This window comes from Sminthopsis crassicaudata, chromosome 2 (assembly GCF_048593235.1).
Source record: "Sminthopsis crassicaudata isolate SCR6 chromosome 2, ASM4859323v1, whole genome shotgun sequence".
NCBI classification, from domain to species: domain Eukaryota; kingdom Metazoa; phylum Chordata; class Mammalia; order Dasyuromorphia; family Dasyuridae; genus Sminthopsis; species Sminthopsis crassicaudata.
In genome coordinates, this window is record NC_133618.1 from 529,809,305 (window position 1) to 529,881,393 (window position 72,089).

The 72,089-nt window shown below is 36.0% G+C and overlaps 1 protein-coding gene and 1 long non-coding RNA gene across 3 annotated transcripts; one reads left to right on the top strand and one right to left on the bottom strand.

The window, feature by feature from the left end:
- Window positions 1-1,603: 1,603 nt before the first annotated feature.
- Window positions 1,604-15,368, bottom strand: LOC141558033 (uncharacterized). Its single transcript, XR_012486937.1, has 3 exons — window positions 15,205-15,368; window positions 13,914-14,029; window positions 1,604-1,845 (listed from the first exon to the last, which is right to left on the bottom strand). It is a non-coding gene; the product is annotated as an uncharacterized LOC141558033 (long non-coding RNA).
- Window positions 14,583-31,433, top strand: POLR2M (RNA polymerase II subunit M). Of its 2 annotated transcripts, XM_074294627.1 has the most exons (5): window positions 14,583-15,571; window positions 15,956-16,151; window positions 21,232-21,876; window positions 29,066-29,273; window positions 31,021-31,433. In XM_074294627.1, exons 2-5 carry the CDS (start codon window positions 16,054-16,056, stop codon window positions 31,159-31,161), a joined length of 1,092 nt encoding a protein of 363 aa, XP_074150728.1. In that variant the 5' UTR covers window positions 14,583-15,571; window positions 15,956-16,053; the 3' UTR covers window positions 31,162-31,433. The 2 variants fall into 2 exon arrangements, with proteins under 2 accessions (XP_074150728.1, XP_074150727.1); XM_074294626.1 differs by lacking the exon at window positions 14,583-15,571 and having other exon boundaries at window positions 15,922-16,151.
- The last annotated feature ends 40,656 nt before the right edge of the window (window positions 31,434-72,089 follow it).

The window sequence follows — 72,089 nt, forward strand, 5'->3', positions numbered from 1 at the left end:
CAATTCTAGTAAATTCATACTATATTCAGATGACTGGCTGTTCCTCCTTGCATAATTGCAGAAATAATATTCTTAAAAGAAGATGCTTATGATTTCAAATGAGTTTGACTGGGAATTTTAGACAGTGTATCCAAATGAAGTCAGCAAAAATGCAACCACTGTGCACAGAAGATATTTTTTGATCAAAGAGATCATGTTAATAATAAGGTTAGCTTTGCCTAATTGTGCCCAAATTATTCCTGCTTTTCACAATTTCTTTAATTATCTTCTTTATGATTTCATGAATGCCTTAAAAGCTTCAAGATTTTTCTTCTTCTATATACAATGGTTCCCATGATGGGAGTGAGAGATTGGCTGGCTATAATGATAGAAAAGTTTATTTTATGAATTATGTGTGAGTCAGGGATTCAGAGGTTGGTTGTATAATATATTCTTTAACTGACTGTCTATGATCCTCATGATGGGGTTGATTCCTAGAGCTATGTATTGTTTCTGATATAACTGTGGTAATGGAATGTGATGTAGGGCAATAAACACTGGATCTGAGATTAGTGAACCTGGATTCCAATAATGGCTCTGCTACTTAATGCCTGTGTAATCTTGGGCTTCATCTTCCTCATCTGTAGAATAATAGGGTTGGACTAATTGACTTTTAAAGTCTCCTCTAATTCTAAATTTAGGTGGTACAGCAGATAGAGTCCAGATAGAATCTGGAGTCAAAAACACTCATCTCCATTGAGTTCAAATCTAGTTGTAGATATTAGCTGTGTGACCTTGGTAAGTCACTTAACCCTCTTTTCCTCAGTTTCCTCATCTATAAAATGACTTGGAGAAGAAAATGGCAAACCATTCTGGTATCTTTCCCAAGAGAACTCCAACTGTGGTCACAAAGAGTCAGACACAACCAACAAAAATAATAAAAGCTTGAAATTTATGACCCTATCTTTAACCTTTCATCACATCAAAATTTTGTTGAGATAAAAATCTTACCACACATTATCTGTCACATTTCTGAAAGGGAAACACTTAATAACCATCTTCTTAAAATATCTCCACTTTCTAAACTGCCAAATGATCTCCTAATATATCCTAGGATGGAAGACTGGTGACTAAATAAGACTAATAATCAATCTAAAACTCTGAAAAGAAAAAAAGGGCGGGGGGAAATTCTCCTCCTCCAACTTTAATTTATTTGGCTGGAATTTTCTCACCATAGTCACTGTATTTTTTTTCCATGGGCAACTGCCCCCTTGATTAATCCCATTTCCCTTAGTCCTAGTTTTTCCAACCAGCTGAGCAAACAAAGAGGCAGGCAGCCATTTTCACATGCTTCCTTTCTCAAAGCCTCAGGGATAGGCTCTCTGTTCACACTGTTCATAAAACAACTGTTTTAACACTCTCTGAAAAAGTAGTCTTTATGCTATTACTTGCAGTAAGAAGACTCTGTTAGGATTAATTTTAAGAGGCCACAATATGTCATCTGAGAGCTGTAGCTCTGTTAAATGGCTTTACTATTACTACTTGCTGATGAGGAGGGGGACAGGGAGCTAAAAACTAGAGTCTCTCATACCAAACTATTTATATAAGGAAAATAAGAGTTTACTTTTCCTTTAAAATGAATATTCTTTATTACCTAATGCCCTTGAGCTATGTAGTAAAAGGTTGGTTATTGGAAACTGAACACTAGGAGGCACTCTGCCCAGTTACCTGACCATTTTCAGTGATGGAAGCTCACTGGTTCACCATGATGGTTTTCTGCTTCATCCAGCACTGGAGGGCGATTGCAGAGAAAGTCAATTTTTCTGGGCATCAGAACACTGTTACTTATATTCCTCTAGCTCTTCCCTTTAGTGATTAGATAGATATAGATAAAATGGATGAATAGCTTTTATTAATTTCTTACTGTATGTCAGGCATTGTGTTAAGTGCTGCAGATACCTATATATATATATAAAAGACCCCCCCCCCACAAGGAGCTTACATAATAAAGGCAGAAGATAACAAAGGGGACCCAGAAAGGGGATAAGGTTACCCACATAGAGGCAAGCAACTAGTGAGAGAAGGGGCAGACGGAAGAATGAGTCAATTTGAGATTGACCTGAAGTACATCTGAGGACCTTCCCTAAACTGACTGCCACAACAGGGTCAGCTTGAGTTAGCTTTCAGCAGAAATCATGAAGAATGGATCATTACTCATTAGGAATGCTTGTGGAAGAGATCTAACAAGTAGAATCTGGGCTGTTACATAGTCATTAAAGGCTTTCCAGTTCTAAAAATCTGTGATTCTATAGAGTTTTTTCTGTCTGCTCCTCTATCCTTTCTTTCTGTTTCCTTTTTCTAAATTTAGGTGGTACAGTAGATAGCATCTGGGACCTGGCTTTTTCTTTTTCTTTTTCTTTTTTCCCAATCTTTCTTCTCTTTCTCCCTTTGTTTTATTATTCTGTCTCTTAGCTAGTCATAATGTAATTTTAAAATATGTTTTGTACTTATAGAGAAACAATAGTGTAGGAGAAACAACATGGTCAAATAAGTCTTGGTCTCTGTTAATCTAATCTCTAACATGGGAATGATAATGGTGGCCCTGACTATTTCAAAAGATTGCTATGAAGATCATATAAGTTAATGTGTATTAGGTAATGCATCCTAGATATCTATAAAGCATATGAATATAGGTAGATATGCATGTATTTATCTATCTATAGATATATGTAAACATAGATATATGTAATACTTTGCTGAAAAGTATGTTTTTCTTATTTTAAAAATATTATTTATAATCATAAAAAGTAAAATATAGTCCATTTTTTTCTCTACTATAAATAAAGATTACTTTTTACTTTTATGTGGCCTTACTTATTTTTTTCTTCTATGCTAGTAGTAATTGGTAGAAAAAGTTGTTTCTATTTCAGCTTTAAAAGATACATTTTTTAAAAGTTGCTTAAAACATTTTTAAAAGAGAGTGTTATATGTAATATGAACAGCTTTATAAAAAGTAAGACAGTGCAAGCTATAACATGAAGAGAAGTTAACAGAGGCAGGTAGAGGGAAGAAGAGCTATAACGAAGGTGGAATAAATGGGATTTTGGTTTAGGGCACAAAAATTTAACACATGACTCCTTCAGCAGAAGCTTCTTTTAATTTTTAAAGCTATTTTGCTCACTATAGTGACTTAATGACCACTTGGAACCTGTTGCCTTCCAATCTATAATGGAATTATCCTAAGAATCTTTCTACATATATGACCACTTTTTGTTTTCTTCTACTAGTTTCTTCTCCCTCCCTCCCTCTCTCCCTCCCTCCCTCCCTCCCTCCCTCCTTCCCTCCTTCCTTCCTTCCTTCTGTTTTTGCTGAGGCAACTGGGGTTAAGTAACTTGCTCAGGGTCACACAGCCAGGAATTGTTAAGTATCTGAGGTCACATTTGAACTCAGATTCTTCTGACTTCAGGGCTGGTGCTCTATCCACTACAACACCTAGATGTCCCTAGTTTCTTTTAACTCCACTCCTACACTATCCTCCCCAAGAGGAAGTATTCTTAAATTCTTTGTCTTTTATCTTTCTCTTTTTATACTCTTTTCCTTCACAATCCTATCTACTTCTGTAAATTCAATTATCTCTATGAAGATGACTCTTAAATCTCTTTATGCTCTCTAAGTCCTGAGTTTCAGTCTTATATTTCTAACTCTATATTAGACATGTGGTGCAGAATATAGGATGCTGGATTGAGTCAGAATATTGAGATTTAAATCTTCACTTTTCTACTTATCTGTGTGACTGAGCTAATCGTTAACATCTTTGGATATTACTTTATTGAAAAATTAGAGCATTGAACTCAATATCATGTAAGATTCCTTTAAGTTCTAAATTTATGATCCTATATTGTTCATATTGATGTTCACTAGCCCTCAAACTCAACAGGTTAGAAACTTACTATCTTTCCCCATAAATCCATTTCTGCCAATGTCATCATCATCATCTTACTCACCAGGCTCCAAATCTCAGAATTGTCTTGATCTCTTGCCACTCTCTCACCCCCAAAATCAATTGCTGATCCTATGGGATCTTTTATCCATTTTGTCCTCTCTATTCATAGTGTTACCATCCTAGCCTCCAAATCATTTCTTTGCCCCAAGAATCTTCCCTCTCCAATTTATCCTTCATAGTGATCCCAAGTTAAAGCTGCCAAATATATAAGCCTGAGAAAATCACTCACTCCCTTCTTTCAGTGACTCCACAATGCCCATAGGATAAAGTACACTTGCATTACTACTTATACTGGCATTTAAGGACTTTAATAATCTGTCATTAATTTAGAATTACAGCACTGTTTCCTGTTGGTTCCTGACATGAGCTCAACATTTTAGCCAAGCTCATCTATGTGCTACTCCATGATCTATTTCTTCTCTCTGCTTTCTCCATGCACTTATCATTTCCCATTACTAGAATGTCTCCACTCCTGAAATTTTTTCTTCAAGGATCCATTTGAAGGGTGCTGCTCTTTTATAGTATTTTTATTTTTGGCTCTCTTCTTTGGCCTATGAAATTTTACCTCATCTCACATATTATAGATTCCTTAGTTACTGTATTCTTTTTGATCTGTATATTCTGTGTTCATACCTCCAGCATATCACCTTACACACAGTAGGTGCTTTATTCTTCTTGTGATCCCTTCTCTTATTTTAACTAGCAAGTAGAAGAAAAATTCCCTTTGACAAATCTGAAAATGATTTGAAAATTTAAAAAGGTTTTATCAGTATATCAAGGCAGAACTACTTAGAAAAATTATATATATATGTATATATATGCATATATATATACATATGTATATATATATAATTCAATTAGGAGAATTTAGCAAGGACATAAGATCACCAAGAATGATGCTGGGGAGACAATCACAAGCTACTATCACTGATGATTCTGGCTCTCTCCCAGGATGCAAATTCCTAAACCTGGTAGTATAATATGGATAGTCCCTTCCTATTCACATGTATAAAGTTATGCTGGTGCCATAGTGGAAAAAGGTGGACCCTGGGAGAAGAATGTGATGAGGATCAGACTGTTGTGAGAATGGTGGAATAGGGATCCTTGAAGGAATAGGATCACAAGGGGGAGCATGTTTGTCGGTGTAGAGTTGGTGGAAGACTGTAAAGAAGAACTGTTATCTGTCCTCCATCTCATATTTGTGCACTAAGAGAAAATCAATTGCCCTATGTTAACTATTATTCTGCACTAGGATAAAGCATTAAAAGTTCAAAAAGAAAAATTTATAGGGAATACATTCCTGGATGATAGATAAAAGATAATTTAAATTCTAGCTTAAGTAGAATTGCATTGGTGCCCCTTTCCAGTATAGTATATTATTCAACCCTTCAAGTCTAAAAGATGATAGAATCCATTATTGTTAATTATGCATGTAGTACTTTATAACTGACAAATGCTTCCTAAGCATTTATATTGGCATTACCCAGTTGTGGAATATAAAAATGATATTAATCCACATTATAATAAGTCAACAATCTGACCCATTTCAATGATAATATTGATGAAAAATGATAGCCTAAATAATTATCTTGGAAATTACATTCATAGCTAGGTCATTTGAAGTAAAAACTGGCAGTGGCAATTCTGTAAGACTGCATTCTGATATTTAGATAAGATTAATCTCTTTCTTTGCTATCTCATCATCACTTTTGCCTTACCAAATTCTAGTTTTGGATTATCCCAATTTTCTACTTTCTAGGCTCTTCTTAAAGAATGCTGATAAATTACACTGGAAAACACAATTATACTGACTCACTCCACAATACAAATGTTAATTAATTTCAATATCTTGTTAAAACAAGGCAATATTCTTAACTCTCTCTTAGAATATTAATAGTAACAATAACAAAAAACTAGCATTTACAATGCTTGTAAAATGCTTGTAAATTCATCTCATTTCATTTTTGCATTAATTCACTCATTGTCTCTTTATTTCACTCTCTGTGAGAATGTGAGTCAACATTTATCACAGGGACCTGGTTCATAGTAGGTGCTTTAAAGATGTTTAATGAATTGAATTTTCAAAGCTTTCTCTTTTCTCTAGCTTCCCATTTCCTACATTTTCCCATGACCTTCTTCAACACAGGAACCAATCTCATATTCTTTGTTGTTGTTTTTTTTTTTTTTTTTTTTTTTCCTGAGGCTGGGGCTAAGTGACTTGCCCGGGGTCACACAGCTAGGAAGTGTTAAGTGTCTGAGATCACATTTGAACTCAGGTCCTCCTGAATTCAAGGCTGGTGCTCTATCCACTTCGCCACCTAGTTGCCTCTCTTCTTTGCTATTGTACATCTCAACACCTACTGATACCCTGAATTCTTTATTTCTTTGTTCTAGTCTCTGATAAAGAAGTGCACCTCCTCACCAAGGTCAGCTTCCCTTCATGTGCCCCTGAATCTCACCTTTTCCTGTCTTTATGTGAGATCAAAGGAGATTATATTTGTAAAGTGCTTAACATAGTGCCTGACACATTAATAAATGCTTGTTTCCTTCCCTTTTTCCCCTATCTTGTTTAATCATCTCCCTTCTGTGTATATTATTCCATCTCTCCCTTTCTACTGGAACTTAATTACCTACAAACATGCTCAAGTCTCCATCATTAAAAAAAAGACTTTATCCTTCAAGATATTGTTCTATTTCTCTTCTCTCTTTCATAGTCAACTCATACAAATTTGTCGCTTTAACTTCCTTTATTCTCATTCACTTCTCAGCCCATTCTAATCTAGTTTTCATTCTTATTACTAAGCAGAAACTGATTTCTCCAAAGCCCCAAAGATCTTTAACTGTTAAATCTAGTGGCTTCTTCTCAGTTTTATCCCTCAGTAGTATCTGACACTATTTGCCTTCTCTTCTCCTCCTAGATACCCTTTTTTTTTCAGAGGATTTTTGTGACATTGTTCTCTCTAGGTGCCACTTTATTTCTTCAGTTTTTCACGTCCCTCCGGCTATGGGTGTGATGAACTCTATACTGGACCCTTTTTTTTCTTTTCATATTCTTTTAGTAACCTCATCGTCTAGCATGAGTTTAATCATCATCTGTACACAGTAACTGCCAAATCTCTTAATCTAGCTTCAGTCTCTGTTCTGAGTCCCATTATCAATGGCATATGAAATAATTATAAACTGATATCCTATAGGAATCTTAAATTTGTTATATCTAAAACAGAACTCATTTTCTTCTCCTCCAAGGATCAAAGATTGCTCCCTCTTCTTCATTTTCATATTTTTGTCAAGGGCACCACCAACTTTCTAGTCACACAGGTTTATAACCATGGATTTGACCCTTCACTCTCTCACTTCCACCCCTATATCTTATTGTTTGCTAAATGTTGACAATTCTACCTCTTTAACACAACTGAATCCTCTACCTTCTCTTCCTTCAAATCATATGACCATCTCCTTAGTTTAGTCACTTGCCTAGACTATTAATTACTATAGGCTAGACTTTTAAATTGGTTTCCCTGCCTCCATTTGTCTACCTTTCTTTGGTGAATTGATTAGTTCTGCTGAATTGATTTTTTCCTTCTTTGCACCAAGGTGATGAGTTTCTAGGTTCTTTCTCAAATACAGTCAGGTTTCTCATCTTTCTTTCCTTTTGAGAGTTCAGTTCCACTCATTTTGACCAATAGTTAGAATGCCTCAGAGACAGAAGCATGGAGCTCCTGACTCAGAAGACAGTGGTTTATTTCTTCTTATTTCTTCTTCTATACTTATTGCCCAATTCTTCTTCTCATCGCTTCATCATGATTTCTGCTCTCTTGTCCTTCTATTTTGTATTTACATATCCCTTCTTGGACTATATCCATACCTGCCATGTCTTGTTGCTAAATCTTGGCACTAGCAACTGAGATGGGGAAAGGGGAGTAGAAAAAAATAAAATATTGCCTATTATAAGATATCATCATTATCATTACAAAATTATTATTATTATTATTGATAGACTTGGACTAAGACAATATTTTGTGATTTCCCAATTTTGACTCTATTTACCTTCAATTGTGTTTGCACAAAAGGAAATTGTTCCCAGAAGAAGTTTTGTCCCTCAGTCTCTTGAGCATGTACCTTCGTGGGAACATTGTGGTATAGTGACACAAAGCAGGCCAGCACAGCTTCCCTTGATTTATGTAATTTTTTTAAAGGATTACTTCATCTTCAAGGAGCTCTGTTCTCAGAGGAATCTTAATCAAGGTAGCACCATTTAAGTGGCTTCTATTTTTCTTGAAAATGAACACTAAATAAAACCATCCAGCTTAAGCTCCATCCAGTTCTGAAATTCATTGTGACAGATGAGCATTTTAGCTCAATTATTTTGATATGGAATTTGATTTATATAGTAGAGGTCAGCAGCCTGGGGTTTGTGAGCCCCATATCTTCTCAAACATCTGCACAGCTCAGCTGGAAACAGGTGAAACTAGCCACGTACAAGATTCCCACTCTGCTTTCTTTATTCCCCCTGTTGTTCAGTTCCTCCAATTTATTCTCCTTCCCCAGATATTTCCCCTGCTGTTAGAAATCTGTGTTCTAATCCTCTGACTTTTATGTTCAAATGGGCTTTTAAAAATTAATTTGCCTGTTTTCATTCAAAACTATATTTATTTCTTGTCTAGATTCAATCTGATTTAATGACAGTCTGCTTTCTTTTTAGGGCTAAGTTTTTCAATTTGGCAAGCACTCTGCAGAGTGGTGAGAGAGTTGGAAGGCTTTTGTATAGTTGTCAAGAACTCAGGGTAATATCATACATTTTGAAAACTTAAGCTATGTCAAATGTTAGAGATACCATAACATGAAAAATGATTTGTTTTTTTCACAAAGATTTTGCTGACACTCTCTCTTCTCCCTCCTCTGTCTCTCTCTCCCTCTCTCTTGACTTCCCGCTCCCTCTTTCTTTCCCTTTCCTTTCACTCCCTCTCATTCTCTTTACCTCGATCTTTCTCTTCTTCTCTCTCATCTCTCCCTCCCTTATTTTTCTTTTTTCCTTTCCTTTTTCTTCTTTCCTCTCTTCCTCCCTCATTCTTCTTTCTTTTCTTCTCTTTCCTCTTTTTCTCTCCTCCCTCTTCTTTCTCTTTCCTTCCCTCTTTCTTTCTCTTCCATGTCTCTCCTTCCTGTTCTTTCTCCCTTATAACTTATATATATTATATAAACACAAATATATGAGTGTATATACATATACACATATTACTATACACACACATAAATATATAGATGTATACATCTGAAGTAAGGGAGAATGGCCTAGTGAATACTAAGCTTACCTCAGAGTCACAAAGGCATTGGTTATTTTGGTACCTCTATTACACAGGCTGGCCATAGTCTTTGCCTTCAAGGTGTGTGTGTGTGTATGTATGTATGTGTATATATATATATATATATATATATAAAACATATCTGGGGAAAGAAAAAGAACAGGAATGAAACAATTAGATAACTGCAAATCAGGGATAGAAACTATCTGGTTCTTCATCTTTATAGACTATTTCAGAAATGGATGAATAAAAACCTTTCCCTTGGCCTACTTCTGGAAAAATGCTCACTATCAATCAGGTGTTGACAAGATTTAAATGGAGACCAGATGACCTTAAAAGCAGGAAAATAGATGGAAAGTCCAAGCAAAGTCAGGAATTGAAGATAGAAGGAGCAATGAGGCTTCCTGGGATACAGAGAACAGCAGGGAGCTAAATTGGCATCTGAAGAGCTTTCTAGAATGACAAAATCTCAATATTGAGAAGGACTTCAGAGATCAGCTGGTTCCAGGCTCTTAACTTGGGGTGCATAATCTTAAAATATTAATATTTCAATAACTATATTTGTTTCCTCTACATTACACACACACACACACACACACACACACACACACACACACACACATATATATATATATACATATATATATATATATATAAAACATGTATATAAGAACATTCTCTTAGATGGGGTCCACTGCTTCAACAAACTACCGAAGAGGTCCAGGACATATACACACACATTAAAAAATGTGAAAAACACCCACTTCTAAAACAACCCCCTATCTCGTTGGGAAGGCAACATTCCCAACAATGGGACATTATTCTATGATTGGATGCTTCAAGTAGGGAAGAAATTTTCTATTTCATGATTAACTATTAGAAAATTTTTCCTTTGGTCAAACCTAATTTTGCCTCTTTGGAAACTCTAGATACTAGTTCTGTCCTTTCTGATTTTTGAAAATAATTACAAAGTTTTTCTAAGTCTTTTTCCCCCAAAATAAACATCTACTACTGTTCTTTCAGTCAGTTATAAGGCAAAAATTTGAGGCATTTCCCAAGCTTGGCTACTCTATCCTGAAAGCTCTCTACATTAAAATGTATTTTCTAAAATAAGTAATGGTTTCAATCATGACCACAAGGAGATCAGGAGGCATTTGGAAAGACCCATTGCAAGCCTTTAAGCAGGCTACAATTTCTCTTTATAAGGAGCAGGAAGATGACTGTGAAGGATTATTTCTCTTTTTCCCAGCTTCAAAGTGGGTATTGTGGTTAGAATGATGTCTATCTACTAGATATCAGATATTTGTAGTCTAGCAGTATGATACTCTTTTAGAGGATCCAGGATAAAGTCACTTTCTCTGCTCTTTCTAAAGGAGAGAGCAACAATTGTTATATTATTGACCAGCTCCTTCCACCAAATGACTATTACATAAAGGATGATATCAAGAATGAGCAAATATATTCTGTAAAACAAAAATTGGAGAAGTTATCTAGATTAGGGTAGACAAGAGAACATAACAGAGTAAATAGTATGGATTCTTATTCAGGAGTGAGGTGAAATCTTAGCTCAATGAAGGATAGAATATATCACCAGATAATGCATTTAGCAATCTCTTCGAGCAGGCAATAGGTATCAAGGACCATCTTGGAGAGTTAGTTTTCCCACATGTATGAGGTTCATTGAGTTTCCATTGGCTTTTCCAAAACATACTTTCTCTCTAACAGCTCTTTCCCTTTCTCCCTTCTTTCTCCAAAGTGTCTTCCTCAAATATGAATCATAGAGCTATGCTTCAGGATACCTGCTTGGGTTAAATGAGATATATTCCATTTCTGAAAATCAAAGTAAAGCTTTGGATGTGGTCTGAACAGGGAAGGCTACAATAGAACCATTATCTCTCTCATTTTGTGCCCTATTTTCTCCTTCCTCTAAAATTAATATATGTGCTTTAAGGTTTGCAAGGTACTTTACTTATATTACCTAACAATTCTGTAAAACAGTACTATTGTTATCTCCATTTTATAGATGGTTAGATTATGGGACTTGCCCAGCGTCACACAGCTGAGCTAGGAATTGAATTTAAATCTTCTTGATTCCATATCTAGCAAACAATACCATCTAAATATAGGCTAAGATCACAATGCTCAATCACTTTTCAGTTTTGTCCGATTTTTTGTGACCCCATTTGGAGGGTTTTTTTTTGTTGTTGTTGTTGTTTTTTTTTTTTTTTTTTTTTTTGTTTTTGCAAAGATACTATGCCATTTCTTTTTGCAGCCATTTTACAAGGAAGGAAACTAAGGCAAAAAGAGTTAAGTGATTTGCCAAAGCTCACACAGTTATTAAATGTCTTTCTGACTCTAGATCCAGCACTCTATCCACTGAATCACCCAACTGCTAAAGGTACCTTTTATTTTCCTTTTATCCTTCCCCTCCCCTCCTCTTCTCTTCCCCCCTTCTCTTCTCTCCTCTCCCCTTATTTCTCCTCCCTTAATAAATTGTCTTTTCCCAGTAGAATATAAGCTTGTTGAAAGCAGCTTGCTTTTGCATACTAGTGCTTAGCACAGTGCCTGGCCCACAGTAATCACTTAATAAATGTTTGTTGACCTATGCCTATATCACTAAAAACAATTATTTTATGGGATAGGATTCTTGCAAAATGTTGGAGTAGGTTGGAAAATTTCAAGCTTTCCAGATTTCCCGTCAAACAGAACAAATTTGTGCCTCAGGGTGAACACTTGGGGAAGAACAGAGATCCTCCAGGGATAACCTGAGAAGACCTGAAGATCCAGGTACGGAGATTAATCAGTATGAAGTGAAAACATCTTTAGGCTATCTCCACAGAAACCTGGGAGCTATGGCCCTGGGGCCATAATCACAGGAACTTTCATCTCCTGGATAGTGTGGGGAATTGGGGATCTGAGTCTGGGAAGGCTGAGGGAACCTCTGCTGATTAGGAATGCCAGGCCCAGCTATGCTACGGAGGCATAGGCCTGGGCAAGAAAGAATCAGCATCCCGGGTGAGTGCAGAAGCATGGGGCAGGGATGCTGCTGGCTGTGGGCACTTGCAGGAGCTGAGTGCTCTTGGGTTAGGGTTCCTGGTCAGAGGGGAAGAGCTGAAGGGAAGCAAGAGGGACACCATCCCAGCTCTCCCTCATCCCCAGGACTAAAGGTGCTCACCTTATAGTTCTATAAGGAGGAAAATGGAGTTAAGCTCTGAAACCCTGCTCACATCAGGAATGGGTTCATAGGAAACGCTACATATCAAGAAGGGTACAGCACCCTCCAAAATCTATAAAGAAATAAGGGAGGAGGGAATAGCACAAGGTGGGATATAGAAGAATGGACAGATTTATGCAGTGGGACAAGGTGTGTTGAATAATGGGCAAGGGATAAAAGATGAAGTGGGTTATGGAAGGATGTGTAGAGTAATGCTAATGGAACAAGGCGTGTAAATTAATGGGAAAAAGGAGGAAAAGTGTGACTAGGATAAGGTGAGGTAAAGAAAGACCTTTAGATTAATAGGAGTGGGATAAGGTGTATAGATTAATGGGAATGGGAAAGAAAGAATGGAGGGAAAGATAAGGGAGATTCTGGGGTTGGGAAATGTTAAGTAATAGCAAGGCAAGTTAAGGAGCAGAATTAAAGTAGAAGAATTAGCAGGAATAGGTATATACAAACACTACAAGCATCAGGAGCAGACTTTATCTACAAGCATCAGGAGCAGAATTTATTAGAAAAGAAGAATGGCTAGTAATTATTGATCTTAGACAAAATCAAACTTAAAGATTCAATCAAGAGAGAAATCTCTATTACATGTCAGCCATGGTAATGTGGTTTTTAGATGCATGTTTTACATATGGGTAAATGCATATGTACATATATACATATATAGATATATGAATGTGGAGGGTCTGTGGATAGGTGTACACATTTGTGTGTACATATATACGTACATAATGTACACGTACACCATATACACAATATACAAACGTGTATATTATATACACGTATATAATACACATATATACAATATATATGATACATATACATATACAGATATAATAATACAGACATAACACATGAATGTTCATATATATATAACATATTCACACACAACAAATACACGTATGCACACATATGCATGTGCTCATGAACAGGCAGAGACAGTACACATACATGTGTCCAAGCAGGATGTATCTACATCTTTGCAGGGAATATCATCACTGATCTATACAAGTGGTTTTCACAGCTTCAGGGTTTGGAATCAGGAGACTTGATTTAGTTGTGTCAAGATATTTCTCTCTTTTCCAGAGTTAAGGTCCAGCAAACAAGCTGTGCTTATCACCATCTTTGGCACTAACCCTCCGGATGATTTCAGCCATCCCAAATTCCCAGAATTGTTTCTTTCAAAGCAGCATCGGGCAGTCTCTGCGCTTGGACAAGCGCCTGTAGGACCATGTTCTGCTCATTAAGCCCTGCTATAATCAAACTAGGCCTCATTGTCAGGGCCACTGCATGGCCCTAGGTATGGAGTCTACCTGCTGCCCTAGTCCCAGTAATCCTGTCACTTTCTCTTTCTCATGGATTTCATAAGGACAAAAGGGCTTTTTACCTTTTCCCATACATACCTTACCTGAGATTCTTCAAATTAATGCAAAATCTTCTCTGAGATCATCCAATTTTTCTGCTCTGCCTATACTCTTGTGTTTTTTTCTTGCTTTCCCATTGCTTAGAAACCTTCATTTCACTCTGTTGGAAGAAGCCAGCAGGATATGTCACCCCACATCCCAAGTAAATGCCCTAACAAATGCTATTGCTTGATCTGGAGATGGTCTGAGCCTGAATTCTTTCAGAAATAAAATTATAACTCATGCAACATCTTCGGCATAATCCCTACAGCTCTAAGTGTTGAGATTTCCCCCAATAGAGGCAGGATCCTCTCATGTGTCCTTGCTTGTAAGTCATTTTACTTTCTTTGAAATTGAACTTTGGTTTGTGTCTTGATTCTCCCGTCTCCAGGCTGCTTTGCTGGGCTCTGGCCACCCACCAATTTGAGGCTGGTTCCAGTCTGGGCCACAGTTGTCAACTTCATTTCCTTAGAGTTCTGATTATACGGGGCTCTTGCCACAGTCAATCATCTCCAAGTGTTCCTTATCACCTTCGGGAATCAAATGTCATCAAAAATAATGAGGCAGCAAGACAGCAGCCTTAGATAGTGAGCTGGGCCGGGGTCAAGAAGACTGATCACTTTAGGCCAGTGGTCCTCAAACGTTTTAACTGGGGGGCCCGGTCACTGTCCCTCAGACTGTGGGAGGGCCTGACTAGAGTAAAAACAAACCTCACACTGTCTCCGCCCCTCAGCCCATTTGCCATAACCAGGCGGGCGGGCCCATAAACTACCTCAGCGGCCGCATCTGGGGGGGCAGTAGTTTGAGAACCCCTGGTCTATATACTTCTTAGTTGACTGGATTTTGCCACGTACTTGATTTCTCACTCTACCTAACTTTTTCTCAGTTTCCTGCCTAACTAGAGATAACCAGAGATAGGCGCTTTTACAGGCTGTTACCAGGACGCCATTTTAAAGTTTGCAAAGTCTATATAAAAGGGGCTGAGCTGTGATTGCACTGGTGCTGGGAACTCTTGGGTGAAGAAATTGCTTTTATCAACCCGGGAATGGGATCACTGAGATTTACACTCTGATGGTTGCAGAGGGCTGCTCAAACTTCAAACCTGGTTAATGAAACTTTTATCAGCCGCTCCGTTAGTCCTCTGTAAAAATCCCATCCTGCCTACTGGCAGCCTCCGGCCTCCTTGCCTGGCTCCTCCCCGCCTGCTTTTTGTGGCCTTGTAGGCCGCGGACCCGCTAGCTAGGCCCCAGATTAACTACGGCTTTTGTGCCTTTAGGAAAATCTCTTAGAACTCACTCAAACCACGAAGCGTGACCCCCATACGCCTCACACAGATCAGTGAGGTTTGTCCAAGGCATGTTCCAGAAATGGGGGCCGAAATGGGGGTTTCTGGGTCAGGCCACCCGTCACTTCTGTGCTCTATTTACTCCCTCCGGACGGGCTCAATTCCTTCTGCCTTAAAAAAAAAAACCGCCAAAATGTTTTTAACGCGGGAAAATGTGTCCGTTTGAGACACGGAGACAGGGAAAGCAAAGGTTGGTTAACTCATCCTGTCACAATGGGGGGGGGGGGAGCACAGGGTGCATATTCACTGCAAAATTTCCGGAGTCACCATTAGACTCCACATGTTTACCGCAGGGTAGCCCGGGGCTGCACGGAACAGGTAATGCAAAGGGCACTAACACGCGATATGGGGGGAGGTAGAAGAAACAGTTTTGGGCTTGGATTTGGGGGGTTGGGTTGAATCCTTAGTCTGCCCGTGATTTGGGGGTCACACTTTCTCTGGGAGATTAGACAAGTCAACCCTAATCTGGCCATCCTAAATCCGGCCCACGTGCATCTCCACGCCTCTCCTCCCCAACCACAATCCCCAAAGCTCCCGGAGCCGCCACTCCCCAGCGCAGGAACGAGCCTCTTTGCACCTGCGCACTCCCCCCTTTCGCGTGCTCCCGCCCCGCCCGCCGGGCTTTCCAGCTCTGTCCTTGTCCCGGCCCTCGCTACCAATAAAGTTCTCCGGTTATTGGAGCCTATGACTACTTCCGGTAAGATGGCGTCCTCCAGTGAAGGGAGCGAGTGTTCGCCTTCTGCTCGGGACCTTCGGCCGCCTTGGGCGCTCTCCGGCTAGCTCACGTTCCCCCCGCCAGGATGTCGGCGCCGTCCGGGAGCGCCGAGGACCTCCGGAAGCGGAGCCTGACGGAGCTTCGGGAGATGCTGGGACGCCAAGAGAAACTGCTGCGGAACGAGTGAGTGAGGGATTCTTGCAGGGGACGATCCCAGCCGGGAAACCCGAGGGCGGCCCCCCCTGCTGGGACCCTTCCCCAAGCGGGACCACTCTGTTGGCCGCTGCGGCCCGAGCGTTAGTTCTAACGGGGCCCTAGACACTTTGTAGCGGGGTCAGCTCACCTGTCTGCCTCAATGTACCCAGCTGCAAAATGGGGATAATCACACCACCTGACAGGTTCGTTGTAAGGATCAGCTGAGGTAAATTGTAGAGCCCTTGTGCCTGGCACTTCCCTGAGATGTAAGCATAGCATAAAAGTGTAAATACAGATGCTGTATAAATGCTTAGTCCTCCCCAGCTCTCCCCGTTCGAAGCGCTGGGCTGGAGTTCAAGCCGCGCTGGGGATGTTTACTGACTGGTGACCCTCGGACACGTCGCAACCTCTCTGCTTCGGCTTCCTACTTCGTAAAATGACACTTACCTCCCTGGGTGGGGTTTTTTATCTGAGTGAGAATCGAGTGAGACTTTTGTAAAACACTACTCGAACTTTATTATTACTCGGGGAGATCCTACCGGGAGTGGGAGACACTCGGCCCCCCTTGCCTCTGCCTGCCTGGGGAGGGGCAGATGGGGTGACGGTGGTGGTGGAGGGCCGTAGGAATTCGTGGCGGCGAGCAAACGCCCACCCTAAGTCAGGGCCCAATGACAGCACTGGCCTCAGTGCAGCGCTGCCTAATGGGAGCTGCTGTTACTTAAAGTCCCAAGAATCAGAGTTTATGGTATGAAAGGACAGAAAACCGTGTTTGAGGTGAATCTGGCTGGGCCAAGAAGCACCTGGAGCAGGAGAGGGGTGTCTAATAAGGTTGGGAACGCATGGAGCCGGGCCTTGGGGTTTATGGGAGAGGAGTGGCGTGGCTCAATCCAGGCCCTAGAAGTATGAAGAAGTGACTCTAGCTTCTTACTGCTTGTAATTCTCTAACTGGGAGGTTCAGAAATGGCTTTGTGCGGAGATGGGGATAAGCATGTTCTCTAGAATTTAGGTAGGGAGAATGGAAGGAAGGAGGACGTTCTTCTCACTTTTAAAACTTTCGCGGGAGAGCTAGACCAAGAGTAAGGAAGACCCGAGTCCACCTTGAGACTTAGTCTGAGCCTGGGAGATGTCATCTGCAGATTGTAGAAAGTTGTAGGCCCTCTTCATCCCTAATGCATGCTTCTTTGATTTGGACTTTTCCCTTTTTTTTCTTTTTTTGGTCATCTTTGATACTATGGTAACTTTCTTTTCTGAACCTATTTTGTTTTGTGCTGTTTAATTTGAATAGTCAGAAGTCCGTTGAACAAAAGGATCTTTTCCAAGGAATCTTACATGATTTCAACATGCATAGAAGACATTTGTATGGATAAACCAATAATGATACACATTAAATACGGCTCTTGTATTTGGTACTTAGACTTTTAATTCACTTATGTGCAGATGTGTTCTACTATAGACTATATGGTTTGTGGAGTCCTACTTTTTCTTTTCTTACAGCTTTATCAAGGATGCACCCATGTTTGTCCCTATGACTCTCATTTTCTCACTTTATCTTTTACAAAAAAAAATATTACTAAGAAGATTGTAATGTTCTGACTTTCTGTAGGTCTCGGGACCAGCCTTGGTCTCGTCAGGATAGTCACCAGAATAGTCTGGCAGAAAGTCCAAAGTCTTTATTGTGTCCTTCACAGTCTGTCTCCTCCTCCTGGGGCTGGGCTAGCTTTCTGGGGGACCTTCAGATGGACCTTAGTGGAGAAGTGAAGCAGACGGGGCAGCCGCCATGAGGGTTTTTATCTGTCCCCCAGAGTCTGTCCCCCAGCCTCCTGTCCTCTTATCTTCTCTGTCTATCCCTGAGCCTGTCCTCCTCTAAGTCTGACTCTGACTTCTTAAATACTCTATTGCAATTATATCCATTCATTATACTGAGTACAAGCCAATCCTATCACTAGGGAACCAATATTTGTGGTAAGATTAAATCAATCATACTGAACCAGAGAACTATTAATCACCGTGCTAAACTGGATAACCATTGTCTCATCAGTTCCACTGAGTTAGCACCTTGTTATAAGAATCCTTGCCTCAAGTATATTTCTCCAGAGTTCTGGCCCATTACAGAAGATGAATCAAATCAACTTGGTCCAAGGGTAGAGTGGGCTCTGACTTAATTCAATATTGTTGAGACCCTGGATCTCTTAGAATCAGCCGGAGTCAGGATAAGCAAAAGTCTTTATTCTTGGTCTTTTGGGGTCACAGTCAGGGGATTAGATCTAGCAATCTCCACACTTCTCCACCTCCAAGAGAATGAATCCTTCTCCTCCTATTCCACCCACTGATCTCACTTCCCCTTCTTTGTCCACACCCTCGGATCCAGCCAGCACTGAATAGTTGGGGGAGGGTCATCCTTCAAACATGTTAATAGAGAATTGTCCAATTGGCAATTAGTCTCTCGTGCCAGGTTACTTTGCATCTGCTCAGTTCTAGCCCTCTACACAATATCTATAAAACATTTGCCCCATTACATTTATTTTTAGATTTGACTTAGCTGATCGTTGCTCTCTTGCTGTTAGGGGCCCAGCACTAGTTTAGTCTGGGGTGGTGAATTGGACTTGACTGACCACAGATTCTGGATTCTGACCTCTGGTATCAGCATTTTAATGATGCAAAGTCCATTGTTCTTACTTTAGCTTTAATGTCAATACCTGTGTTGTAGGATTAAATAGTACATCAATATTTAAATATTCAACATATGCAAAAAAAAAATCTCAGAACAAATTAATCTGGATTATAAAGAAAATAAGCACCAGAAAAAAATACCACCAAAAACAGAATAAAAAGTTATGTAATTTTTTTTCTGATAAATCCCCCAAACTAGAGCATACAGTGATGAAATCCTAAATAGAGAATAACTCCAGAGACACTTTACATATGGCGAAATGGTGTGTTATTCTCAAAAATTTCTATAAATATGGCAAAGTAGGCATATGAATTGGTAGTTCTTAGGTTACTTTCTCTTTGTGTATGTAATCTCCCCTCATTATATCATGATAATTATTCTGTCTTTGTCCTCAAGATTGTTTGACCTCAAGCTCGGACCTCATGTTGTAGTCTAACAGTTCTTTACATATTTTTCCTTATATCTTCTCTTCCCTACTAGCATGTTCTTTTTTTAATGTTCCATCATTTTTGATTTTATGCAAAGATTTGTTATTTCCTTCTCCAGCTCATTTTACAGATGAAGAAATTGAGGCAAATGGGGTTAAATGACTAGCCCCAGGGTCACACAACTAGAAAGTATCAGAAACTAGCTTTGAACTCAGGTTTCTCTGACTCCCCCAGCTGGGTCTCTTGTTCTAGTTTTCCTAGTTTTTTTTTTTTTTTCAAAAATTTTAAGCAGATTAGTTGGGCAGTAGTATGAACAATGAAATGGAGGTACACAGATCTGTTAAGAAGTGAAATGTATTTTGGATATGCTGAGGTGTGTTGTAATTTGTAGGTGGTAGTGCTCCATAGGCAATTGGAAATACATGACAAAAGTGAATGGAAGTGGAGATGTACATTGGAGAGTTGTCTCTACTAATGTAGAGATAACAGAGGACTTTAGAGTGGATTGGGGAGAAAATAGAAAAGGGCCAACTTCAGGACTTCAAGTGAAGGAATGTTCATTTTTAAGAGATGAAAGAAAGATAATTAGTGTGACCTAAGGAAAGGTTGGAGGAATGGAAGTCTGGTTGTAAAGACATGAGTTAGGATGCTATTGTAATAGGCCAGGTGTGTGATGTCCTTGGCATCTGATCTTGCTAGGGGGTGGTTTTGTAGGAATTTGGTGATGTCCCTGAGATGAAAAGAAAGGAAGGAAAAAAAGAAACGAATTTGTTTGGGGTAAGGGGAGGAGATTGGTAGGATGAGGTTACTTATTATGTAAGAGATTGAGAGAGGAATAGGAGATGACAGTGTACTGGAGGCCCCCTCTTTCCCACAGCTAAGGCCCAGCAAGCAGGCAGTCCCTTGAGCTTGGTATGCCAACAATTCTTTGTGCTCTGGATGACCTCGCGCTCTAGCAAAGCTTCAACCAGACACCAAGTGGTCTCTGCCCCCTCTTTCCCAGGGACCTGTACATCACCTTGACCTGCTCACAGTCCCTGTCCTATGTAAAAGCTAAGTGAGACATAGCAGGTACCATACTGCTGTGAGACAATCAACTTGGAGACTGTTCCCACAGGACCTAGGGATGCCTGCATTGTCCATGCATGAGCTGCCATGGGAAATTGCTGCTCAACATCTAAGAATAACTATGAATATAGGCATTGCTTGTACCCCAACATGTTAAGCCCTTCTTAGGAGGGGAGCTTTCTGGCACACAAAATGTTTTCCTCATTCTCAAATATATTATACTAAAAACTATACTATACTTTGTGTCCTGATCTACCTACCTCTGGCCTGTTCTGTTAGGCTCCTGCCATTCTGAGATTAGAGACTGGTCAGTTTATAGTATAATTTATGGCCTACACTCAAAAATTTTTTTTGACAGAGACAACTAAAGTTTTGAAAATAGTGTTATCAATAATAATAAGGAAGTCAGAAGGAAAATTTTTGTGTTTAAAATAAAGAATTTGCTCTTAGCTGATGGGATATTTAAAAAGAAGGATCCAAAGGGCAATTGAAAATGGGCTTCAAGATCAGGAAGAGAGATTGGTGATAGAGATTTAAATGATATTAATTTTATATTTAGGTAGGGAGTAAGAAATAAAATTACAAGTTTTTGTTTTTCTTCCCAAGTTATTTTTACCTTGTTTCTAAATCCATTTTTTTTTGTGTGTGTGTAGCAAGACAACTGTATAAATATGTATACATATATTGTATTTAACATATATTTTAACATAGTTAATATGTTTAACATATATTGAATTGTTTGCCATCTACGGGAGGTGGTAGAGGGAAGGAAGGGAAAAGTTGGAACAGAAGTTTTTGAAAGGGTCAATGTTGAAAAATTACCCATGCATATATTTTGTCAGTAAAAAGCTATAATAAAAAAATTACACCTTTTAATAACATTTTTGCCTTTGTTTCCTAGAAAATTCATTCGCAGTTTGCCAGATGGAGGGAAAAAAATCTCTGATTTTGTTGAGAGAGTGAAATTAGCCATTGCAGAACGTGAAAAGCTGAGAAGAACTAACAGATTGGACTTTAATTCAGAGCAAGATGTAGCACATGGAATTATTAATTTAGGTGTGGACAAACAGTGGACTCCTGACCAGAAAAGAGAAATTTCATCAGTTTTTGATTCTTCCCTTGCAGTTATAAACAAATCATCTAAAATTGCTTCAAGAAACCAAAGGATTGAATATACCACAGGAAAACTTACTCCCATAAGTTATGATGTAACTAGAGAGTTTGAAGGTGACACACAGTGCAACAAGTGGATGTGTAATAACAATAAAGCTGCTGTAACTTTGCCATCAGAAACAAATGAACAGTCCAACCATCTTGGTTTTCTAAATCATGCAAGAGATGTTTCAGGGGACACTGATGACATGTTTATTGATAGTTTACAAAGGATCACAATTAAAGATGATGAAAACCAGTCAGAAGAAGATACAAACATGGATCACTTTTGTAGTTTTCACAGTAACACACCCAAAAAACCTCATTATATGGAAGTGCTGGAAACCAGAGCAAAGAATCCAATCCCTCCCCACAATAAATTTAGAACTAATATGTAAGTATGGTGGGGAAACAAATTTTTCAGTAAATGCTCAATCTAAAAGCTCAAAGACTTGGTGAATGTGCTTAAGTTCAGTTTGTTTATTTTAGAAGAAAATCTTTGTTAAAAAAAAAAATCTGTGTTAATATCCTATTTGGTACTAAATTATTGCCTGCAAGAGACTTGAATTTGACATCTTAAAATGTAAATGAATACTATTTGAGCTCCCAGTTACTCAAAAGGGTGTTCACTGCTCTTATATTTATTGCTACTCTAATTCTTTATTTTTATAACCACTAGCAATGTAATAATGTGCCTCCAGCCAGTTTCTTAAATCATGATGCTTTTAGCTTGTTTTAGAACTTGGCCTCACCCTTTCCTTTAATATGGACTTTTGAGGGGAAAAGTGCTTGAATTTCTTTTAGTATTGTTCTTGGTATTTAGAACTGGAATTATCTAGTCCATTCTTTACCTTTTGTCTCTCTCATTTATTAAAAAAAAACCAAAAAAACAAAAACCACACAAACCCCAAATGAAACAACAGGAGCAAGGAAGAAAAGTAATTTGCCCAAGCTTTCAAAATTTGATTGTGAGGTTTTTATGCTTTAAATATATGTTCAGTTTTTGTGTAAGTGTCATGAACTGCTAAGAAAAAGGTATGTTCCTTTCTGGCCTCATTTAATTTTCTCCAGAGGGCTGTCTTATTTAACATTTTAAAAATTTTATTCACCTCCTTAACTTTTTTTTTTTTTTTTGTGGTTAGATTTATCTAGTTCTGAGAGGGGAAGGTTGAGTTCTCCCACTAGTTAGCTTTGTTGTTTGTTCCTTTTAGTTTTTTTGTAAGAATTTGGATGCCATACTACTTGTATTGTCTATATATTTAGAAATGATATTACTTTGCTATATATGGTATCTTTTAGGAAGTTGTAATTTTCTTATCTCTTTTAATTAGACCTTTTTTTTTGGGGGGGGGGGGGCTTTTGCTTTTTCTGAGACCAAGATTGCTACCCCTGCTGTTTTTCAAAACTTTAGCTGAACTGAAATATATTCTGTCCTAGATTTGCCTTTACTCTGTGTGTGTATCTGTAGGATTCTGGGTTTTGATCTACTCTATCTGCTTCTGTTTTATGGGAGAGTTTGTATTATTTACATTCACAATTATGATTACTGTTTAATTTCCCTCTGTCCTATTTCCTTTCATTTTTACTTTTCTCTCTCCTTTCATCCTGTCCCTCTTCATCACTACTTTTCTTCTGACTACCATCTCTTTCACTTTGCCCTCTCTTCCATCACCACCCCTGCCTCCTTTTTCTTTTCCCTCCTACATCCTATAGAGTAAGATAAATTTCTATATCCAAATGATTATGTATATTATTTCCTCTTTGAGCCAAATTCATTGAGACTAAGGTTCAAAAACAATGCTCATCCTCTGCCTTCTTTCCCTCTACTGTAAAGGGTCTTCTTGCACCTCCTCTTGTAATGCAATTTACCTTATTCTGATTCTTTCTTTACTCTTACCTCAGTAGGATCCCTTTTTTTCCCCACCCCTTAATTTTTTTTTTTTTAATATCACCTCAAAATCTACTTTTACCCATACTATAACTGCCATAGAAGAGATACAGTACTCAAAACTTCTAAGTGACATCTTCTCATGTAGGGATATAATGTTATTGAACAGCATGTTTCGTATTTTTTCCCCCTACAGATCGCTTCATGCTTCTCTTGAATCTTATACTTGAAGATTGTTTTCTGTTCAGCTCTGGTCTTTTTATCATCAGTTTGAAAGTTCCCTATTTCATTGAGTATTCATCTTTTCCCCCTGAAAGATTGTGTCAGTGTTGTTGAGTAGTTGATTCTTGGTTTCAATCCAAATATCTTTGCCTTCTGGAATATCATGTTCCAGGCTCTTTGATTATTTCATGTGAAGGTCCTAAGTCCTGTGTCTTCTACTGAAGTAGAAACTCCTTGAAGACAGATTTTTATTTATTTCTGTATCCCTTATTAGGAAACATAATAGTGCTTGCACATGGAAAGCACTTATTAAACATTGGTGGGACTGAAATTTTTGTGTAATTGAATTTATATTTTTGAGATGAATTTTACTAGTCTGAATTCTTTTCCAGAGTGGGTTTTGGCAAAGTCTTTTCCCTCTCGTTTTTTGATTTATTAGCCAATGAATTTTGAATGCCTTCCTGTGTACAAAATGCAGGTGATATAGGGAGGGACATTTGGAAGTGAAGGGGGTCCCCTCTCTTTAGAAACTTAATCTAATTGGCTAGATCAGTTTTCTTGGAAATTTTTGATCTCTGCTAACAAAAATGTAAGGGAGATAGTACAGTGCAATGGAGAGAGCTATAGATTTGGATTCCAGAATCTGAGTTCAGATTTCAAGTCTGTTATCTTTGTGTCAAAACCTCCTGTTGATTCTCTACGTTGACTCAGTACCTCTGTTCCTTGGTTTCCTCAGCAAGAGTTTATCTCCAAATAAGTAAAAAAAGGGATTGGATAGGTCAAAGGATTCTTAAACCTAGATATATAGAGCACAAAGGCATCTATGCATGATTTGAGAGGGTCCATAAGCTTGCATAGGAAAAATATTTTTATTAATCTCAGCTGGAATTTAACATTTTCTTCCATTTTTTAATTTTAAAAACACATTTGGAGACAGAATCCATAGTGATCAGCAGACTGCTAACAGGGTCCCGGCATAATAAAATTTGAGAGAGCCTTCCGTCTAGATTTCTGTAGTCCCTTTAAGCTCTAATTCTATGATCCCTTGTATCTAAATAAGTCCTTAACAAAACAGGTTTGTTTGTTTTGTTTTTTTTTAAATCACTGTCATTTGTGTAAATCACTGTTAGGTCAGAACAGAAATAACTGACAAGCTGCTACAAGTATAATATAGTAACATCAGATGTGTGCAAAAACCATGAGAGGTAGATATCTAAGAAATAATACTTTCATGTGTTAAGACCAGTTAAAAAATTTTACCAGAGTTTCAAAATTATTGAAACTATTTGCTATAAAAAGAAGTTAGACTTATATAAGCTTTAAAATTTTTTAAATAATTCATTTTTGACCCAAGAAAAAGGACCTTTTATGGAGAAATTCAAAACAGAAATATAGTATTCCATTTTGAACTGCTACATTGAGAAGCTGGAGTGGCCTAGGTCCTGATGACCAGGAAGACAATAGAATTTGACATCCATGCCTCAGAAGGATTAATGAAGAACTTGGGATGCTTTAATATGACAGAGGAGTTGGAGGAAGAGAGAACAAAATGGAGAGAGTACTTCATCCTCTAATACGTCATTTGGAAAAGGGATAGAATGCTTTTTGGCTCCAGAAAGTGCAACTAGAAACAACAGTTACAGGGAGGCAGATTCATTTAAGCATAAGGAAGGACAGTCAGAGCTATTAAAAAACAGATTTTTGATTCTATCATTAAATATTTTTTTGTGCTCAGTACTCTGTTAGGTGAGTGAAACTACATAGTCTTTGCCCTTGAGGAAGAGCTCATAATCCTAGGGGAATTAAAGCAGGGATTCTTCCTCATAGGAGGGTGAGTTCTTTTGGAGTTGATTTTCTGTTCCAAGGAAGGGTTGAACTGAAGGACTGCTGAGATCGTTTCGAGTTCCAAGACTGTAATGAATTCTTATGGTCAGTTGGGGAAAGCAAGGGTAGAGCAGGAGTATGATAGAAGAGAGAGCAAATAGTAGAAGAAGAATCCAGAATTGTTGTTTTCATATGAAAAATAAAAAATGACACAGCTGCAGAGAAGCTTAGTTATTAACTCTCTGTGACCCCTTTTAGGGCTTTCTTGGCAAAGATACCAGAGGGGTTTCCATTTCCTTCAGCTCATTTTACAAATTGGGAAACAGGCAAACTGTTAAGTGACTTGCCCAGGGTCACACAGCTAGGTAATGTCTGAGGCCAGATTTGAGTTTTAAGCCCAGTGCTCTACCCACTGCAGCACCCAGCTGGCCTGCTGATCTAGAGATTGCTGCCTTGGGCATATGGTGAGGAATGGGCCATTCTCTGCCAGGATCTCTCCCAGCAGCTTGTGTAGCACTTTAATGGAACTACATAGCACAATCGATAGCATTTTCAAAGGTACTGAAGACTAAAAGTACCCCCTGGCAACTGACTTCCGCTCCTGAAAGTTCCCATTTCAGTGACTGACGATAAACTTCCAGGAACATCAAAAGTAGGACAATTGGAGAGAAGAGATGGGAGGGTTGAGGAACCTAGTTCAAAGGTGAGTGTTAGACTGCTTTTGCTCATGGCCTATTAATTCATTTGGGTTATGTAAGTTTTATAAACATTTATCTCCAAATATTACTTCCTTTTGAAATATTAGTTATTTTTTTGTGAATTAAGAATTAGATTTTTTTTCCCTCCAAACTTTAGAACTTAATTTAGAAGCTTTTTTTTTTTTTTTTTTTTTTTTTTTTTTTAATTTTTCAAGACATAACATGTGGAAAGATGGCTTAGATTTTAGGGAAAGATTGTCCTAAAAGCTTTAGCATGAGTTTTAAACAATAATTTACACTTTGGAAGCTTTAGAAATTAACTTAAAGTTTTGGGATTTTAGAAACATTGGCCTTCATATTAATTGGTCTGTATTTTACTGGTTCTTATGATTTTCATCCAGTATCATGGTATAACTGTGGTAATCTAGAGATTTGGAAATTTTTAGAGAATAGTGTATTAGCTCTTTAGCCATTTTATCTAATCTCCACAGTCAGCTGAGAATAAAGTAGCCATTTGATTTCCTGGAAGGGGAAATTGCTCTCTAGCTGTGCTGATCTTAATGAAGTTGCCATAATGGAATTAAATTGAGGGCCAGATTTGTTTTCCCTGCCCTCTTTGTAGATAGCTTTTTGCAAAGCTGGGTATAAAGAATTGACCCATCCCAATATATCTTCCCTATAAGATTGCCAATATGGCATTCTTGCTAGTAGAATCATTCCTCTAGGATAGTGATTCAGTGATAATGAATTACTACATTAGATCTTGTTGGTTTGTCATATGAACTAGTCATAATTTAATTCCATAAACATTGTTTACTTTTTACTTACAGGCTTTAGAGGACCAACTTAGGCTTGAAATATTATTAAACATACAACACTTTAAAAATGCATAATACTCTGTACTTGATACTAATATTTTGAAAAGAAACAATCCTTGCCTTGAACTTGCAGTTTTGTGGGGAAGGTAAGATGCAGATAAATATAATACCCCCCCCCAAAAAAAATTCAAAGTGTAATGATGATGGTTTACATTAATAATTCTTGATTTTCACAACACCTTGTGAAATAGGGAATTCATATTTTATCCCCGTTTTGTAGATGAGAAAACAGGCTTAGAAATTTGTCCATGATTAGGTAGGAGAATTTAGTACTTCTATATTATATTGGAAGATAATAGACCTTGTTCCATATCCAACAAATCATTTGCAAAAAGTGCCTATTGTCTGTGGAATGGTGTTCCAAGCTCTTGGGAGATAGAAAAGCATAAACTACAGTTGTTGTTTCAGTCATGTCTGACTCTTTATGATTACATTTGGGGTTTTCTTGGCAAAGAAAAATTCAATTTTACATATAAGGAAACTGAGACAAACAGGATTTGTATCTTCTAGGATCATACAGCTAATCAGTGTCTGAGGTCTGATTTGGACATAGGAAGATAACCCTGGTACTCTATCCATTGTGCCATCTAAATGCCTATCTAAGATACAATACTTGCTTCCAAAGGGCTTACAGATTAGTTGAAGAAATAGCACTTTTACATAAAATAGTGATAGAAGGCAGATGGTAAATGTTAAATGAATAATAGGTTATAAGTTCTCCAGGAATTTACAAGGAGCTGTCCTGCAAGGCTAATGATGACTGAAGAGGACTTTATAAATGTGGGACTTATTCTAGGCCTTGAAGGATTTAGATGAATAGAAAGCAGAGAAAAGAACTTATTCAAAGAAAGTTAGGAGTAAGTAAAGCATGGAGGAAAGAATATGTTGGGCATGTTCAAGAACCATTGAGTATTGGGTAGACTATTTTAGCCTTGACAGATATTACATTCAGAAATTCAGGTAAGGAAATGGAAGTAGTTATGCATTACAGTAAAAAGCCCTAACTCTTTAAAAAATGTTTAAAACCAAATTCATCTTTCTTCCCAATCCTTTTTCTTCTGAACATTACTAAAAATGAAAGGGTTGGATTAGATGGACTCTTGATTTATGGCTTTAGATTTATGATCTTATATTATTCATGTTCATCTTAATAGGACCTTCTCAGTATTTACAGGAGTGCTTATCTTAGTTATTAGGAGGTTCAGAAGGGGAACAATTGCTTTGGGGAACAGCTGATGAATTTTGTTATAGACATGTTGAGATGGGTTGACAAGACAGCCAATTGGAGATATAGAAAGCTGAAGATGTGGGATTACAATTTGGAGAGACATCAAGACTAGAGATGTAGATTTGGGAGTCTTTGGCAAATGACATGTAGAAAATGAAATGAAAAAGCCTTTAATAAAGCCATGAGGGGTAGATAAAATTACCAAAGAAAAGGGAGCCACGGAGGTTAAGCAGAGGGCCCAGAGTTAAGTCTTGAGGCATGCCCAGATTGAAGGAATAGTAGGCAGAGGCAGGAAGAGGAAGAAAGAATTGCCTGATGTCAATGTGGAATGCTAGATGTCAAATAAAACCTCGTCAGTACCTTGATAATGGTTAGTCTATTTGATTAGTTTCCCTGAGTAGGTAGTAGAGGGCAGGCCCCCATTTGCCCCACCCTATTGAGAAGGGCCTACAGCAGCTGCTTGTTTCTCCCAGGTTAAAGATGTTTAAGTCTCTAGGCTTTTAAGTTTCAAAGAAAATTCTGAGTATAAATGACACTTGATTTATACCTCTTTGTTTTGTATATGATCTGTTTTTAGTAAGTGGAGATGAGGCTTTCAAAGATGAATAAAATGCTTGCAAAATTACTGCAAAATATCAGCTAAAAGGGAGAATTATGTAAGTTATTGTAATATATAATTCATTTTCTATAGCCATTTTTAGAAAGTTTTTTATTTCCAAGAGGAAAATATCCTAATTTTTGGATAAATTCTTTATTAAATGTTTAAAATAAAATTCCTCCAAAACATAGCCTAAATAGGTCTTATAACAGTCCCTTTCCAACATTGTCATTTATTTTCACTTCAGGCTACCTTCTGAATCTCACAACTCACCAAGTCATTCCCCACAGAGAATTGAGTCTCCAGTTTCCATGGAAGAAAAGCGGCGTAGGGATAAGAAACATTTGGATGACATCACAGCAGCTCGGCTGCCACCACTTCATCATATGCCTACACAGTTGCTGCCTATGGAAGAATCTCTAGCCATTCAGAAACAACAAAAGCAGAATTATGAGGTATTAAGAATATTGTTTTTATTTACCTTACCAATTTAAATTCCTAATTAGGAATATTTAAAACTAGAATCTTAAAGTCTATATGAAGAGTATATTGCAATTGACCATTTTTACATACAATGCATAAAACTCTTTAAACACGGTATTTCATGTATAAGCTTGAAAATGGAAGGAAGCACAATGTTGACAGAGATGTTCAAGGTAACAAAGAATGGAGGAGGTTGGAAAAGAGGCATAGATTATTTAAAATGCTAGGCAAACAGACCCTTTCTAACTTTCAGTATGGTAGCAGCATTGGGTGCCCATTTCCAATTAGATGCTGTAGGTCAATTAGTGTACAAGTGTGTAACCATTAACACCAGCTATTCTATTAGTAATTGTGTGACTGTATACTTGTGTATGTATATTTGACTGTGTGCATTGATATTTTTAAGGTTTGTGCCTTTTTTTTTTAAAAGCTACTTTTCTTCAAATACTTATCTGTATTTTCTGTAAAGATCCTCTCTGTGCCAGTGGAGCCAAAGAACTACGTCCTCTAAATTGTCTAGTTTGCATTGAATACCTATGATAGCTAGATTCAATTTACTGTTTTTCATCTACCACGTTGATAGCTTAGCTTTTGACTTTTTTTTTTTTTTTTTTTTTTTTTAATTTAAGGCACCTCAAATGGGAATTTATTACAGTATTTTTTAGCTATCAGTTTGATTCTTCCTTAATCTGTGGAGAACTAGATATTGGGTAGAAAGAGAGAGACCCAAGTCTCAACAGAAATGAATGTGGCCACCAGGCTCTAGCAGGTGGTCACAAAATCCGTGGGTTTTTGCAAGATATAAGATTTATAAAGACAACTTGGCATTTTTTGTGGAAAGAGACTTTCTGAAAAGGCACCTTTATATACAGCTGTGTCTTTGTTGGTCTATGATGTTTCATTGTAGCATTTGACACTCTTAGAGCTGTGTTTTCATGTAGGAACTTTTGTCTGTTGGGGAATCAATACAGCACTTAGAGTGGTATTTAATAATAAAAGTTGCTGACCACTATACTTCTTTAAAAGTCCATCAATATTTATTACTTTCCAACTTCCAAATCTAACCATTCAATTCTTGCTAAGATTTGATTTATTTCTCTATATGTTGTTGATTGCTGATAGAAGTCAGTACCACTGTAGCATGATTGTGGCTCTCAGAGAGGTTGCACTGTTCTATGTGAGATCATTTCTCTTCTTTGGGCAGCTATGAGTGCCCAGTTGAGAGGAGAAGGCACAAATTTATTAGTGAATCCAAATAGCATAGCTTATAAGGGGTTACCTTATGAGCCAGTGAGCCCACTTTACTCAGATTGTTCAGACAGCAAGGGTTAGTTGCCATCACTTGGGGATATTTCCCTTTGGTGGAAGACAAACTCTTTGAGGGAAGGAACTGTCTTTACAACTCACTGTCTTTCTGTAGTGCCTAGTACAGTGCCTGCAACATAAAAATTGTTTAATAAATGTGAATTACATTGGAGGAGATTTCTGCATTGGGTGTGCCATTCTAAGATACTGTGACTTAGGAAATTAATTGATAAAGTAAAGGAATGTGTGTGTGTGTGTGTGTGTGTGTGTGTGTGTGTGTGTGTGTGTGTGTGTGTGTATGTGTGTGTAAAGAGCTATGTAGATGTTTAGTAGAATTTTTTTAAGGAATAAAAATGTGGAGGAAAATATGTTTAATGTTCTGTGTTTTTTTTTTTTTTTTTTTTTCTTTTAAAGGAAATTCAAGGCAAGCTTGCTGCACAAAAACTGGCTGAAAGATTGAATATTAAAATGCAGAGCTATAATCCTGAAGGTGCTGCATCAATGAAATACAGAGAAGTGAGAGATGAAGATGATTATCATTCTTCTGAAGATTAATTCTAAAGAAGGATGATTGAGTAGTCTCCTAAATTCTTCAGAAGTTTTAACTTCACATTAGACTCCTCCTAGGGCTCTGGAAGATATTTTATTTTTGAGTTATTTAGACCAGCAGTCAAAAGTTGAAATTTACAAGTGTGCATAAGAATACTTGGTCAGACTGAAGATTTCATGGTGTGCTTGCCATTCAGAAAATTAGAAAGATTTCTATTAAGGATATGATAACTGTTTCTTATGTTTATATAAAATAAATTTTTGCATTATTTTGTGTTTAGTTTGATATTACTCTTATTCTAGAGATTTAGCTTTTTGTGGCTTCATTTTTTCCAACTTTATATCTAGAGCTGGAGGGGAACAAAGAAGTCATCAGGTATAGCCCCCACATTTTATGAATAAGAAAAATGAGCCACAGAGAGATTGTGTGACTTTTCCATGCTAATACAGGTATTATCTGTTGCTTTGTAAGATTTGAATTTCTTCTTCTTCACATCAAGTCTAGAACTTTAACCACTGTGCCAGTTAACAATAATTAGAATTATAATAGAGCTATATATCTTTGTCCAACCATTATGACTATCCTACCACAATGAAATAACCTTTACTAAGTTTTTTCTGCTGTGTTGGACCCTATTTTTAGAAAATGACACAATCATGGTTTCTTTCCTTTTTAAATTGAGGCAGTGGTTATCTAGGGAAGTTCTCTGTTGTTATTATTTATATGTTCTCAATTGGGTAAAAAAGATTCAGTATCTCATCAGTTTAGCAAGAAACATGGAGAGAGGTGAACTTTCAATAGATGCTAGGAAGAATAGCCCATTAAAAGAGAGGCAGCAGATTTATGTAAATGTGGTCCTGAAGCTTAAGGAGATAAAAGGGAAGCAAAGATAAGTAACTTTGAAGGAAGTAACTGTATCCTAACTAAGCTTTAATGGTACACAATTCTTTTCCACTATTATTTTTTCCCCCAATAATGAAACATTTCTTAGAAAGCAACAGGATAATAGTGAAAAAGAATTGATTGTGCACCATTGAATTTTTATGATTTGCCAGTACACCATTTTTAAAAAAAAAAATGGGTTTGTTAATGTAGGATACAAGTTTTTCAGTTCATCTTAAAATAACAAATATTTGTTTTTAAAATAACATTTTACCCACAACTTTATGAAATACTCTTGTCTAATTCTGATACATTTATTTTTTTTTAAATTTTTCAATATTTTATTTTCTAAATATATATAAAGATAGTTTTCAACATTCATTTTTTATCCTTTTCTCTCACCCTCCCCCAACACAGCAAGTAATCTGATGTAGGTTAAACATGTGCAATTCTTTTAAACATATTTCCATATTTGTCATGTTGTGTAAGAAAAATCAGGCCAAAAGAGGGGAAAAAAAACAAACAAATATGAGAAAGGGGGGAAAAATGAAAATACTGTGCTTTGATCTATATTCAATCTCCCTAGTTCTCTTTCTGGATATGGCTGACACTTTCCATTCCAAGTCTATGGGAATTGCCTTAAATCACTTTATTGCTAAAAATAGCTAAGTCCATCACAGTTGATCATTTTGTAATCTTCTTGTTGCTGGGTACAATATTCTCTTATTCTACTCACTTCACTTAGCATCAGTTCATATAAGTCTCTCCAGGCTTTTTTGAAATTAGCATGTTTGACATTTTCTATGGGGTAAATGCTGTGATGGCAATAATGTGGAAGTAGGATAGAAGAAACAGCTCAAACCTAGTACTTGAGAAGGTTTTCCATCTTGAGAGACATGTAATAAAGGACGGAATATAAGGGTAAAGCTCTTAGAAGAATTCTTTGGATATAAGAGACACAATATTTATGTGATTTTAGTCACAATAAACTTTTATGAATCTTGTCTGCTCATCTGTGAAAAGAGGTAACTTCTAAATCATCTTGTAATTGTCCAGAATTAGTGGAGGAAAAGGAAAGACAACAAAGCCATATAGCTGCTAAAAATAGTGTTACAAGAGGAAGTGAAGTGAATCTTCAGGCTGGAAAATTAAATCTGAAAACTCTGCATCTTTCAAATAGGCCAAGAAAGTGAAATGCTTTCAGTTTAGCTAATGAAATGAGTATTTTAAGGAGTGAATTTAAGCATTAAAAGAGGTGATAGATGAAGATTATTCAGGATTGTGTGGTTTAAGATAATCAGTCTCATTACTTTATAGTCACAGTATGGAGATATGAAGGAATATTACCTTATATTTTAATAACACCTGTCCCTGAATAGCTCACATTTCATTCCCAGGAGAGCTATGAAGATTAATGAGAATGCATAAAGTAATGGACATATGAGATTATACCTGCTTCCTTTAACTGGGATGTGAGGTAATTTGCTCAAGGTCATTGAGAGGTAGAGCCAGGAACAGAACCAGGCACTTAACCTTTGCTTTGCATGTAAATATTACTAATTAGGATTGTTGCACCTTATACAGCCATACCAATTGCTTTATCAGTATTCATGAAGTTACCATGTGATGTGCTAAAATTCTACCAAGGAAATAAGCAACTTCTGATTTTTGCTAAGTACACACACAAACACATTTTTTAATCATCCCAGGTGAAAATAATGTTTTTAGTCACTTTTTGGGCTTTTCTTTTCTTTTAAAGTCAATTATTGTCATCTGTGGGTTTTGGAAAAAATATTTAAGTTTGTAGTACGAATGAAAATGACCAAATCTTAATCTTATAATTGGTCATAGTTGATCATCACACAAAGTGTCTGTTAAATGTTCTGGTTCTGCTCACAGCATCATTTCATGTCAAGTTTTTCCAGGTTTTTCTGAAATCTGTTCATTTCTTATAGAGCAATAGTTTTCTATTACATGAATATATCACAGCTTGTTCAGCCATTCCTCAATTAGTGAGCATCCCCTCAATTTCCAATTATTAGCCACACAAAAAAGTTGCTGTAAACATTTTTGTACATATGGATCCTTTTCCCTTTTTTATGACCTCTGGGGTACAGACCAAGTAGTGGTATTCCTGGATCAAAAGGTATGCACAATTTTATAGCCCTTTTGGCTTAGTTTCAAATTGCTCTCCAGAATATTGGATCAATGCACAACTCCACCAGCAATTCAGTTTTCCTACATCCCCTTCAATATTTATCATTTTCTTTTTCTGTCTTTTTAGCTAATCTGATAGGTGTGAGATGGTACCTCAAACTTGTTTTAATTTGAATTTTTCTAATCAATTTGGAGCATTTTTCCTTATGATTACAGATAGCCTTAATTTCTTCATCTGAAAACTTTGTATCCTTTGACAGTTGGGAAATGACTTTATAATTTGATTCAGTTCTCTATATATTTTAGAAATGAGGCCTTTATCAGAAACACTAGGTGTAAAAATTATTTTTTAATCTATCTACTTTCCTTTAAATCTTGGTTACATTGATTTTATTTAAACAAGAACATTTTAATTCAATCAAAATTATATTCTGTATTTCATAATGTTTTCTGTTTCTTTGGTCACAAATTCTTCCCTTCTTGAAAGATCTGATAGGTCAACTATTCCTTACTCTTCTAATTTGCTTATAGTATCACTCTGCAAGTCTAAATCTGGACTCCATTTCTACCTTATCTTGTTATATTATGTATGTGATGCTGGTCAATACCTAGTTTCTGCCAGACTTTTCCAGTTTTCTCAGTTTTTCTCAGATAGTGAGTTCTTATCCCAGAAGCTGAAGTTTTGGGTTTTATCAAACAGATTGTTAGTCATTTACTACTGTGTGCCATGTCAAATTAATCATATGACATGGTAGACACTGGCACAGGACTGTCTAGCATGCATGGCGTACCCTCATTAGAGAAGATGCTGTACTCTATGAGCAAAGTAGAATTGAATTAACTAAGAAGAAACACAAGGTGTGCAAAGTTAAAGAATCCACCCCATTTGTTCATAGGGACTATTTGGGTCCAACCTGTGGCAGAGCATTTCAAGCTTGTATTGATCTGATCAGCCACAGCCAGACACATGGTAACTCAACTCTTAACAGTGATGTCATTTTGGTTCTCTTCAAGAATGAAGAACAACATGATTCTCACTAGGTTACCCTCCAGACTTCGCTATCATATCTCTGATCTGAGTACCTTCATCATTTCTACTCTTCCTTAAACTCCTTTTTATGTATTGTCTTCTCCCATTGAAACACCAACTCTACAGGGCAGGGACTATTTTTGTTTGTATTTGTCAGTGTCTAGCTTACTGTGAACACTTCTATAAATACTTTTGAAAGAAATGTCCCACAAATGTGGTACATAGCATTTTTGTTGTAATAGCAAAGAATTAGAAGCAAAATAGATGATGGGGAAATGATCAAACAAATTGCGATACATGAATGTAATGAAATATTACTGTGCTGTAAAGAATGAGGGGGGAGAGGAGAAGGAGAAGCATGCATGGGAAGAGTTAGGCGAACCCAATGTTAAATAGAATAAGCCAAACCAGGAGAATGATACGCACAATTACAACAGTGTAAATTGAAACAAAATTGAATGGTGTGGGATCATAACATTCAAACTTGAACCCAAAGAAAGGATGAGAAACTCACTTTGCAAAAATACAAAGTATGGGTAGGGAATACTGAATCAACTGTTAAGGTTGGCAGAACCTGCCAGCATCTTGGACTCCTCAGCAAAACTAAAGTACGACATTTATGTTTCAAGTCAAATAAGTTCATTCAGTGTATAAATGGTGAGAAACTGACTGGGAAGATGATCCTAGCTAAGGGAGTTCATGGTCTAGATTATAAAGAAAAATGCACTTGAAAAATGGAAATTTTTTTTTTTTTTTTTTTTTTTTTTTTTTTTTTTTGGCAAAATCTATGATTAGCTGTCTCTTCTTCATAGCAAAGAACAACTCAAAATGACTATTTGTATTTCTGGCGGAAGTGAGGATGGTTTGATATGCAGCTGAAATAATCCTAATGTTAGGTGATCTTGAGACAGAACCAGACCACAAATCAGAAGTGACCCTAAATGGTACAGTGTAAAAGGCTGTGCAATTATGTATGATAAATTGCCAGGTGATTTTTAGAAAACTTGGAGTAGAAAAAGAAGAGGGTGGGTAATAATAATCACTGAAAAGGCACAAGTCTTTCCTTTATTGCTCCATTAATTTCTGGTGTATGCTATGACGATTTCTTTGCCTCCTTTAAGATTTTACTAAAAACATTTTTAAAAATAGTTATCAGTTGTGGGGTATTTTTTTAAAGAATAAATAATAATAATGTTATAATTATTATTTCATTTGAGCCTCACAACATGGCTGGGATGTGGTTGCTGTTACCATCCCTATTTTACCAATGAGGAAACTGAAGTAAATAACAGGGAATTGCCTTCAGTGCTTATGGCTGGATTTGAAATTCAGTTCTTCCCAACTCCAAGCCTCATCTGCTGTACCACATAACTGCCCCTTATTTCTATACAATATTTTTTTCTTGCCACTGAATTCTGTGGATGAGAGAGTGAGGCTGACAGTATGCACAACTCTGTCTGTAAATCCTATTCACTCAAATCAAGATGATGTCCCCCTTTGTGACATCATTGGTTCTCTTTGAGAAGAAAGGACCAAAATAGCAACTAGGAGACCAAATAAAATGATGATGATGATGAGAAGCAGTAACTGCCATCCACAGCCACATTGTCATAATCTGTGTGATCTTGCACAAGTCATTCAACTTCTCAGTGCTCGACGGAACTAAGACTTTAAATTGTTCAAAATGCACTGTATCAACACTACATATCTCATCCCTTTTCCTTCACAATGATAATACTCATAATCACAGTTATCAATAATGGCAATACTCACATAAAATACATCTTGTTTATTCTTCACACCATCCCTGTAAGTTAAACAAGTATTATTTCCATTTTGGAAATGAAAGAATCTAATCCTCATGTTGTTTTATGTCACATTTCTAGTATATGGAAAGATAGATCCTGACTCAAAATCATCTGGCTCCACACTAAGTATTCTTTCCATTATACTCTGAGATAATTTTTTGAAATAATAAAGATTTATGTTTTTAAATTACTAGTGTGTATAGCTTTACATTATTTTAATTTGGATTACATATTCACAGAGTAAATCTCTAAAATCATTGGGAATTATTATTGTGGGAAACCTGAAAATTACGCTATGACCATGTCCAGCTTTGTATGAAAAAATCTTTGATAGCCTTAATCAGTACAGCAAAAGAATAAAAAAATATAAATCAAATGCTTTCCTCATTTAAAGCTTAATCACTCAAATCATCATAATGAAATCTTGGTTTGATATGTTTAACTTTTGTCTATAAATATTATTAATCAACAAGGCTCTTTTAAAAAAGAAAGCACTCTTGTGCTTTCCCCTTCCCATTCCTACTCTGATACTGCCTCATGTCACAGAGGTAACTAGTTCTTCAAAGCTTTGCAAGTGGAGGCTTTGAATAATATTTTGGCAAAAGGTTGTGTCTGTTCTCTTTGCACTAGTCTAGCTCAGTAGAAAGGTTCATCATCATAGCTTGGCCACTTGATGATTCTTTGGTCATAGCAACCCATAAACCAAAATATAAAGTGGTTCTTAGTCTAGTAAACCAGAAGTTTACTGGATCCAACTTGGAAGAACTTAGTAGAACTGATAATTAAGTTTCTATTATGAGCATTTGCACTCTGAAATCAACAAATGGTACAAATCAAGTCTTGATTTATGGTGGTTTTGTTGTCCAAACTTTAAAAAATGAAGGTGAAAATGTTAATATTGATAAAATTTTAAAGTGTGCTATATATTTATACATATATATATATATGTGTGTGTGTGTGTGTGTGTGTCTTGAGAGTTGATTTGCCAGCATATTCATGTATCTCTCTTCCATTCTTTACTGACAACATAGTGAAAGAAATGAAAAAGGAACTGCTAAAATTCATTTTTAGATGATACACAATATTAATTTTTATGATTGTGTGTGAAATCCTTGTCTAGTGAGAGAGTAAACATAATGGAATAACTGAATCATTATAATCTTGATACCCATGTTTTTAATGAAATCATAAAAAAAAGGCAAATTGCAGCTAAATAAATGGAAGGGTGGACCACAGCTTGTCCTTGGGGAGACTAATGGTTTAGTTTTATCATAGATGCAAAGTCAGGAAACATCATTTTATGGCACATTGGATCCTCTCATACTAAAGAGCTCATGATTAACATTTACATGAAACTGGTGAGAGCTTATGTGCTAACATCTGTTGTAAATTATAAAGAAGTAGATAAATTCTAAAGAAAATAAATAAGACTAAATTCAATCATATTCAGTGACTTCAATTCAAAGGTAGGCATAAGGGAAGATGGTGAAAAATGTTGGAAAATATGGTTCAGAAGTAAAGAATGAGAAGGCAAAGGTTTTTAGATTTCACAGAGAAATATCACATCTACTAAATATTACTATGCATACATTCTTTGAAAAAAGAGGCTTCCTTGGATATAGTAAGTCATGAATTATGTCACACAAAATGAAAGAGATTACATATTCAAGAAATGCCTAGTAACTAATGTGGGAGTTATTTCTCAGTTGTCTGTCACACAACTTGTTAGAAAAATTATCCAAAAAAAGAGAAAAGGGACATATTTGTACAGAAAAATATTTGTAGCAATATCTTTTTTTTTTGTGATGGCTAAGAATGGGAAGTTGAGGGGATTGGCTGAACAAATTGTTTACATATATATATATATATATATATATATATATATATATATATATATATATATATGTAATTTTCCAGTTACATATAAAACAATTTTTTTAATATTTGCTTTTAAAACTTTAAGTTCCAGATTCCGTCCCTTCCTTCCTCCTCACCCCTCATATTGTGAAGGCATGTGTAAAGTTATGCAAAACATTTCCATAAAAGTCATGTTGCAAAAGAAAACATAGATCTCCCCCCAAAAAAACCCTCAAGAAAATAAAGTTTAAAAAAGTATACTTCAATTGTATTCAGATAGAATCAGTTTTTTTCTCTGGGTATGGATAGCATTTTTCATCATAAGTCCTTCAGAGTAGTCTTGGATCATTTAATTGCTGAGAATAGTAAAGTCATTCACAGCTGATTATCCTTTAACATTTCCATAATTTTGTGCACAGTACATTTCACTTTGCTGAACTTATGGAGGACTTTTCAAGCTTTTCTGAGAACATCTTACTCACCATTTCTTAAAGAACAATACTATTTCATTTAGTATTTCATGAACTATTTCTATCTATGTACACATATACTGATTCATGCCTAATACTGGTATTGTTTAGGTCAAAGGATATGCATGATTTTGTAACCCTTTGAGCATAGTTCATATCTTTTGATCATTTATCAATTGGGGAATGGCTCATTTTTTTTATATACATTTGACTTGGTTCCCTACACATTTGAGAAAAGAGGCTCTCATCAGTTTGCTTCTAACCACCCCCTCCTCTAATATGCCATCCCTTTTATTACCCTCTCCTCTTCTCCTATCCCCTTCCCCTCCTACTTTTCTGCAGGGTAACAGATCTCTATATGTGGGATATGATTGTGATGAAATATTATTGTGCTATAAGAAGTGACAAGCAGGATGATTTCAGATAGACTTATATGAACTGATTCAGAGTAAAATGAGTAGCTTATATGAACTGATTCAGAGTAAAATGAGTAGAACTAGAAGAATATTGTAGACAGCAATAACAATAAAGAACTATGAATGACTAGTTGTTCTCAGCAATACAATGGTCCAAGACATTTTCTGAAGGATCATGATGAAACATGCTTTCTGCTTCTACAGAAAGAACTGATATTGTTTTGAGTACATTCCGATACATACTATTTTTCACTTTCTTTCTTTCCTTTTTTTGGAAATGTTTTATACATGTATATTAGATTACTTACCATCTCAGGAGGGAGATGGGCAGAGGGAGGGTTAGAATTTGGAACATAAAAAATGTTAAAAATCGTTCTGACATTTAGTTGGGGGAAAATAAAATATTTAAGAAACTTATCTATATATAATATTAATATATTTAAAATAAACCCATTATATGTTTAAAAAAGAAAAATGATCAAAATCAGTACCAAACTAAAAGAAAATTAGAGTGACAAAGAAGATGCATTCAACTGAAGCATTTCCAAAGTGATCTATTTTAAATAAGCTTTTGATGTTTCATAATGGGGAAAAAAATGAAATGACAGATACTGTATTCCTCTACTGCTCTTCCAAATATTAATAGAAGTCATAGTTTTAAAATTTTATCAATATAGTTCTGGAGACTTGTATTTCTTGGACACATACAAATTTAAGGAGAAATAAATTTCTACTGAACTATTGAGCAATATTAAGCAGAGGTAGCAAAGTATTGTAGATAGAGACTCGACTTCAGCACTAGAAAGACATGGATTCAAGCTGCATCTCTCACACATTGTGGCTGTCTGACAAGTCATCTGGTCTTTCAGTGCCCCTTTGACAACACCTGAGGCTTTAAATGACATAGAAATGGCCATCTACATTGAAATTCCTTCTCTGGGAAGTCCTCCATCAAAAATGTCAAACTCATAGCCATCAGGCTGCAAATGGCCTGCAAAGCTTTCCAGTATAGCCCGACTAAATTAAGTTATATTTGAGAAATATTTGACAAAATAAAAATACGTTACAATAAGATGTTATTTGTGGTTTTATATGTTAATATGCTGCTGCAGGGATCTTGTTTTTATTTGAATGTGACATCCTTGCTCCTTACCAGTGCAATTAGAAATCTGGTCCCAGATTGTCACATGTTAGTACATAACAGTGTAATGTAATGGAAAGATTTGGTTAAATGTTGGAGAACTCCAATTTCTGAGTTTTTTTTTTTTTTTTTTTTTTTTTTTTCTGTGACTGACAATTGATTCCTGGCTTCCACACTATCTCATTTTAAAATGTGTTTCTTGTAAAACAGCATATTTTCAAATTCTGATTTTTAATCCAGTTTAAAGCCTTACACATTTTAGAAGCTTAATAAATTCTTGGTGAATTGAATAAGATAAGCTATAAATTCCTTTGATTATCATTTAAAACTTTTACTATTTGTCTCCAGTTTACTTTTCTAGATTTATTTCTTCTTACTTCCTTTTATGTATCCTATATTCCAACCAAACTGGGCTTCTTGTTCTTTATAAAGATATTTCATTTTTTGCCTCTCTGCTTTTGTTTATGCTATCTTGCATGTCTGGAAAACATAACCCATACTACACCATATCCCCTTACATACACCTCTTAGAATCCTTACCAAGCTTCAAAGTTTAACTCATGTGTCTATGCAAAGTCTTTGTCAGATCCCCCTAATTCAGGGATTCTTAACCATTTTTGTGTAATGAACCCCATTTGGAAATCTGTGGACTCTACAGAATAGGTTTTTTTTTTTATTTCATAACAGAGAGATGTTAAATTTCAGTTAGAGATGAGTGAAGTTAAAGATGCAAAGTTTAATTTTTTTTTGTTTTAGGGCTGTATTTTTTTGTATTCAAGTTTATGGATGTCCTGAAACCTATTTGTGGATCACTTAGGGGCTCATATACCTCAGGTTAGGAATGTCTACCCTAATGATTACTGCTCTACCCCTCTATCCTACATTTACTTCTTTGTGTGTCATCTTGCATCTCTCAACCCATTCCTGTCATCCCCTCAATCCCCAATATACTATAAGTTCCTAATGATCATGATTGTAGTTTTGTCTTTGTATCCTGGGCACCAAAGACATCTTGCTTTTATTAATGCAGCAAACATTATTGCACACATTAGGCATATGCTTGTTCAATTGTGTTGAGTCATAAAGAGTAAATTTCTATGTCGCTGGACATTTTCACTGACACTATTAGAACCAAGCAGCCATTCTGTTCATTCTATTTCTCTGGATCCTTAGCATAACTCTCTGGGGTAGAAGAACTATAAGCAGAAGCTTATAGTTAAAGTTTATTTAAGCTAAGTTGTTTTAAGCCTTCTCTGATTGGTTCTTAACAATCCTGATATCATTGTCCCTTTAAAAATCCAAGTTCCTCGGATATCAATAAATCATTTAGTGGCTAATAAATAAAAGGTGTTAACAAATCTCCTGACAAGATCATTCGATGCACTGATAGAATTAGCAGGGTCTGTAGTATTGAATATTTTTGATGATGGCTATTTAAGTCAGGTAGCATGATTCAAGGAATGGTCATAGATACAAATCAAATGTATTTTTGAGTTTTTAAAATGGATTTCTTTTGCTTTTACATCACCTTCGATTCTAAATAAATCCCTCCTCATTTTCCTACTTAGAAAACCATCCCATATAACAAAGAATAGAGTAAAAAAGAAATGAAATTATATAATACAAATCAAAACATCAGTTTTTGACAATCTTTATATTTGATACCCATTATCCTTCAACTCTGCAAAGGAATATGTGTGCATTTCTTCAACTCTGATCCTTGATTATTATATTCACATGGTATTCAATTTATTTTTTTCCCTTTCATTTATACTATTATAGTAATTGTATATATTATTTTTCTGGGGCTGCTTACTTCAGTTCACATATTTCTTCCTATTCTTTAAATTGTTCATATTTGTTATTTCTTACATTGCTATAATATCCCAACAGATGAGTTTTCACTTTGGTGGGTTTTTTTTTCTGTTGACAAAAAAAAGTTACTGCTATGAATATTTTTGTTACATGGAATTCCCCCCCCCCATTTTTGACCTCCTTGGAGTATATAACTAGCAATAGGATCTTTGGATCAAAAAAGGTGTGTATATATATATATATATATATATATATATATATATATATATATATATGTATATCGTGTGTGTGTGTGTGTGTGTGTGTGTGTGTGTGTGTGTGTGTGTGTGTGTGTACATTAACCCTCACTCCTGTAAAGTAGTAAGGAGAGGTGTTTTTATTTTAAGTCATTGTATATATTGTTTACAGGTGATGGTTATAAAATGGAAATGATTTCTCTAGGATCATATAATTAATCAGTGTCAGACCTAGGATTTGAACCCAGACCTCTATGGATATCAAGAACAGCACTCTTTCAACTACATCACCCTTTGGAGAGTTGTTGGTACAAGGAAATTTTGATTTGCCAAGGAATTTATGGAGCGCCATTGATGTATGTGGATGTGTGAGTATGTGAGGAAGAGAGACAGACACAGATAGACATGCACACAGAGAGACAGACAGACAATAGACAGATGGTGAATGAATAAACAGATGGGTGACTGGACAAATAGATGGAGAGAGAAAGAAACAGAAAGATACATAGACAAGTGTACCTAAATGATAGATCAATAGAGATAGAGATACACAGAAACATATTTACCAAGATGATGGATGGATGGATGGATAGATAGACATAGATTTGTTATTGTTGCTTAATTGTGTCTGACTTTTTATGATTCCATTTGGGATTTTCTTGATCATGATATTGAAATAGTTTTCCATTTCCTTCTCTAGCTCATTTTACAGATGAAGAAACTAAGGTAAGCAGGGTTAAGTAACTTGCTCAGGGTCTTATAACTAATAAGTGTCTGAGGCTGGATGAACTCAGGTCCTCTTGACTATAAGCCCAGTACTCTATCCGCTGCACCACCTAGGAACTCCAATAGACAGATAGATAGCATTAATGCTCTGTGGTGGCATTGTAAGAGTGAAGATTAGATTCCAAAGTATGAAAATTAGGACCCCAGGATCAGAGATATAGAGCTGGAAGGGACTTCGGGCTGTCTACTTCAACTCTTTCATTTTAAAACTGAGAAGACAGCATAAGGGAAGGTGAAGTTTACATAAAAACATAAGAAATATCAGAGATTGGATGGGAAGTCAGGTTCTTTCTCTCTCAAAGAAAGCCTAACTGTTTAGATTGATAAATAATGGTTCCTGCATTTTTATAGTACATCATAGATTCATAAAGATGGATGGATGCCTTTCTATACCCTCTAGAACAACTCCATTTTACAGATAAGGAAACGAAGAAATTTATGAAAATAAAAGTGATTTACCCAATGTTACACAAATGAAAAATCCATATTGGAACAGAGATTTTCCTCATTCTCCTATAGTTTTTATGAAGGTGCGAGTGGTGGTACAAAATGCTTTGTCTTTATCCTAATTTTTGCCTATGGACTTTTTAGATAATCAACCAGTCAATTCAAGTGCTATTATCTAAAAATTATTCAACATGTCAAAACGTAATATATGAATGCATAATTGGCAATATCCTTTCTTTTCCATCCCAGGACAGGAAAACTTCTGAACTATGGATCCTACCAAAGCATGATCCTTTCCCAACTCTAGGTCTCGGTTGTTGGTAACAAGCCAGATTGTATATGACAGGACAGGTCTTCCAACTCCTTGTTTAGTTCCTACTACTTCTGAATTATGCTTCCAGTCAAGGGAATTCTGAACTGATGTGATTTATTTCACTAGGACAAGAGCTTTATGCCATTTTTCTTGTAGTGATATTCCTTCCCTTCCTTGCCTTTCCCTGCCTTTGCCTTCCCTGTCCTACCCCGCTCATATCTTGGCCCTGCCCACTCCTGACCAATTTCTTCCTTTCCCTTTCCTCTAACCCAAACTCCTCTTGACCAAAATCACGAGTCAGTTTAAGCCACACATAAAATAATTCTCTGTCCAAGGCTAACTGACCTTCACAGGCATCCATATCATATTTATCCTGTCATGACATTCCTCAGAAGTAGGGGGAGACCAGATTTTATCATTTTGAAGTGAGGGGCAGTAGTGGATGGTGAGAATAATGGCAATGGTGGGATGAGGGACAAGGAGATTAACTGATTTGCCCTCTTAATTATATGGTGAGTTGGAGATGGAGCCAGGAATTGAATCCAGATTTCTGGTCTCCCAGATCTGTTTTAACAAACAGGTCATACAGCATTTTTCTTGACTATTTCCTGGATCCAAGGGGCACACACTTTGTTTTACCTGTATTTGAACAAACGGACTTCATGTTCTCTGAGCAACATTCTCATACTCAGAAAATGGCTGCTTAATTTGAGATTTTATTAAAATATTTTCAGATATAACTGTGCTTGTGACAGTTTGTTTTCAAATGTCAGAGGCTTTGAATTCTAAACTATTGACCAATTTCCTTGTTTAGGATAATGTACAGAGACCACTGTATAGAAGGTTAGCAACTGTTTTCTCCTAACACTAAGTACTATGGAAGTAATTAAACTAATAAAAAAGAAACTCTTTTTCACATTTTGATTCCAAAAGGGACCTCAGGAATCATTTATTAAAGTTTTTAATTTTTTTATGTCACAGACATTTTTGGAAGTCTGATGAAAACCTATGAACTGATTTTAGAATAATGCATTTAATACAAGATAAAGTATATAAGATCACAAGGGAAAACTAATTATATTGAAATACAGTTAATCCAGACTTTGGATAAAGGAAGGATGGAATTCCTGGACCTGACGATAAGAAGAGCTGCTCTAAAAGATTAAAAGTGAAATTATTATGTATTAGAAATTCTAATTATATGTAGCAATATTTCAATACAGAAAACTTTTTGCATTTTGGTCTAGCATTTACCCAATTCTTCTTTATTTCTTTGGCATTCCATGCCACCAGAATTCTCAGGCCACCTTTACAAATTTTACCAATATATTCCTGTCTCACCTCATGATCAAATGTATTTGGCAGGTGCAAATTTGTTTTTTATAAATAAAGCAAGTGAGATACATTTACTATAATTGCAGGATCAAAACTACTTCATACCCAGGCTATACTTGTCTTTTTAGCTGCATCCTGAAATCTCATAACCATTGAACAAAATCTTTGACCCTTCTTAGAACAGGAAATAAAGTACAGAGGCCTTCTAGACAGCAGTGATACTGCAGCAGGAGATTGGATGAGGCGTCAAAATAAGCCACGTTCTGGTCTCATCTCTGCCTGATACCCTCATGCAGTCATGTTTCCTCACCTTGAACAAAGCATTTAATCTCCCTGAGCCTGTATTTCCTTATTTACAAAATAAGAGGATTGAACCCAGTCATTTTAAACATTCTTTCTGGCTCCAAAATTCAATTCTTTGTAGCCAGAGGAGGCTTTGAGAGCGATACTAGAAAAAGTTCTTTCCACACCACTAGGGGTCCTAATTTCCCACTGTTCATGGCAGAGTATAATTGAACCTTTTTTCACTAAGTACAGTTTTTTTGAATGAGGGGAAAACATTTTAAAAAAATCAAATGCTAAAAAGATCTCTAAGAAAATCATAAAAAGATCTCTGTAAACCATATATATATGTGTATATATACATATATCACTAGTAATTAAGAAACTGCAAGTAAAGCTTGAACACAGTTTCACTCCTGAATGCCTCTTATACAATTGCTAATTTCCTCCCCAAATTTTCTAATGTTGCAGAAAACTAGAAGTCTTGCTATCTATCTATAACCTATTATCTATCTATCCATCTATTTATTTACTCATTCATTCACTAATTCATTTATTTGTTTGTTTATTTATCATCTGTTTATATCTATCTGCCTATCTGTTTGTCTATCTGTCTGTTTGTCTGTCTATGTAAGAGTATATCTCTTTTTATGACCCAGCCTGGAAGTGTAGCATTACCAGTCTAGGGATGTGCTGGCATGAGTTTATACCAGTTTTTGGTGTGTCATTATTAAATTTTCAGTGTGAGCATCTACATCTTGGAAATTGGAAATGCTATAAATCAGTGCTTGATTGATTGTTTTGATGATTGTCTAGATGTAAGAAAGTGATGGAGAAAATATTAATAATGAAGATTAAATTTAAAAGTATCATGTTTCTTCCCCCATTTCTAGAATTTGTTCTTAAATATTTTCTAGCACATCATTCCCTTGATCCCAGTATGAATCAGCCTGGAAACTTTGACCAATCCATTTCTGATCTGAGCCATTTCACCTCTGCTTAAGAATCACAGTGGTACTGAAGATTTCCTCCTTTCCTTGATTTTTAAATCAATCACTTTGATTTTTTTTCTTTTACCTTACTATCTTTGAGGTTGCCAGACTTAGTATGATAGCCAATTGACTTTTTGCTTTGTTATTTCAGTTATATCTGATTTTTTATAATCCTCATTTCTTGGCAAGATTCTACAGTGATTTTCCCATTCCCTTTTAACTCCTTTTTCCAGTTGAGCAAACTGAGGCAAATAGGATTGAATGACTTATCCAAGTTACACAGCTAATAAGCATGTGGGATCAAACTTGAACTCAGATCTTCTTGACTCCAGGCCCACCTAGCTGCCCCTCCAAATGTCTTTAACCCTACTATAATTTCCTCCTTCGAGTAAGTCATCTACTGCATCCCAGGCCATCACCAGTCTTCTTAATTCAGAAAGAATATGACTGATGACTTTGTACAACTATGTCTCATTTAAATACAATTCATGCACAAATCAAGATATCACTTGGTGATGTCATTTATTCCCTTCAAAAGGAAGACAAACAACAAACCCTACCACAACTCATAATTCGTGACCCCGAGAGATCCACCAGCTTCATCTCTCCTCCAAACCCCAATAGCAGGGATCACAGACTTGCCACCACACCTAGCCTTGTTTGTCCTTTTGAAATCTCCCTAGACCAAACCATGATCTTGCTGGGTCATTGCATTTAGACCATTCTTCCTCTCCACCAACTCTTCCCTTCACCTCAATCCTCCTATCTACTCATCCCAGCAAGAAAAGTCATTAGCTTGCACTGAACTAACTAATTGCAAGTACTAATCTAGACAGGACTGCAGTGTCCCAGCTGTATGGCTGAAAAAAAATTCAAATACTGGCTATAGGCAGCATATACTAGGGATAAATAGACTTATAAGATGTCAACAGAACAAGTAATTAGGTAGAGTAGGTGCTAACAGGCAATAACTTTGACAGATTTGCCAGTAGATAAAAAGAAATATGTATAGGTACTCCAAGATCATCTAAGGCTGACTAGATTTTGTTTTAGTGTCCATTACCTAGTCGTATTACTACTTTCTCAACCACCTTCACATTTTTGGTCACATTGCTTATGTTATCTTGGGGAACAAAGCAAATTTAATTTACAAATTCAGTGTACACAAGCTGAAGGGACACTAGAGGATTAGATTCATATTTGGTTGATTTTGGAATGATCTTGCTGGACACTGACTTTTCTTTTTTTTATCCTATTGTATGAAATGACCTACCACTTAAAAAAACTGAGTAAAATTCAATCAACCTTAGAGAAGTAGAACCTTGTGGAATCCTCTTTTCTTGCTAAGTTGGCTAACAAAAATAATCCTGTTATCTCCATCTTATCAGCTCCATGGCATGTCATTATGTCATCTGTCATCCTCAAATGAAAGAAAAGGAGTCAGGGCATATATCTTTCCAGTTTTCTGCCAGGTGATTCATTTCATTGAAACTTTGGATTCTGGATATTGATAGGTTTTTCATTTCTTTTATTTTAAATCTTGACTTTTCCCCCTATACATTATAGTTTTGAAAAGCAAAGGGTAAATATGTCATATATGTATGACAGAAGAAGAGAGGAGGAGAAAAAAGAAGGCATGGACGTGGAGATTTGTACCTAGATTATTTAGCCTTCTCTTAATGCACTTTAAGAGGAAAAAGTATGTGTAGAAAGTCAGGATGGGCTTGCCACTTGCATTTTCAAATACCTAGAGTTTGTATTCTTTGATTTTTTTCTCTCTCTCAAATGGAAATCTGCATTACTGGTAGTTATACCTAAGTGATAGCTGCTGATAAATATTATCTTTGTAGAGACATGGAGCATCATCATATGTCAAGTCTGTAGACGAATTTTTTTATGCAAACCCAGCAGTTTTTTGTGGATATAGGCCAGGAATTTTAATGAAAGAAAACATCAAAGATGCAGAATAAATGAGAATATTAGTCAAGGAAGATACACAGTGATGCTCTCTGATAACCCCTGGTATTGACATTAGAACTCTGTGGGAGCAACTTAAATAAACATCTGGACACTGAGTTTAGACATTTCCAGTGACAAAACCCAGACAGATCTTTTGGACTTGCAATAATAAATATTTCAGAGGCTATATGAATCAACTGAAAATCCTGGTTTCAATTATTCTAGTTTTATAAATATGGCATAGTTAATTATTCAAGTATAGAATTTCTTTTGAAGATGAGGAGAATTTCAAATTTCCTTTGTCCATGTTAAACTTCATTTTTTATTATTCATATCAGATTTACTTCTGTGTGTACAAAAACAATATAGTTGCCTTGCCAGATACTATTAAATTGGGGTCCAGCTGAGCTTTATGTTTTAGTATTTTATTTTTAGGAAAAATCCTTTTTACAACTCATAGCATTGTAATCCCTTCAACTAGTTCAATAACAAAAGGCCAGACCCAATTAAAAATCACAGGATCATAGAATGGAAGAATTTCAGTGATGGAAGAGAACTTAGCAGCCATCTCTTTCAGACCATACTGGGAAAAGAATCTTTTCTGTAAGACATCAAACAAGTGGTCATTCAGACTGTTGTTTAAGATGTTTAGGACCACAAGAACATGGTAGTAGTTAAAATGACAAGATTGACTCCCCATTATTTTTTCCATAAAATACTCTCTATTGTTGGTTTTTGAGGTAGGGTTACTGCTGGATATGGGAACATGTAAAGAAGAGTTAAAACGAGTGGCAAATATTAGAGGGGGGTCTTGTTTTATGAAAAGCTTAATAGGTACTGAAATAGCCAGGAGAACTTTGAGACTGTATAAGATTTCCCTGTGAGATCAGGAATATAAGCTGATTTGCTGATATTACAATACCAATATAGGCTTTTCTATGGAAATTAAATAAAAACAAGAAACTAAATTACAGTTTGGGCAGTTAAGTGGTACAGTGGATAGAGTGTCAAACCTGGAGTCAGGAAGACTTTTACCTTCCTGAGTTCAATTCTGGCCTTAAACACTGTATGACTGTATGACTCTGGGCAAGTCACTTAACTCTGTTTACTTCAGTTTTCTCATATATTAAATGAGGATGCCAAAAAAAACAAACCAAAACAGAACCTAAATAAGGTCATGAAGACTTGGACATCACAACTGAACAATAAAACATAAACAAAATTACAATTCATAGACTCACAGAGCAAGAGTATTAGAAGGGACCTTAAAAATAAGGAATACAAATTCTGGTTGCATCCCCCTGATTTTACAGATAAGATTCAGAGAAATTTGCTTGGGTTCACATTATTAGTAAGTACCTAAGGCAAGTCTTCCAGATTCCAATTTTAGAACATTATCTATTACAGCAGGTTGCCTCTCAATTTACATTAGGTCTTTGCTATTTTGGGAAAGGGGAACTATCTAAAGAACTGGAAGACATCACTTAAAAGTGATACTCTCTAATCCTTAGAACTCATATGGACAGAAAAGTTGTTATGAGCATAAGAATTGAAAACTATCTGAGGACCTGGCTTCAAACTCTCCCTCTAATCCTACCTATGTGACTTAAGGCAAGCCACCTTCCTTGGTCTCAATTTCCTTTTCTGTAGAGAGAGATGGACATGATAGCATGTAGAATCCTTATGACTATCTAAAATTAGCTTAAGCAGGATTCCAATTGTGGTTTTGACACTTGTTTGGGGGTTCCAGTTTTTAATGTGTGTTCATTTTATAATTTCCAAACCATAAAGATACTTGACTGTCTACTTAAGTGGACAAAACAATCTTCAAGATCCCTTCCAGCTATAAAATTCTATGATTCTATAATTCTACCATAAAAAAACATGGTGAAAATTACTTGGCTAGTGCCTAGTAATCTGATACTTTGTAAAGCCCCACAGACTCCTTACATCTCATAATTCAAGCCTTCCACTTCTCCCCTTTGTCCTTTTTCTCACCATGAGGAATCCTATCTTATTATTTGTAGGACAAATGTTTGGTCCTATCCATTTTCTTTTGTAAAAAACCTTTGTTCTCATAGGATTCCAAAGTCTTCCTTTCACAAAAATGATTGCCACTATGCTTGGAGGTGTCCATCATATCATTTGACCTGTCTTTGTAAATGATTGTCATTTCCATAGTGGATCCTGGTGGCTACATTGAAGAAGGTGAGAAATATATACATTTTGAAGATAAGGTAGAATTGAGGACACATGTTTTTGTGTGCAGCAGCAGGAAGGAATAGGAAGAAGCTGAGAGTGAAATTACCTGTCCCTGTTTGGCTTTCACTGAGAGGTTTTTTGGTTGGAGCCCTATATTTCCAAGTCTCCTTTTCATTTACCTTTCAGATGTTTAGTTCCTTCTAGACTCCCAGAAGCCTCTTGAGAAAGAATCCTTAAATATACCCATTGCTCATAGTCTGGTTAAAGATGTACACAGAACTTAAATAAGCAGGATTGTTGTGGTTTTGTTCCATGTATATTTTATAATAACTTGGCATTCTGTATGGAAACTTTATTTTTCTGCCTTTCAAAGTCTAGCATTTTGGCAGCAATACCAGGTAAAAGAAATCTGCTTCCAGACCACTGGCATATTTGATGCATGGTCAGGGTACAGGAGTGGAAAGAGGAGACCCTCGGTCAATTGACTTATCATTAGTTTAATTAATGAAATTATAGAATATAATAAGCATACAACAGAGACAACAAGGTATTAAGGTCTTAAAGGTGATGAGGAGGAGGAGGAAGAAGAGGAGAAGTAAAGAAGAAGAAAAGAAAAAAGAAGAATTTATATAACACCTACTATGCTTTAGAAGTGTTCTGAGTGCTTTAAATTTGATCCTCACAATGATTCTGAAAGATAAGTGTATTAACCCCATTTTACAGTTGAAAAGACTGAGGCAAACAGAGGTTAAGTTGCCAAGGTATGCCCAAAGTAGGTATGAAAAATTACATCAGTTAAGCTTGGTGGAATTTTAGGGAAGCTGGCCGTAAGATGCTCAAAATATCAGATTCTATAAAACTGCATAGCCTTTGATCCAGCAGTGTCATTATTGGATCTGTATCCCAAGGAAATTATAAAGGAGGGAAAAGGACCCATATGGGCAAAAATGTTTGTAGCAGCTCTTTTTGTGGTAGCAAAGAATTGGAAAAGGAGTGGAGGCCCATTATTTGGGGAATGGCTGATCAAGTTGTGGTATTTGAAGGTAATGGAATATTATTGTTCTTTAAAAAATGATGAATAAGCTGAATTTAAAAAGGCCTGGAAAGATTTACATGAACTGATGCTGAGTGAAACAAGTAAAACCAGGAATACATTGTACATAATAACAGTAAGAATGTGCAGTGATTAGCTATGAAAGACTTGGTTCTTCTCAGTGGTTCAGTGATTCAAAGCAGTGGCAATAGACTTTGGACAGAAAATGCCATCTACATCCAGAAAAAGAACTAAGGAGATTGAATGTAAATCAACACATGCTCCACTTAGGTGGAGAAGTAATGAAGGCAGGAGAGCCACCAGGAGGCTGGTCAAAAATGGAATGCCCCATTCCCAAGTCCTTCTCAGCCCTTAAATACCCTATTACAATTACATCATTATAGCATACTGAGTATGTGTGAACTAGAGAACCATTACATCACCATACTGAATACTAAGTACATATGTGAACTAGAGAACCATCATCTCATGGATTCCACTGAGTTAACATCTTGTTGTATCTTTGTTTCAAGTGTACTTCTCCAGAGTTCCAGCCCTCTACACTCCTAGCCAGGTATAAATACAGGAAATACTCATGGCCCAGATGACTCACACCTCAAGCACTGTGAGGACCTCAATATCCTTTCAGTTATTGTGGTATTTTCATTATACTCCCTCTGATTTGGGAAAGTTGCTCAGCTGTGTTCTCTGAACCTCATTCTTTTCACATCTCAACTGAAGCTGGAAGGGCTCAAAGTTCATCAAGTCTAATCCCCTAGATCTCATTTTATTTGCTGAAGAAATAAAGCTTTTGGGAACTAAAGGAATTACTCAAAAGCTAGGGGTTCTCTGCATCCTTTCTGGTCAGCCAGAAAATACTTTTTAAACTGTTATTTTATTAAATACTTGGGAATATGTAATAAAGATTGACTCAGTAATATGTAATATTATAATATATAATAGTATAATCTAAAAAGTTCATTAAATCAAAATTTGTTCTTTAAAAAGTCCCAAACAATGATATAAACAACAAAATAAAACTCTTAGAATCTATTTAGAAAAAAATATTGCTACAAAGTATGACCTTGAGCAAATTAATTAATCTCTCTGGGCCTCAGTTTCCTTATGTGCTTAAAAAAAAAAAAGAGTGGAGGAGGGGAGGAAGGACTGAAGCAGATGATATTTAATATCCTTCCCAGTTCTAAATTCTATCATTCTGTTATATTATACTACTCAAATGATATTCACATACCTCTTAGAGAGGGGTAAAAATATTTCTGCTTTGGATTTCTTGAGTTATCACTCTTTTAATCTAGTTCTATATCCTGGTCTGCTTCTTTGTCTAAATCCGCCATTTTAATTTTTTAAAATGCAATTTGTCCTTTATAACTCTTTTCCATGTCCTATAAAAATGATGGATAGGGGAGGATAGATAAAGCTGCAGATCAATCTTAAATTCTGATAATCTAATAAATGCTTTGAGCACCAGTCTTGCAGTTTATGACCTCTTGTCAATTGATTTATAGCTTTGTAGTAAATTTTCTCTCACTATTATCCAATATTTATTAGAACATCTTGTTCCTAGCAGATGAAGCACAGTATAAAACATCTGTCAAAACAATAGCCGATTCAATTAAATGTATTTTATTTCTAAATCTGGTTCTTTAGCTCTATCTCTTTTCTGTCCCTTTCTGTTTTTTGTCTTTGTCTCTCTTTCCCTCTTCTATCAGTGAAGCATCTTATGCCCAGCCTTCAGAATAAGGTTTCTGGGGGTGCAAACTAATAAAAAACATGAGTGACTTTCTCTGCATTGCTTAAAATTCCTCCTTTGCAAGACTCAATCCATTTTAGCCATGGTTTTTCAATGGATGGCTTAGTGTAGAAAGGGAAATTTCTTATCTGTCAGTCCAATTTCCCAGGAACCATTTCTAAGCAAAAGAGGGAGAGGCTGATGGAAAGCAGTAGGTGAAAGGCAACTTCAGTCTCTTTGTAACAGAGGTAATTTACATGCCTGCATGTCTTTTTAATGTTTCCTTTGTGTATAGGTGAAAAATGCTCAAATTGGTTGCCTTGACCTCTCTTTCTGACCTACAAACCCCTAAACACTATTTTGAAGGTCAGTTTATTGATGCTTTGTGGGTCTGTGGCTTAGTAAGAAATGGAGTTTGCCACAATCCCACCATTTAAACCATTCTTGGATTCAAAGCTCCCATTTTTTCATTGTCGTTGTTGCTAAATGTTACCCAAATGTGATAAGGATTAATGTTATATTAAAAACATATGTCTGTTTACTTCATTGTCCAGGTTACTTCATAGACACACCTGGGCTTATATATTAGGGTAGACAGAATGAATCTGACTTGAAGAATCAAGTCCAATGAACATTTAGGAAAGAGTTTTGCACTTTTGATGTAGAGGTCTAAAATATCTGCTTATCTAGAAAGGAAAACTACTAAATAGGGTGACAGATGCAAATTACACTAGAACCATATTTCTATACCTATACCAATTTGTAGGTAGGGTTTGCCTTTTTGGGCCCTTTAAATTTTTCTCTCCCTTTTGTCCCCCTTGCTTAAGACACAATACTTTTATGCATAGCCCTCAGAAGCAACTTGGTTTTAGATAAAACTATTAACCATCTAATCATAAACAGCATTGTGCTAAGTGTTGGCAATACAGAGGCAAACATGACAGTCTCTGGTCAAAGTGCTTACATTTTACTAGGGAGATAGAATTTGCCCTCAGATGAATAAATACAAAGTGGGTGCCAAGTAATTTCAAGAGGGATTGAGTAGTAACTGGGAGGTAGGGATGGGAAATGAGCAGAGAGCTATGTGGGAGCTGGTACTGATGGAAATTAGGTATTCAACCAGGCACAGGTGAGGAGGGAGTGCATTCCAGACAAGCCTTTAAAATTAACTGGCCCTAATAATAGCTGATTACTTTTTCAGGATCTCATTTTCATACAGTCCCTCTTAATTGTCTATAGTCACGTGTGACAGAAATAACATGGACATTTAAATCCTGGCAGTCCCAGTCCTCCTCCATCAAAATCTTTTATCAGAGTGGTTGACAAGGAGCAGAATGGATGAGGCAGGAGGCATCAGTGAACAGTGGGATACTAAAAGAGAGGAGGGGAAAGGAGAACCCCTGGGGTCTCTATAACCCAGGCAATGGTTTATGAGAATCATTGAAAATTGGGAGTGCTTGTCAACTCTGACCTGTGTGATCCCAGATCTGTTTTGGATTGAGTACATTCTTTTGGTAAGTACCATTCTTAGTCCTTGTAAGATACTGTTGTCAAAAAGCTGATCTAAGCCTTTGCAAAATGTCCTTGTGCTTCAAATACTGGAAATCCAGACTTCTGAGTACCTACAACACTGGGAAATCTAGCTTGGAAGCAGGTCTTCCAAGGAGACCCCCTCTTTTCTTAGGAGAGAAGATGCTTTGTCACGTTTTCTCTTCCCAGGGAAGTCAGAAGGTACAATTCTGAAATAGGTAAAGTATGTATTTTGGGGGCCTTTCAATTTGTTCTCTTTCTGCTGGGCCTTGTTTGCTGTCCCTTACTAATCTAGACTTACCTTCGCAGGACCTGACGCTCTGGATTTTTTAAATAACTGTATTCTCCATTTTTTCTCCCCTATCCTATGATCCTGATTCTTCCTGTTTCCTTGGGCTGATATAATAAAATGGTATGTATGGTAAAAAAGAGCACTGGATTGGGGGTACAGAATCTGGGTAGGTTGAAATCTCACCTCTATCACTACTTGTGTGACCCTGGGAAACCTTCTTCTCTAGGTCTCCATTTTCTTCTCAGTCTTTTTCACCGATGATATTATTCATATCAGATAATGACATTGTTTTGACACTCTCAGAGAACATTGGAGATTTTAACCTAGGGTGTGAACTACTGGCTGTGGTCTATGAAATTAGTATAGCAGAGTGGAACAAAAAGAATAGCAATCTTGGAATTGGAGGTTCTCTCTTGGACATTGTCCATATGTGACTGTGGGTAAGTCACTTAATCACCCTTAAGGCAGTTAAGTGGTTCAGTGTATAGAGTTCTGGACCTGGAGTTAGAATATATTTACTAGCTGTGTACTGAGCTGAACAAGTCACTTTGCCTAGATTTCCTGATTATGACTTTCAGGTAGACCAATAATTTTTAAAATTATCTCTCCTGGATCTATTTTCCAGGTCAATAAGATGTTTTATGCTTTTTTCTATTTTTTCATTTTATTGGCTTTGTTTTATTGTATATTGATTTCTCATAAAATCATTATCTTCCATTTGCTCAATTCCAATTTTTAAGGAATTATTTTTCATAGTGAGATTTTGTACCTTCCTTCCCATTTGGCCAATTTTGCTTTTTAAGGCATTCTTCTCCTCAATAGTTTATTGCACTTCCTTTTGCATAACTCTCAATTCTCTTCCTAATTTCCCTCTATCTCTCTTACTTGATTTTCAGAATCTCTTTTGAGCTCTTCCATGGCCTGAGGTCAAATCTTATTTTTCTTGGAGACTTTGGATGTAGGAGCTTTGATTTTGTAATCATCTTCTGAGTGTGTATTTTGATCTTCCTGGTCACCATAATAACTTTCTATGATCAGAAACTTTGTCTGTTGTCTGCTCATTTTCCTATCCTTTTATTCAGCTTCTGATTCTTCCTTAAAGTAGAGGTCTGTTTCCAGGGTGGAGGGTGCATTGTCCCAAGCTTCGGAGATTGGGTGCAGCTGTTTTCAGAAATCCTTCTAGGGACCTGAACACAAATACTTTCTATCCTCGAACTGTTAGGAGTGTCCCTATCCTCCCTCCCCTCGTTTGTGACTGTGCATTCAGTGTGCTAAAGCCACAGAGTCTCTTTAGTGTTAATAAAGAGACCTCCTGGGGGCTGAGGCCTCCAAAGGCTAGCTGCCACCACTGGCTATGCTCACTCTTGCTGGCTTGCCAAGGCCCGCTCACCCCACTGACTTTCCGAGTTGTCTTTGGGGTCTCTGGGCTGAGAAGTCCAGAAGCCACCAGTACTTCTGAGGTCCCTAGGCCACTTCCTGCTTTACTGGTGTGAGGCCATGGCCAGGACTAGGGTTAGAGCCAGGGCTGTGCCAGTATACCCTGCACTGGGACTGCATGTTGGAGCAGAAAAGGTTAACCTTCTATGTTGCCTTCAGTTAGAAAATGTTCTACTCCATCTTTTTGGGTGTTCTGACACTAAAATTTGTTTAGAGTCATTATTTAAAGAATTTGGCCCTGAAGTCAGGAGGACCTGAGTTCAAATCTGACCTCAGACACTTTAACACTTCCTAGCTGTGTGACCCTGGGCAAGTCACTTAACCCCAATTACCTCAGCCAAAAAAATAAATAAATAGAATTTGGAGCAGTTTGAGGGAGAGATTGGGCAAGTTCCTGCTTTACTCGGCCATCTTGGCTTTGTCTCTTTTCCCTAGATTTCCTTAACTGCAAAATGAGGATAATAAAAGTGCCCATCTTTACAGGGTTATTGTCAGGATCAAAAGAGGTAGTATTTGTATAAAGCACTTAGCACTGCCTAACTCATAGTAGGTACTATATAAATGTTTATTGCCTTTGCTCCTTCCATAACCTCAGTAATATTAATATAATATAATAATAATAATTGGACTAATCATAATAATACCTGTACCATTTAGTTTGTAAGATTATCATGAGAACCATATGAGATTATAAATGTAAAGTATTTTGTGAATTATAAAATGGATATTAATATGAGTTATTAAGAGTAACTTTACTAAAACCTTTCCTTATGTTCCTATGACTTGGAGGGACCAATGGAAGGTGAATGGGTTCTTGAAGTTTAGACCAATGTAGCTCAGCATCCAGTAGGTTCACTCAAGTGAAAAAGATTTCAAAAGTGTACCTGATGATGGCCCATTATTTGTGGACCAGTCAAGCTCAATTGAAAGAGGGTCATCATTGGGATGGTCAAAGAAACTCTTAAAAACAACCCCACTAGTAGCTAAGGAGTTACAACCTACATGAATGGAGGGTTATCTAAATGACAGAATCACAGAGCCACAGTTTAAAAACCAACAAAGTTATGTTTGGAGAGGGAAGGAGCTTATTACCAGAAGACTGGTCAAAGGAAGTGCTCTAATTTTGGAGCCAGGAATCATGGATTTGATCTTTAACTTTGCTGATTATATGGAAGACATAGTAAATAGTATATTAGACTGAGATTCAAGAAGACCTGAATTAAAATCCCATCTCAGACATTTACTAACTGTTACTTGTAAATATTATATAACTTTGTTTTCTCAATTGTAAAATGAAAAGATTGGACTTGATGACCCCCAAATTCTCTCTTAGCTCTACCACTAAGATTCTATGGCCTATTAGCTTCTCAAATCTCAATTCCCTATCTGCAAAATGGAGAGTATGGGCTAGGAGACCAACAAGGTTCCTTCTAAATTTGTGATCCTAAGATCTCTGTCACATTATTGTCAAGAAGTAACATCCCTTTCTAAGTCTAGAGTTGAGGAAATGAAACACTGGGGTCAGGTCTCTTGATTCCAAATCCAAAATTCTTTCTGCTATATCACCATTCTGCTTCCCCAAGGACGTGTTGAGAACATTTCATTTGAAGCCCCATTGAGCTTATTAAGGCACTACATTCTGATTCCATTTTTCTTCCCCACTCCTGCCAGGCACACTGCTTTCCCTTGTAGAACCTCAGAAATTTGCCATTCGGATATAGAATAGGAAAGACCAATCTCATCCCAGCTCCTACTCTACTCCTTTATCCCAACCTATTCTATTTCTGCCCACATTCTGACTATCTTCAGCAACTACTGGCACTTTTAGCTGCCAGTCACTCCCTGACTTTTTCCTTCCTCTTTCTCCCATATACTGGAAAACTCTTTATAATGCTATCTCTTCATCCAAACCTTTTCTTATTGTAGCTAAGGACTCTTAGCCTCTAACACCAGCATCAGGAATAAGTTATAAGTAACAGATGTGGACAGCAACCAAAGCTATGAGGGCAAAGTTGTTCCTTCTCTGCCCACATTCTTCAGATCTGACAGAAGGAAAGGAGTAGCCTCTAGGTAGCAAAGAATGCATAAAAAGGGAGGCTGAGGATGCCAAAGATGAGCATGAATAATGATGGTAAAATCCTTTCCTGTTTTGCTTGGGGGAGGGGGGAAGGGAAGGAGCTGAGGGATAGGAGAACTCCAGGCATCTAAAGGGGAGTAGGGGTCAAAAGTTAGGGGAGAAGGGGTCACAAAGAAATGTTTTCCAATTTCACAATTTTACCAAAGATCAAGTCAGTTTCAACTTTCAACAAAAATCTGAACAAATAGAAGCCAAGTTATTTTAAATTTTTATAGTCAAAATGTATTCAGATTAATAAGACTATTCTTTTTTTCAAATGCTGTAAAGATTGAATAAATATGCTTTCTGATAAATAAATTAATCTGTCACCAAATTCTGACTATTCTTTATTTGAAAAATCCCCTTAATTTCCTTCTTGTTTTTCTCATTCTCATTCCTTTCTTCTATCCTATACATATATATATATATATATATATATAGATTACCATAACAGATCCTTACTTAATCTTTTTTCCTAACAATCCACATTGTACATTACTACTAAGATGCAGATCCCTGTAATACCATTTTCCTCTTCATTCCCTTAGGTGACATTCTCTTTCAGAGTGTTCAATAACTCCTCATTATCCATATCTTGGCTTTAAGATCCTCCATAATCTGGTCCACTTCAGCTATCCAACCTGATTTTCTACTACTTTCTTATTTGGATCTTCAATCACATTCAGATAAATCTCTCCCATAGCAACCATAGTTGTTTCTGGTTATTTATAAACTAATCAATCTGTTCCTAACTTCCTTCATCTAAATCTTACTCATCTTAAAGACTAGATCAAATTTGTTGTCCTCCAAGACTGCTTCCGTTCCCATTTATATATTCCTTTTCTGGACTGTTGATATCTTTTCTATATGACTCCTTAATCCCTAGATATTGATACCCTCCTTTCTGCCTGATATTCTCCTGTCGGTTCCTTTCCGCTTACGTCTCTCCTCCAGTAAAAGTAGAAAAGGATGTTCTGACTGTTATTCATATTTCTTTTTGGCATACTCAGCCTCCCTTTTTATTTGAAATCTGCATCACGCATTTTAGCATTTATATATAGTCCTCTATAAATGTGTATTAATCATATTTCTACTTAAGTTGTAAGTTCTCTGAAGGCAATCACTGTGTTTTATACTTCTTTTGAAGCTACTACAATTCTTAGGGAGAAAAGAAATAAACATTTATTAGCATTTCCTAAGGGTCAGGCACTTTATTAAGTATTTTACAAATATTACCTCATTTGATCTTCACAATGACCTTGTAAAGTTGGGTGCTATCATTATCTCCACTTTCCAGTTAAGGAAACTGAGACAAACAGAAGTTAAGTATACTTGCCCAAATATAATGTGGTTTTGCCCAAACTCTCAGAACTCCAATCAAGCAGCTGAACCCTTAGGGCAATTTGGTGGGCAAATTCTATTGAGTATACCCCACTGGATTCTTCAGATTTCCAGTATGGAGTCAGATCCCTGGTTGAATGAACACTATTTGGATTTCTGAGGTAAGTAATACACTCCTGTCTGACAGCTCTGTTCTTGAGATCAGCCAGAGGGGCAAGGATGGGGCCCAAGGGGATGAAGCTATGTTAAAGAAAGAAAACCAGAGGTTCTTCTTGTCCCTTTTCCTCTCTGTAGCCCCCATTACTCTCTGGTAATGGTGAAGAAAGTTCTCCTTCCCCTCTCCACTCCCTCCCCCATTACTCTTCAGCTTCAGTCCCAAAGGTAAATAAATATACATTTTAAAACTACCCATGACAGGTTTCTATTATTAAAAAAGGAAATTAAAAGCCTCTTAAGTGTAGATAATATGAATTTTGCCAGACAAAATGACAAAAACCAGGAAATTTGAACCTTGAGTAGTACAAGATGCCTCAGTTCCTCTGGTGGGATCTTTTCTACGCTGGACTTTCTTTTCTCAGTGGCTTGTTTTGGAGGAAGTGAAACTTCAACTTTGCTTACAAACTTATAGGAATTTCCCACAAATATATTAAAATCTTTACTGTGGGAAGTTCAGGGTTTTGGGACCTGCTTACTTTGTCATGGAGATATATTCCCAAGGCCTAGGCGTCTTCCCCCCTCCTCTGATACTTAAGATACCAATATGGAAATAATTTCTCTGGGTGCTAGATTTGTTCACACAGTATTTAATTCAGTATAGTATACAGGAAAGTAGGGGGCAGCTAAGTGATACGGCAGATAGAATACTGGTCTTGGACTTAGAAAACTCATCTCCCTGAGTTAAAATATGGCCTCACATATTTACTAGCTGTATGTTTCTAAGCAAGTTATTAAACCCTGTTTGCCTTAATTCATCCTGTGTCAGAAATGGTAAAAATCTCTACTGTCTTTGTCAAGAAAACCCCAAATGGGATCACAAAGAGTTCAGGAAAGTGTACTACACAGGAAAGTATACTAGATGTGAAGTCAGAAGGCATAGGTTAAAATTCTAGCTTTGTCAGTTATTTATTATTATTAATGCAATAGGGAAAATCATTTCATTAAAATTATTTTTTCAAATTGACAAAATTTTTTTAATTTTTCCCCCTCTGTTGGCAAAAAAGACACAGAAATAAAGATATTATAACAAAGATATATATCTTAGTAAAAGAAATTTCCTCCTTGGTCATGCCTAAAAAAATTTCATTCTGCACTTTGAGTGCATTATTTCTTTGCCAGGAGATGGGTAAGGTAAGATTCCTCTGATTCCAGAGGCATCATTCTGCCTCTGGAATTGTGGTTGGTCATTAAGTTAATTAGATTTTTTTTTTAGTATTTCAGTTGTTTGTCTTTACAATGTTGCTATTGTACAAATTGATCTCTTAATTTCACTTATTTCACTCTTGCATCAGTTCATGCATGTTTTTCTGAAGCTATTTTTAAAATTGTTTTTCACAGCACAATCATATTACATTTTATTCAAACACAAAAATTGTTTATCCATTCCCTAGTTAATGCCTTGCCTATCCTTTAGTTTCCAGTTCTTTGCTGCTATTAATGTTCTTGTATAAAATAGGTCCTTCTCTTTTTTTTATTTACTTAAGGAATAGCGGTATCATTGGGTCACAATATATGCACAGGTTAATACCTTTTTGAATATGTTTCCAAATTGCTTTCTAGAGTAGTCAGGCCAATTCATGGTCTCATAATTCATTAATATGTGTATTTTCCTGTAACTTCTTCAGCACTTGCAATTCTTCCTTTTTTGCTATATTACCAATTTGATGGGTGATAGAAACTCATACTTGTTTAATTTTTATTTCTCTAACTATTAGTGATTTGGGTCATCCTTTCATGTGACCACAAGCCATTTCAATGAATCAATAGGTATTTATTAAGAACTTATTATATGCCAGGCCCTGTGCTAAGCATTAGGAATACAAAGAAAAACAAAAGCACTCCCTACCTCTAAGGAGTATCCTTTCTAAAACTCTATTTTTTAAACTGTAAAATGAAGGAGCTGGATTAGGTGACTTTTCAGGTGTCTTCCTGCCTAAATCTGTCATCAAGGTACTCCCTATGTATTCTTCCTTCATATGAGTCTGAGAGATCTCTCTCACAGATTTTCCCTAGAAATGTACAACAACCTTCCTTGTTCTCAGGATGAGAGTAATTAGAATTGAAATCAGTAGATGCTTGATGGATGGTGATGTATTTGCCCTCCACCAGAACCTGACTGTTTTGGATACTGGACAATGAAAGGTAACTGTGTTTATTTATTGAGCTATTACCGCTTGGTCTTAAAAGAGGCAGCTGCCAGGAAATTATGGAAACCTCTTTTTTATGATTATATCTTTAAGCAGAAATTGCTTTGTAACTGGTCAATATGTGGAAAGAATCCAATAAAAGCGATATTAATTTGATATTGCATATGTTTTCATAGATCTCTTTGGCTATGTTAGAAAGTAAAAGCTCTCTCATATCAGTGACATCTGTTCTTAATATCCTAAAAACTCTTTCTTCCATATACTTTTTTTTTCAATAGACAACATTTTTGTGGCCATATTTTGTTATTAGAATCTATGAAATGTTGATATTAATCTAAGTGGCCTCAGTCTTCAATAAGCACAGATACAGAGTGAAATGATCCGAAAGTGCATCTTGGGAAGGAATTCTTGGGAACAGGCAAGATGTTTTGACATCCTTTAAAGGTTGTTTGACTTTGTTTTAAAAGTGGATTATGAAAATCCTTTGTGTTTGGAACTAGAATTTTTTTAAAAGGCCCCTAAGCATCCTTACTTCTCCCCTTGATGTTCCCTGAGCTAAATGTTGCCTTTTGCTATGTTAGGAATGTTTTTTCAGGTTAAAAGGACAGAGTTCAGGATTTAGGTCCACCTGTGACCTTGGTACTCCTGGCTGTTAGGATTGTCCTCTAAAATCTGATGAGCAGAAATGCATGAAATCTGTTGATAATCTAAATTTATGTAAATAGCATGTCTTGCACCCCCCAAAATGCCTATTTGCAAATAGGCTAAAGGAAAGAGAGGGAAGATTGAACAAACATTTATTTTTTATTTACTTATTTATTTTTTTGTGAGGCAATTGGGGTTAAATGACTTTCCCAGATTCACACAGCTAATATCTGATGCTGGATTTGAATTTAGGTCCTCCTGACTACAGGGTGGGTGCTTTACTCATTGCACCATCTGGCTGCCCCTGAACAAGCATTTATTAAGCCGACTGTGTGCCAGACTTCATACTAAACACAAACATTATCTCATTTGATCCTCACAATAACTTTGTAAAGGAGGTGCTATTATTAAAATCTTCATTTTATAGATGAGGAAATTAAGGTAGACAGAGGTAAAGTGACTTGCCCCAAATCACTTGGCTACTTTATTGTTTGAGACTTTTGGTTTTTCCTAGCCCCAGGCCCAGTTCTCTAATCATAGTGACATCTAACTGCATAGGTCATCTATACACAGAGGCAAACACATCTCTTTTCTGTTTGACTATTCTTGCATTGACAAATGGACAGAAGAGATTCGATCAAAGGTAAGCTTTAGGTATCCTCTGACTAACATCCTTAACTGCTTTTGTCAAAGCATGTTAAGAAAAATAATATTGCAGGGGGTATTAGTTCCACAGGAATGACATTATAAATGTTGGACACACTGGCAAACAGTGTGATAATGGAGATTTCCAGCTGTCAAGGAGCATTGAACTAAAACAATGTCGGAGAAACTTTTTTCAGGGTATGCTTTTAACATCCAATGTCTTTTCTTGCAGCTTGACTATAGGATAGGTTTTAAATATAATTCAAATCAATTCAGATCAATATAATTTTATTCAAATCACTGAGTACTGATTAAGACATGTATTCCATGATAGACAAGGGAAGTAAGTTGACACAATGAATAGAATACAGGACCAGGAGTGTGAAAGATCTGAGTTCAAAATCAGCCTCAGACACTAGCTTTGACAAGTTTCTTCGCCCTATTTCCCTAAGTTTCCTCATCTGTAAAATAAGTTGGAGAAGGAAATGGCAAACCACTGCCAAGAAAACCCCAGATGGGATCACAAAGTGCTAGAGACAACTGAAATGATTGAATATCAACAATGTGATAGATACTGTGCTGGATATTGGGTAGAGAAAGACATATATTACATCAATTTTTTTTTTTCAGAGACAGAATTTCTTAACCTGAATATTCCTCTAATTAGTGGAGAGAGACTAATCAAGCACTAAAAGTTTATAAGTGGATCATGTATTTATCCCTTCTTAATGTTAAAGTTTGTTCCTCAGGCTAACAAACCTTTTTCTAATCTTTTCCAATCCATTTCTGTCTCTGATAGATATTAGTGTTTTCTTTTAACTTATAAAATGCTAAGGTGGTCTGAGTCAATAGTGTACTCATATTTTAAAAAATAAAATTGTATCAATGTTTTGTAATTGTAACAATGTTATTTTTTACATTACCCTCTTTCTAAATTAATGATTATAGGTACTACCATTTATCCAGTCTCCTATGTTTAATGTAATAATTAATGCTATTTTTGATTCTTCCTCACCTCTCATAATCAAAAATTTTCAAGAATTGCCAATTCTCTAATCTCTCATAATCCAGGAGCATATTGATGCCTGTTCTAATTAGTTGCAAGAGCTGATTATTAAAATTTCAGTCTGAAATTTTAATTCTTAGAAATCATAAATTACTACAAATCAGGGCTTGATTTAGACTTGAAAGTTAATAATACAGATTAAATTTTAAAATGTCTATCCATAAATTTTTGTTTCCCCCCCAATTATGAAACCAGTGGTTAAATAATTCCCAGCACACCCCTGTACTGTTTTGTAAACACTGAGTTCAATAGGAATGCAACAGGGAATAAAATCATAACCAGATTGGAGGATTAATAACCAGTCTATACTGATCATAGCCTAATTAATAGTAGTAGAAGTAGTAATAGTAGTAGCAGCAGCAGAAGTAGTTCAGTAGTAGCAGTGGCAGTAGTAGTCATAGTAGTCATAGTAGCAGAAGTAGCAGTAATAGTAGTAGTAGTAGTATAGTAGTAATAATAGTAGTAGCAGCAACAGCAGTAGTGCAGTAGTAGTAGTATAGAGTAATAGCAGCAGCAGCAGCGATAGTAGTAGCAGTAACAATTGTAGTAGTCATAGTAGCAAAGGTAGTAGTGTAGTAGTAGTAGTAGCAGTAGCAGCAGCAGCAGTAATAGTAGTAATTTGGCATTTGAATATCATTTTAAGATATCTTTTATCTCATTTGAGCTTCCCAACAACCTTTGCTTGTCACCATTCTTTCTTTTCCATTCCTGTGGCTTCTGTTCTAAGTTAGAACTTTATATCTATCTGTATGAACTATCATAGCAACAGTCTTCTAACTAGTCACAGAATCATAGATTTGGAAGTCATCTAGTCCAACTCCCTTATTTACTAATGTGTAAACTGATATCCAGAGAATTTGATTTGCCCAAAGTCATACATAGGATAAGTAGAAGAGAAACCACTTTTCTTTCTCTTTGCCATCTTTGAATAACAGTACCGTAAGGTCAGTTTTCTACATAAATAAACCTGATTATTTCATCTTGTACTCAGAAATTTTCACTGACTTATTACCCATTAATTATACTTAAAACACCTTTGCCTGGTATTTTAGCTCCTTTGCAACTTGGCACTACCTTACCTTTCTAGCCTACTAATTCTAATTTTTTTTTCCATTCATTTTGTGTTTCAGCCAGATTGAACTGCTTGCCATCTCTTGAACATACCCTTCCCTTCTACCTTTGTGCCCTTGCTCATACTGTTCCTTGGGACTGAAATGTCTTGTCTTAAGTTTTTATTGATGCCATTTTCTTCTTGAAATTCTATCCTGAATACAGACTAGTAATTTTAATTGTAAATATGAATGGGATGAACTCTCCCATAAAGTGAAGGTGGATAGCAGACTGGATCAAAAGTTAGAACCCTACAATATGTTGTTTACAGGAAACACATTTAAAGCAGGGAGATACCTACAGAGTAAAGGTAAAAGCCTGGAGTAGAATGTATTATGCTTCAGGTGAAGTAAAAAAAAAAAAAAAAAAAAAAAAAGCAGGGGTAACCATCCTTATCTCAGATCAAGCAAAAGCAAAAACTGATCTAATTAAAAAAGATAAGGAAACTATTTCTTGCTAAAGGGTTGCATAGACAATGAAGCAATATTAATACTAAACATATATGCACTCAGTGGTATAGCATCTAACTTCCTAAAGGAGAAGTTAAGAGAGTTGCAAGAAGAAATAGAAAGCAAAACTATAATAGTGGGATATCTCAACCTTGCACTCTCAGAACTAGATAAATTAAACCACAAAACAAATAAGAAAGAAATGAAAGAGATAAATAAAATATTAGAAAAATCAGGTATGATAGATTTTTGGAGAAAACTGAATGGAGACAGAAAGGAGTATACTTTCTTCTCAGCAGTTCATGGAACCTATACAAAAATTGACCATCTATTAGGACATAAAGACCTCAAAATTAAATGCAGGAAGGCAGAAATAGTAAATGCTTTCTTCTCAGATCACATTGCAATAAAATCTACATTCAACAAAAAACTAGGGGTAAATAGACCAAAAAGTAATTGGAAATCAATCTCATCTTAAAGAATGATTGGGTGAAACAGCAAATTGTAGCACACAATTAATAACTTCACCGAAGAAAATGATAATGATGAGACATCATACAAAATTTGTGGATTGCAACCAAAGAAGTAATAAGGGGAAATTTTATATCTTTAAAGGCTTACTTGGATAAAATAGAGAAAGAGAAGATCAATGAATTGGGCTTGAAATTTAAAAAGCTAGAAAAAGACCAAAAACCCTCAATAAAATACTAAAATTGAAATTCTAAAATTAAAAGGAGGAATAAATAATATTAAAAGTAAAAAAAAAACACTATTGAATTAATAAATAAAACTAAGACTTGGTTTTATGAAAAAACAATAAAATAGATAAACCTTTGGTAAATCTGATTAGAAAAAGGAAAGGGGAAAATCAAATTGTTAATATTAAAAATGAAAAGGGAGAACTTTCCACCAATGAAGAGGAAATAAGAGCAATAATGAATTACTTTGCCCATTTTTATGCCAATAAATTTGATAACCTAAGTGAAATGGATGACTAACTCCAAAAATATAGACTTCCCAGATTAACAGAGGAGGAAATAAATTGTTTAGTCTCATTTCAGAAAAAGAAATAGAACAAGCTATTAATCAACTCCCTAAGAAAAAAATCCCCATGACCAGATGGATTTACATGTGAATTCTACCAAACATTTAAAAAACAAGTAACCCCAATGCTATTTGGAAAAAATAGGGAATGAAAGAGTCCTATCAAATTCCTTTTTATGACAAAGACATGGTACTGATACCTAAACCAAGTAGGTTGAAAACAGAGAAAAAAAATTATAGACTAATCTCCCTAATGAATATTGATGCTAAAATCTTAAATAAAATATTAGCAAAAAGACTACAGAAAATCATCCTCAAGATAATACACTATGACCAAGTAGGATTTATACCAGGAATGCAGGGCTGGTTCAATATTAGGAAAACTATTAGTATAATTGACCATATCAATAAACAAATTAACAAAACCATATGATTATCTCACTAGATGCAAAAAAAGCATTTGATAAAATCCAACATCCATTCCTATTAAAAACACTTGAGAGTATAGGAATAAATGGACTTTTTCCTTAAAAGAATCAATAGCATCTATTTAAAACCATCAATAAGCATCATATGTAATGGGCATAAATTGGAACCATTCTCAATAAGATCAGGAGTGAAACAAGGTTACCACCTATCACTATTACTATTCAACATTGTATTAGAAATGCTAGCTTTGGCAATAAGAGTTGAGAAAGAGATTAAAGGAATTAGAGTAGATAATGAGGAAACCAAATTATCACTCTTTGCTTTTGATATGATGGTATACTTAAGAGAACCCCAGAGATTCTACTAAAAAGCTATTAGAAATAATCCACACACTTTCGATAGTATAAAATATTTGGGAATCTATCTGCCAAGGGAAAATCAGGAACTATACAAGCAAAACTACAAAACACTTTCCATACAAATGAAGTCAGATCTAACCAACTGGAAAAATATTAAATGCTTTTGGATGGGGCGAGCAAATATAATAAAGATGAGAATACTACCTAATCTATTTATTTAGTGCTATACAAATCAGACTCCCAAAAAACTATTTTAATGACCTAAGAAAAATAGCAACAAAGTTCATATGGAAAAACAAAAGGTCAAGAATTTCAAGGGAATTAATGAAAAAAAAAATCAAATGAAGGTGGCCTAGCTGTACCAGATCTAAAATTATATTATGAAGCAGCAGTTACCAAAACCATTTGGTATTGGCTAAGAAATAGAATAGTTGATCAAATAGGTTAAGTTTAAAGGACAAAATAGTCAATAACTTTAATAATCTAGTATATAACAAACCCAAAGACCCCAGCTTTTGGGATAAGAATTCACTGTTTGAAAAAACTGTTGGGAAAATTAGAAATTAGTATGGCAGAAACTAGGCATTGATCCACCCTTAATAATGTACACCAAGGTAAGGTCAAAATGGGTTCATGACCTAGGCATAAATAATGAGATTGTAAATAAATTAGAAGAACATAAGAGAGTTTACCTCTCAGACCTGTGGAAGAGGAAGGAATTTATGACCAAAGAAGAACTAGAGATCATTATTGATCACAAAATAGAAAATTTTGATTATATGAAATTGAAAAGTTTTTGTACAAACAAAACTAATGCAGACAAGATTAGAAGGGAAGCAACAAACTGGGAAAACATTTTTTACACTCAAAGGTTCTGATAAAGGCCTCATTTCCAAAATATAGGGAGAATTGACTCTAATTTATAAGAAATCAAGCCATTTTCCAATGGATAAATGGTCAAAATATATGAACCAGACAATTCTCAGATGAACTATTTCTAGCCATATGAAAAGATGCTCCAACTCATTATTAATCAGAGGAATGCAAATTAAGACAACTCTGAGATACCACTGCATACCTGTCAGATTGGCTAGAATGACAGGGAAAGATAATGTGGAATGTTGGAGGGGATGTGGGAAAACTGGGACACTGATACATTGCTGGTGGAATTGTGAACACATCAAGCCATTCTGGAGAGCGATTTGGAACTATGCTCAAAAAGTTATCAAACTCTGCATACCCTTTTATTTCAGTGGCATTACTACTGGGTTTATATCCCAAAGAGTTTTTAAAGAAGGGAAAGGGACCTGTATGTGCAAAAATGTTTGTGGCAGCCCTCTTTGTAGTAGCCAGAAGCTGGAAACTAAGTGGTTGCCCCTCAATTGAGAATGGCTGAATAAATTGTGGTATATGAATGTTATAGAATATTATTGTTCTGTAAGAAATGACCAACAGGATGATTTCAGAAAAGCCTGGAGAGACTGACATGAACTGATGCTGAGTGAAATGAGCAGGACCAGGAGATCATTATATACTTTAACAACAACACTATGTGATGATCAATTCTGATGGACTTGGCCCTCTTCAACAATGAGATGAACCAAGTCAGTTCCAATAGAGTAGTAATGAATTGAACCAGCTATACCCAGCGAAAGAACTCAGGGAAATGAGTGTGAAACACTACATAGAATTCCCAATCCCTCTATTTTTGTCCACCTGCATTTTTGATTTCCTTCACAGGTTAATTCTACACTACTTCAAAGTCCAATTCTTTTTGTTCAGCAAAATAACTGTTTGGACATGTATATGAATATTGTATTTAATTTATACTTTAACATATTTAACATGTATTTGTCAACCTGCCCTCTGGGGGAGGGGGTGGGGAGAAGGAGGGGAAACATTGGAACCAAATTTGAACTGTCAATGCTGAAAAATTTCCCATGCATATATCTTTTAAATAAAAATCTGCAATAAAAAAAGAAATTCTTTTCCTACTACAATTTTATAATCCCTTTTCACCCCCCCCTGAGTCCTCAGAAATACTTTGTATCTTTCTAATGAGCTTGACCATCATATTATACTATAATTACGCTATAAGGGCAGCATGAGTTATATTCACACTTTGTATCTCAAAATTTTGAAGTGTCGTATAGATAGATGCTCAAAAGAACAATAAAATCTAGAGTTGGAAGATAAATTTAAAGATTATTTTAGTCCAACCTCATTTTACAGATATTTGTTGAATTGAATGAATTATTTCTCAAAAAAAAAAAAACTCACTAATTTAATTACATATTTATTTAATCCAAATGGTTCAATCTTTTGGATCTGGAAGGTACTTCAGAGATCATGGAATAAAATCTCCTCATTTTACAATGAAAGAAATTTAAGCAAAAAAGAATTACCTAGGGACATACAACTAATAAATGTTTGAGAAGACTTGAATACAACAATGCTTTACCAGTTATACTATCCTTCCTTTATAACACAAGTTGGCAGTCTGAAAGGAGCCTGATGCGGTTTGTGGACTCAGTTTGAGATCCCCTTTATATTCCATGAAATATCATCTTTTTTAGGTTCACTAAAAATTATATAGATACATATATGTATATGTATGTGTATATATATAAAATGTGCTATATATTCATCATCAGGGAATCTAATAAAGCCTAGATAAAATGAGAATCATATGGATGGAATTTAAAAACAACAACAACATAGTTTTCTTGACCAAAGGTCAGGATGTCATGAAAGTGAAATGAAAAATAAAATGAAACTGACCATAATCCTGATTCAAATTGACAATCATAGACTTAGAGGGTTATAGGGCATCCATCCCTGAGACTCTCTAGGTCTTTTACAGGTAAGCTTCCTCATGTGCAACAATTCAATTCCACAAATGTTTATGGAACCATTGTCTATATGCTTCTCCCTTTCTTCCAGTTGCCTTCATTTTTTCCTTTCTTTTTCTTTTCTTTCTTTCTTTTTTTTTTTAAAGAAATTTTATTTTACTCTAATCAAAGAAAGTACAACTTCCAAAACAGGAGCCAGTTCCCTTTCCTTCTCTCTCCACTCCTTTCCACCAACTTCCTAATAAATAAAACCTGAAATACCACACTTTAATAAAAGTTTGAAAACCTCACAAGTTTTACATAAGTAAGCAAACATTTATTGTATTATTTTTTTAAGCATTCCC

What these genes read in the sequence shown, in the direction of transcription:
- POLR2M (XM_074294627.1), top strand. Translation starts at nt 16,054, where the DNA reads ATGTCGGCGCCGTCCGGGAGCGCCGAGGACCTCCGGAAGCGGAGCCTG. An exon ending in GAGAAACTGCTGCGGAACGA is followed by an intron (nt 16,152 to 21,231) that starts GTGAGTGAGGGA and finishes TTTGTTTCCTAG; the next exon opens with AAAATTCATTCGCAGTTTGC. An exon ending in AATAAATTTAGAACTAATAT is followed by an intron (nt 21,877 to 29,065) that starts GTAAGTATGGTG and finishes TTTTCACTTCAG; the next exon opens with GCTACCTTCTGAATCTCACA.